Source organism: Eulemur rufifrons, chromosome 20 (assembly GCF_041146395.1).
Source record: "Eulemur rufifrons isolate Redbay chromosome 20, OSU_ERuf_1, whole genome shotgun sequence".
NCBI lineage: Eukaryota > Metazoa > Chordata > Mammalia > Primates > Lemuridae > Eulemur > Eulemur rufifrons.
This window is the reverse complement of record NC_091002.1, coordinates 47,393,427-47,464,720: the sequence shown is the minus strand read 5'-3', so window position 1 is coordinate 47,464,720 and position 71,294 is coordinate 47,393,427. Positions and strand designations below refer to the sequence as shown.

At 49.3% G+C, this 71,294-nt stretch overlaps 1 protein-coding gene across 1 annotated transcript; it reads left to right on the top strand.

Annotated features, from left to right (window-relative positions):
* The first annotated feature begins 31,061 nt into the window (after positions 1-31,061).
* On the top strand, positions 31,062-53,149 carry CTCFL (CCCTC-binding factor like). Its single transcript, XM_069495787.1, has 12 exons — positions 31,062-31,616; positions 32,041-32,266; positions 39,218-39,388; positions 39,672-39,805; positions 42,271-42,391; positions 43,394-43,543; positions 45,311-45,471; positions 46,238-46,420; positions 49,813-49,924; positions 51,705-51,859; positions 52,640-52,802; positions 53,001-53,149. The coding sequence occupies exons 1-12, from the start codon at positions 31,062-31,064 to the stop codon at positions 53,147-53,149; spliced, it is 2,280 nt and encodes a 759-aa protein (XP_069351888.1).
* The last annotated feature ends 18,145 nt before the right edge of the window (positions 53,150-71,294 follow it).

Sequence of the window (71,294 nt, the reverse complement as noted above, 5' to 3'; positions counted from 1 at the left end):
CGTCTGACATCAGTGCAATCGGCCATTCAAGTGCGCCCCATAAATACACAGCACACACAGTTATACCGGTGCGGTTCATCTCGCCAAATGGGTAGAGAGTCCCATTTTGCTGATAAAACTGTAATAGGTTTGATTCCCTGGAAGAGCACGTAGATTGAAAACAAAAATGAGAAACCAGAACTTACTTGGAGTTCTAAATGCTACCTATAAATTCAACGTGTTTATGCTCGGAGAGCATTTCTCTCCCAGCATTTCTTCTGGGAGAGAAACAGCTAGTTCAATTAAAATGTGGGAGGAGTGAGTCACCACAACCTTCATCTGATGGTTTAATTATACACGACAGACTGGAAGGACGGCATTACTCCCCTGCAACTGTCCCTTGTCGAAATGTTAAACAGTAAACTTTGAGTTTCAGGCTTACTTCAAAGCACAGAGTTCTCTGGAAGAAAAAAGCTGATGCAAAGAGAGGGTTTTGAGGACACAAATGAAAGTATGGGCAAAGTCCCCTCACCCCTCAGCGGGTGGCAGCTGGTGGGGGGGGGCCCTGTCTTTCCCCTCGTGAAGACTGCCTGCCGCAAAGGGGACGAGAGTGACATCTCCAAGTGGCTCTCCAGAGACACCGGCATCCTCCCCATTCCACCCCCAGCTCAACTGTAAGGGAGTCTCAAAACCAGACAGCTGCAACAGGTTTCAACAGGGGTCTGAAGAGGCACCAAACTGACACCCTGCTGGGGGGACCCCGAGGACCCTCGGTCAGGCCCCTGTGGACACCCTGTGTGCTCAGGGTGGGCGTGGGGCAGGGGGTTCGCACTGCTGAGTCACATGCCTCGTTTGTGGAGCAAACACTCTAGAGACCCCCACCTTTTCAGGGGCTGCGTAGCACTATTTCCTTAGCCCAAGGCTACTCTTCCTCTTAGCAGCCTGTGGAAAGGTGAGCCCAGGTACAAAACTGCTCTGGGGAAAGAAAGAGAAAGAAAGACCAGACGCTCAAAAAGATAGTCTCAAACCTAAAGTGACTTCCTCCCTGCTCTCTCCTGAGGCTGCTGCACGTCTGTCTTTGCTCAGCTCTTTCCACACCTTTGTGACCACACCAGCTGCCTCTTCTTTTATTATTTCAAAATATTAAGAGGGTACAAATGTTTCTGTTACATGGATAGCTTTTATAATGCTGAAGTCGGGGCTACTGGTGTGCCCATCACCTGAACAGCCTTGATATGAGACAATGAAACAGGTTTTAAAAGGTAAACAGAAGTTTTCAGTCCAATTTGCTGAAATCTCATTTTCTCAAGGAATCCTCGGCCCAAACATTTATAAAATGCCTGCTCCGTCCAGCACTGGGGATAATAGAATTAATAGCACTGGACTTTCTCTGCATGCTAGATATGAAATGCGTTACACGATTTTCTCTGATGTAAGTGCCTTTATTATTGTTCCCATTTTATAGATCAGGAAACTGAGGCTCGAGAAAGGCATCACATTCACTCCTTCAATAAACACTGACTGAGCAGCTACTATTGCCATGTCTCTAGGTAAGTCCCCAGACTGTGAGCCCTTGAAGGCTCTTTTCCCCTATATATCCCTAGCATCAAGTCATCAAGCACACATTGAACGCCTACTGCATACTCACGCCCAGGGCTGGCTTCATGGGCTCATGGGCATGCCCCACTCTTGGAAGGGGGCCCCTTTTGGGGTTGCATGCTCTGGGGTCACTGTCTTGAAATTCATAGTGATCCTGTTTTGAGTCTGTGCCACACGAGTGCAGGCGATGGGAGAGCAGAGCGTGAGCGTTGGCTCCTCAGAGTCGTGCCTCCTGCAGCCTTTCCACTCCCTTGGGACAGATTCTCGGCCACCTGCTTGCCCATCCCTCCTGTCCCTCTCTGTCTGGTGACCACTGCCACCCTCCACCCCTGACAAGGGCCTGGGCACAAGCGAAGGGAGGTCAGGTCGGGGCCCGTGAGGGTCTGCACTGGCTCCCACGAGTGTCTCTGTGCCCGAGGGACAGTGACATCAGATAGCAAATGAAAAACACCTCGTGAGCTCTCACGCTGCCTCTGCGGGAGTAGCCCAGGTGGTCATGGCAGACCAAGGACATGGGAAGAGTTTCAGACCCAGGTCCCTGGAGTCCCCCAGGTCAGGGCGTGTGCTCACTGCACTTGGTCTACTGAGGCCATGTCAGGGAAGCAGCGGCTGCTGCCAGGGCAGCCTCTCGGGGCTCGTTTGCACCGAGCACTGCTGCAGCCCCGTCGTTTCTCCCAGCGGGCTGTCGTAAGGGCTCTGGGCAGGGGTGGATGAGGCTTTGAAGAGCCTTCCGAGTGCCCACGCCCAGTGGAACAGTCAAGAAGGCAGTAGGGAAACATGCAGGGCCTGCCAAGATTCAATGGGGTGACCGGGTGAGGTGTGGGGGTGGGGAACGGCTGTGCTCCAGGTGAGCAACGAGAAACAAAGCCACGAACTCGGCGGGGTCTCCCAGTGGAGGATCCTGAGGACAGTCTGATCGAGGCACGCACTGGTGTTTCTTGGTTACCTGGAGCCAACAAAAGAACAGAAATTCCAAAGACCCTCGACATCAGTGCTTGGAGGTCATGAACAGTCAAGGCCAGTGGTTTCCCAACTGTCCTCTGAGGGATGTAGGAAGATTCCGCCCAGCTTCCCCCGTGGCGGAGGGGAAAGCCGAGTGAGCTGTGATCTGAGCCTTCCTCAGTCACAGCATCCCTGGCTGCACCTGTCGCACAGCCACCTGTCACGCCCAGGTCCTTCCTAGGACAGCTGAGAACCAGAGACTGCAACACACCATTGTCCCAGGCTAAAGCTCTCAACCGCAAGACCCCACCCTCCCCGCACCACCCCAGCCACTGGGGGAGGGACAGGGATGGGCTCGTTCCACCGAGGGGTGACTACAAAAATGCCCCTCGGTTCAGGAATCTGAATTTTTAGGAAAGCATGGCTCTTACCAGGGAAAGAAAAAAGGGACAGTATTTTCCAGAAGGTGACGAGAAACAGTGTAAATCCCATGTCCTGGAGCCAAAAGTATTTGCGCAAATCACCCCTGGGTCTCCGTTGCCAGAGTTGCTACTTGATGGGCACCCAAGTGGTCACACCATGGCAGTTTCCGACAGCAGAAAACACTGTCTGCCCTGCGGTGGTTTAGCTGCAGGATCACCCGCCAGGGCCACTCAGGTCGTCCATCCCGATTGTGTTTGTTAGGGACAAATATTTAGACGTTCTACTTTCATGGGGTAATCTCGGTGTCTCCGCAGTCTGCAGGGTGTTTTATATGGAGTTGAATGAGTCTGGCTCCTATTTTGGTCCAGCTTGATGGGGGGGGGGGTCTTCTCTGGGGAGGATGAAAAGATTTTGGAACCAGACAGAGGGGCAGCTGCACAACACTGTGGATGTACTAAATGCCACTAGCATGTGTGCCTTAAATTGGTTAATTTTATGTTGCGTGAATTTCACCTCAACTAAAAAAAAAAAAAAAGGTGATGTAGTCCGGTCTTTTATTTTGAAGATGCAGGAACAAGTGGCCGGGGTGGGGGTGGGAGTGGGGGTCTGCAAAGCCTCTCTGGGATGCAGGCAGGTCCAGGCAGGTCTCCTGCACGTGACACCTCCCCCCCACCACCCCACCATCCACCATTAAACCTAGTCCTCTCCGCGTCTCTGCGCGGCCTTGTCATGTCTTCAGAGGGCAATCTCAGGGCCGACCGCACACTTGCCCAGCATGACAGTCCAAACCAGAGCAACACGAGGCACAGAATGAGAGTGGTTCTAGAGTCTTCTTGTCCTAACTCGAGGGTGATGCTCCTGTTGTTGCTGGGAGCTGCAGCCTCTATATAAGCTCATTGTCAGCGTCACACAGAGGTGACATTGCTCCAAAGGGCGAGATCACTCTTGGGACGAATGTGTCTCCCCAGGAGTGTCATGATTCTGTTTCCATATTTTTTCTGCAGTAAAGAAATAAAAATGAACCTAGACTTAAATCATTTTGCTTGGTGGGTGTCATTAAAGCATGATTTTTGCCACAAAGATGTGTCCAGAAGACACGTTACATAAATGCGGACACCAGGTGTTAGACCCTTTTGCAGGGCTAGTTATCACCCGTCTCAATCGTCACTGACCCATGGCAAAGCGACTCATCAAAGCCTGTTTATTCTCTTTGGAGATTCCTCCCTTGGGTTTACGGAGAGGCGTAACGGAGCTCTGGCCGTGAGAAATCATGCCCCACCTTCGTCCCATGAGTGATCTCGCCCTTCGGAGAGCAATGTCACCTCTGTGTGACGCTGACAATGAGCTTACATAGAGGCTGCAGCTCCCAGCAACAACAGGAGAATCACCCTCGAGTTAGGACAAGAAGATTCTAGAACCGCTCTCATTCTGTGCCTGGTGTTGCTCTTTCCTGGACTTCTTATATTGTGAGATATTGCACTCCTTGCCGTTTAAGCTGTTCTGAGTTGGGTGGCCTTATTGTTTGCAGCTAAAAGCGTCCTAACTGAGACAGGATCCCAAACCCAGTCCACACAGAACCAAGACTCAGGAGACCTGGGTCGGTTCTGGTCCCTGCTCCCCCAGACACCCCTACAGGCCCTGTGGCCCTATTCTCCTCACCTGCATGGAGCAGAGGTGGGTGAGATGCACCCTAAGGCCATTTCCATTGGTAAAGTTCTCTCGCTTTATCACTGTACGCGTTTCCGGCTGTGGATTCTGAATCCCATGGTGGGTTTGGTTTTTGTCTTACGTCTCTGTCACCTACTTTGGATGCCTGGCGACCTGCGTTTGCTAAGCTGTCTGCTTGTTGGAGGCTCAGGAGGTCTTTGTTTTGATGCTGCACGGCTTATTAAATGGGCAGTTGAAGGGACCTGCCAGGTGGTGTAGGTGCACAGCTGCGTTAGGTGGAAAGGGACAGCTAATCAGCATAAGACAAAACGAAATTTAAAACTCAGGTTGGCCTAGTTTTTTCACATCCCTGCCTCAGCTCCCTTCTTCGCTTTGCATGTTGTAGACAGAGCAAACCCAAATTTTCATTTTTATTAAGACTTCCCATCATTCTCATTTATTCCAAACTTTCATTTGCATATGACTTTTAGTGTCGAGGGTGCTAGGTGTGTGATATAGGTCCACGTGGTCTTAAAAGGCTTGTGTCAGCGCACGAGACTCTAGAACATTCTAGAATGACTGCCAGGAGCACTGGCAGACAAACAGAGGGCCCCACAACGGAGCTGCCCAGCACCAGGCACCCCAGGGCAGCTCCCTTACTCTCTGCAGTCTTGGTTCTCCTATCTCTAAACCGAGACGGCCCTTCAGACTCAAGGTGCCCCCTGACTTCAGGTACGACAGAGGAAGCAAGTCCATTTTCTGAGTTTGCCGCAAAGAAAGTGAGAACGAATTTGCCGCCGAGCACTGTTTCCAACACGCTCACACACAGGCAGCGGCACCGGGCAGGGCACGGGCAAAGAACTCATTGCATAGTTACCACAAAAACAATCTAACACACTTATTTTGCCGTGAGAAAATGGATCCACTCTGTGGCGCAGTTAACTCTATCGGAAATAACGATAATTGCTTGGAAACTGCGCGCTGCCCTTCCCCAGAGCTCCCTGGCAACTATGCAAATTGTTCCGCTTGCCTGTAATGTTGCGGCTCAGAACAAAAGTGACTCTTGTGATCCACGCTGGGGATCATTCCTAAAACTCGGTAATTCTAACTCATCCTGTCACCTCCTCTACCAAGGGGAGCAGAATTCACATTGCTGACACCTGGGGACGCATCACTCAGGGTGGGCGTCCAGCCACTGCACATCTTGTCAGGGGCTGGGGCATCTGACGTTGCTATGGAAACCTGAACTATTTCCCAGCTGGACTGCAGGGGGCCTGTGTCCTCACACCCTAGCACGGGAGCAAAGACCATCCTCACCTACGCAGCAAACCTTATTTGTCTGAAAAACAACCACAGAGTCTGATGAAAACAGATGCCACTCAGCAAGCCCCCTTCCCCAAACCGAGACAACCGAGCAAGATGGATGGGAAAGGGAGAAAGAAGCATCCATTTTGGTGTCCGGGATATTTAAGACACGAAATCGTCGAGCAGATGAGGAATCTGGCGCAGGAGCGGAGAATCTCAAGCCAACAGAGATAGTGGGGATTTGCTTTCCCTGTAAGCTGGGGTTTCAGACGGGAAACAGACGCGAGGGTCGAGGGCGCCTGCGTGTTCTCTGCAGTAGGGCCTGTCCTTCAACCTTCAGTCAGGCTGAGTTCCATCCTGCGGTTTTCTGCAGAAAGCCGGCTGACGTGATGCAAGTTTTCTTTCCCTGGCTTGGCACAAGGAAGCGATGATGCAAGTGACCTCTTTGCAAATCCCTCTCTACCTTGTCTGGAGCTGATGCGGCCAGGACCTGCTGGGTCCAGGGCACGGTTGCCTGTTTCGGGGCTGGCCTCAGCTCACAGGCCGTGGGGGCTCTCTCTCCAAGCAAGGGGGTCAGGTGCACAAGGGTTGAGAGGCAGGGGGAGACCTGGGCTTTAGGCCCTGGCTTCTGTGCAGAGCGATCCACCCTGCTGAGCAGTTGATCCCCGCTGGCCAGTAAGGGCATCAGAAATAGGATTGCGTCGATAGGTAAGGCCCATGGGACGCTATGGGGAGTCAGTGTGGTGTGGAAGCCCACAGTGTGGGTTCTGGAGGCTTCCGTTTATATCTCGACCATGTAGCTGTAGCCCAGGCATACCTGCTCTATGCTTCCTTAGTTTCCTCATCTGTAAAATGGGGATAATGCTAGTACCTGCTTCATAGGGTAGTTGGTTATGAGGCTTTGATTAGATAACCCAAATAAACATACTTAACGGAGTGCCAGGCACACCTGAGCAGACACTCAGTAAATGCCAGAGGGGGAAGAAGCAGTTCTTTCAGCCCGTGATGGTGCACGCTGTAGTCCCGGCTTGCGTGGCAGGCTGAGGCAGGAGGATCTCTTGTGCCCACGAATTTGAGACTGTAGTGAGCTGTGATAGCTCCAGCCTAGATGGCAGAGTGAGACCCTGTCTCTAAAAAAAAAAAAAAAATTTAAAGTAGTTCTTTATGAAAGCACATGTTTTTATTTATTGATGGATTGGCTCCTACCAGGGTGCTAAGCATGGGGGAGGGGACAAGAAAGTCATTCAGAGTCCCCAACTTCTAGGAGGCTGCTTTCTCCCTCCTTTTAGCCCCCTCGGCACCTCGGGCGTGCTCAGCAAACGTCCGCCGCACAAGCCCAGCTGGGAGATCAGCTGTAGCGCATCTGGGCCGAACGCACCGGGCTGCAAATGCCCGAGCGCCAAGCACGTTGTGCAGGCTATAAACGCGCCCACTCCCCGGTAATTCCCAAACATCCAGCCACGGCCGCGTCACCTCGGGTTTTTATTTAACTTTTTCCATGTGCCTTCCTGTTGCCTCTTCTTCCATCTCTTCTCCTCGGAGCAGATTTATGTCATTCTGCGTGTGGAACGAGCGGGTCGTTTTTCACTCTCGACGCGGCCGTGCCCCCGGCTTCCTCAGCTCCCCAGGCCACCCCCCTCCACCCCACCCCCACGGAGGCATTTTTGTGCACTGCACTGTTTACTCTTCTGGAAATCCCACTGTGCAACCTCATCATTGTGAGCCTCAAGAGCCATGAGCCCCATGCGCCTTCGGTGAAGCAGGTGCGATGAATAGCCCGGGTCATTTTAAAAGACCTCTGAGACGCAGGCGAACGAGCTCCTGTCAGCAGAGCCCCGGAGCGTGTTGTGAACATTGGTAAACGCTGGTGGGGACCCGTCCCGGCAGCTTTGATGAATGGCCAGATTCGTTTTCCACCTGGCCCGACTCGTTCCCGCCGCAAGCTGCTGAAACCATCCCTTTTTCATTTATTTGCCCTTTGCTGAGTGCTGAGGCACGAACAAATGTCTACCCCCAAGCCGGGTACCTAAGTTTTATCAATATTATCTTCACTCTATCAGTCATTGTTAACTGAACAGGAACATTTGCAGAAAGGAAGCCTGGCAGGAGGAAACATGGCAGCCCCTCACACACCCCCTCTCCCCCCGCAGCTCCGGCTGCGTCGCCAATGTCCATGGAGAGTGACGCTGGCCGGACTCGCCTGTGTCCCGCAGAGGACGGCTTCTCCCTCAGGCACAAGGTCTCCTGCACAAAGGGGCTGCGTCAGGGAGAGCGTGCGCTGTTCATGCACGTCAGGCCCCTATATTTTTACCCAAAGGCAGAAAGTTACGAGGCAGGAAGATGTTGTAGAGGCAAAGGAGCCGAATTACAGGAACGAGACCAGCTGTACGAGGTCCCCTATCTCCTTTGGGTCCCTGGGTCCCCATCCCATACAGCTGCTGCACCTAGCCAATCTGAGACATTGGGAACCAAAGAAAGCCCAGCATTTGTCTCCCCAGGTCTGTGACACCTTGGGAACAGGATGCCTGGCCAGGGACTAGTCCTTCAGAAGCTCATGTTTGTTTCTGTTCACCAAAATGCAATGTCCCGGATACGAGTTTAAGCAGGTGCACAACCTCCCCGCTCATCGAGCCGGGGTGAGCCACAATCCAGCAAGATTCGGTGTTCAAGGAGCAGCCTCATGGTGGTAAACGAAAAGTTCAGGTGCTCTGGGTCAAAACATGTTTTAACAGCACATGTATTTGAAGATATGTATTAAGTACTTCTGTGTTTAGACATTTCTGCGTACATATGGAATGTGGGAGGCCTATTTGGTCAGCCTTAGTGAGTTGCTTTTTTCCTTCCAAGTGAAGATCCCAAGTGTCCCTTGTGTTAAAATGGGTCTTCGCAGCCCCATTTGCAGAGAGAGAGAGAAAAATCCAATAGTTGTGTTCAGTAGGCAACCACAGATAAAGTGGCTCATGTGAATTATTAATGATAAATTCTTTGGAAGAAAACTTTTTGGACTTTCTTTGTTGTATTTTTAACAATTGAATGAGATACTCATCATACAGTTTCTCGCAAGCTGTCAAATTATTTAAATGAGCGCACAGCTGACATTTCCAGATGAATGTGCTCCGTGACTACTGAAAAAGGAGCGTTCTCCATGCTGCTTTGATGGGCGCCGTTCGGGCTTTTCAAAATAAAGGTTTCGAGCACTTTGATTCCGGAGTGACTTGCCACAGCTCAACACAGAGATTTAAAATGCTCCCAACTACTTTGGAAAAGAACAGAGAAAAAGTTCCACGCCCCACGACAAACAGAGGCACACGCCACAAGTGACATTTGAAAGGCACTGATGGTGGGTAATAACTGCTCAAAATATACTTAGAAAAGCTCAGCTCCTCATTGTTCTTTACGTATCTAATTATTCCAGGTATTGTCATGTCAAAAAAAAGTTTCCTATGACATGTGTTGTTTCTTTAAAAAATAAGAAAGTCTAAGTCAGAGATGAAATCTAGCTCTTCACGGGAAACCGAGGCCTGCACGGGCCATCTTGGCGAGCAGAGACACCTGGTGGTCTCTGGCTGTGGACACTCGCATTCAAACACAGCAGCGTGCGTTTGTCACAGATTTGCCCACTTTCTGCAGTGCCCGGGCCTTTAGTGTACACGTATGTGAGTGCAGTCCACAAGGCCAGGCACCACGCCAACCGCTTTGAGGGGTAAGAAGGCCGTGGGGGATCACATAGCACAACCAGAAGAATCCTGAACGTGCCAGTCTGTTGTTCCGTCTGCTGATCCGCCGTCCTGTCAGACTGTGGTCAGCCCCCGGCAGGTACAAGGATCTAGACCCTCAGAACTTCATAATCAGCTTCCTTTTGTGAGTTAAATTTGGTCACATCCTTGAGCCACCCTCATCCCCGTCTCAGGGCCTTTGCACCTGCTGTGCTTTCTGCCTGGGAAACCCCTCCTGGCTCGTGGGGCCTTCTGATCTTTCAGGTCACAGCCTTGCCCAGCACCTGCCAACAGACTGTCCCCTGTTGCTTTTCCTTCCCGACACTTATTGCTAGTTGGCATTAGCGTCTTCACTTGTCCACGTGTTAAATTCCAGAATTCCTGACTGGAATGAGAGCTTTATGTTGGACAAAGACCTTGTCTGTCTTGGTCACAACTGTGCCCCCAGCCCTGAAAACAGTCACTAGGCCAGAGTAAGTGCTCAATGATATTTGTTGAATGAGTGCATGATTTCAGTTTTTCTAACCAACACCTTTGCTTGATTCTCTGGCTTTGAGCACCTGGGACAGTGATTTGGTCTCCGAAGGTCATGTGACTCACAGAGACCAGGAGCTCTCCCTGCCAGCACAGCTCTTGTTTCACCGCGGATCGACATGTTGGCTTGTCTGTTCTGGACGTCGTTCTCCTAAGTTTGGATAAGGTGAGCCTACCTCTGAGAATGCTGTCCTCCCAGCACGTGAAGAGCTGGAGGTCGTGACACTGGGGCACAGAAAGAGCAGCCAGGCACAATGCTCCCCGATGCCCTGGGGAGCCACCCTGGAGGCCTTGCCCCGGGCTCAGCCTCTGGCCTGGCCACTGCTATAGCTTGTTTGAACTTTTAAACAGATCACCAAGGAGGTTCTGGGTTTTCTTTGTACAGTGTATTTTACCTCTTTCCTTTCCTGGGACCCCAGAGCCTCTTTCTGCAATAATTATTCATTTAGGAAACAAAATTTTAAGAGAGTGTCTTGCCAGGTTTAATAACGGCACTGAATTAGAGTGATTGCAAGTTAGCCAAGTGGCCAACACAAGAGAGACAAATGAGCACCTAGCTGCACAAGCACACAGCGTCTCCGGGAGCTCGGCAGAGCCCTGGCCACCACCGGCTGCAGCGCAGGGTAGTAGAGTATTATGAATATAAAATGATATGGTTATCATAAAATGTGCAGGGGCTTTCGGGGTAGTCACAGAGGATGCTCCATGTCCTGCAGAGTGCTGGACAGGACCATGCCACAGTCCTGCCCCAAAAGCCGGAGCACCCCACGGGGAGTCTTCGTGGCCCTGAGGGTGGACGCTGCCCGCGGGCGCCCTCATCCACCTAGCACGCGGGTGACCTCCACCAGGCAGGCCAAGCTGTTCCAAGCTCCATCTCTTTTCAAGTGCAGTACCACGCCGTGAGTCACCTTAGACATCAAAGCATGAAGCAAGAGCACACCTTTTATTAGTGATTCATTTGTTTTTGAAATTAAACAATAATTTCCCCCATGATGTGCTCGTTTACATAACCAGTAGAAACTCTCATGAGTCAGAAGGGAGAGGGTTCAAGGGCTTACGTTCTTCTGTCATAAGACAGTCAGTCACCATTCCCCAGATGTCAGCTGAGCACCCCGAACGCACAGCGCTTTAATAGCAGCATTCTCTGGCCATTGTTAATTAATTTATTCATTTATTCATTAAACCTTTCAGGGTAATTTACAACACAAAAGAAGAGATGACAGAAATATAGGCTTGTTGCAAAAAGTCTACAATACAAGCCTGAATGTGCCGCCTTACAAAATGTTAAAAAGTTTTTCAATATTGAAAGTACAAAAATTAAGGGGGGAAAAAAAACAACATTTGTGGTGGTAAATTACAGTATGCTAATATATAAGAAAAGCAATTACATATTATCACTCGCAGTAAAATGATTATTATAATAATAGGGTATTACAAAAATGATATGGTTATTATAAAATAATAGAGAATTTATCTTATCTTTTTTGCATTAAGATATAATAAAATTATACTCTGAAAACAAATTATACCTTCTATTGTCCTCATGAAACATTAGCTAGACCTGGACAGTACGCTAGAAACTTTCTTTGTTCTGTGAGTGTCTCTTTTAGTGGGGACCTGCTGAGAAACTGCTCGGTCCATGGGCATTCTCGGGGGTCTTGCTGCAGGGCAGACAGGAAGGCCAGAGCTGAACACAGAGCAGGTTCTCCATGGGGCGAAGCACGGAGCCCACACGCTGGGTGTGCTGCCTCAGAAGCTTGCATCGATTTCGAAGGAAGCATTCCTTTCTTCATTTCGTCATGACATTTGAGAACTGGAGAGAACCTTCTGGAAGGACAATGAATCCCTCCCCAACCTGCAGAGGCCACTGCAGCTGACCATGGTGACTTGTCTGGGCCTAGGCCTCAGAGCAGGGGTGGAGAAGTCTCCCCCAACTCTCCAGCCCCCACTCTTGCCACAACCCCAGAGCTACGCTGCTCCATGAACTTGAAGCTCATCTGAACTTCAGGTCTTAGATCCAACAGGGCTGGCAAGGCACCGCCAGGGTTGAGCGTGGCACAGCGCTTTGTGCAATTCGCTCCCACGAGACAGCAAGGCTCACGCTTTGCTTGAGCAATGCGATGTTCTGACTGAGAGCCTGATGGAGCCATTGCCAACGGAGAGGAAAGAAAGGCAACCGAATGCCGAAGAGGACTGAATGTTCAGAGTGGCCCCATTAATTTCCTTTATGGAGACAGGACAGGTGAAATCAATGTCCTCCAATTCCAGGTGGTCCATGAAAACCCCTCTCTGTGGCTGTGAACCACCCCCCCTCCCACATGGGGAGAAGCACTTTAACCTTTATGTAGTGACTTTAGAAGGTGACCCAGGGAAGGAGACAGCAGGGAGGCTGCAGCCAAGAACCCTTGCTGTGTGTGTGATCTTGAGCAAGCTGCTGGCCTCGGTTTCCTCTGCTGACATAGAGGGATAAGAATAGCACCCACTGCATGGGGACTTGGGGAGAGTTTGAGATCATCCCTGCGGCCAGGGCCCTCAAGAACCTTAGCCGTCTTCCTCTGCTGTTCTCTTTCTGAACGTGGAAGCAAAAAGATCCAGCAAAACCCCAAGCATCACTGTGATTCCCCGATTCCTTGACACCTGCCAACTTTGGCAAGTCCTGACCAATGCCACACCGAGTCAGGGCGAGCCACCGCGCAGGACCCCTGCAGCAACAGTCACCCCCACCCACGAGCGCCCAGCTCAGACTGTCTGATCATGTTTCCAAATGCAAGTACACTTATAATTTGTCTGGCTTCTTAATTTCTCCTAAGACAAAGTGACAGGCTCCTCTGCTCTCCCCCTCTTTGTTGGCTTTTATTCTTTCTTCCTTTATTTCTCCATCTCACCCACGCGTTTCTGCCGCTCATCCTCCCCGCTACATTCAATTGTCACTTCGGTATTAGCCCACTGTCTGCCTGGCAACCCACTATTATGCACTTATTTTATTACTTGGTTTCCCACCCTGATCTTGTGATTCATTTCTAACCTTTGCTGACTGTAACATAACTCCTTTGCCATCCTTTCTCTCCTGAGCGCCGGCCTCCTCAACCCCTGACGTCCAGATGTCAGTATCTGTTCAAGCCTGGTGTTGTCACAGCACAGAAAACAGACTTATCTGCGGCACCAAGTGGACAGCCTTGTTTTTCACTCCGAGCAATCAGTTTGATCTACTGAAGTGCTGAATTTAATGTTCTCAAGTCCCCTTGAATGGGAACAGGAGTGATAAACAGGACTCAAGGAGGGAAATGAGGTGATAAATGGGTCCCTTGGGCAGATCCTGGACCCAGGGTGAAAGTCTAGACACTCCTCTTTCTACCCTGAATTTCACTTTGTGATTATGTAACCAAAGATTATATAAGTGTGGGTCAAAGTTTACAACTCAGATGGTCTATGTATGGGGTTTCTAGGTATTTTCAGAATCGGTGAGGAACAGTTCAAGAAAAATCAGGAACATCTTGTTTTGTGGCTGTCCCACTCACAGGAAACCCAATATGTTAAACATCCAAAGCTGTCTAGCAAAATCAGTTCTCTTCCCGTAATGACTGGAAAGGCCACGGCAGCAGGGAATTTTCTGGGGAGATGCTGGGAAGAGGGAAGACCAGGAGAAAATGTTGGCATCGTAGGGCATGAAGAAGTGGAAAGGAACCCAATCATTTCGTCTAACTCCTTAATATTTAGATGAGGAAACTGAGGCCCTGGGAGGTCAGGAGAATTGACTGAGAACTAGATCCTGGTCTCTTGACTCCAAAACCCAAATTCTTTCCGGCAACCATGTTTATGTACAAGCACGAGGTTCTGGCTGGGAATTTAGATGAGGAGGATTTGAACACGCACCTGCTTGCGGAGTGAGGCTGGTCAAGTTCAGACCAGGTAGCCACACTCAGAATTTGTTTCTGTCACATCAAAATAATTTCCACATCCTTCAATCAGTGATTAAAAAAAACTGACATAAAATGCCCAGCAGAGAGCTTGACACTGGTAGGCAATTAGCACCTGGAAGCAGAATTTCTGTTCTATTAATAGAGATAATGATTTAATGACATCCTGTTACACAGTTATAAAAATTAACTGTAACCTCTTAATACACTTAGTCTCTCCCCTTTCTTTTATTTCTCCCCTTTTGTCCATTGGTGTCTGTCTGTCTCTCTCTCTCAGTTACAGTTTTGTTAAGATACAATTCACAAACCCTAAAGTTCACCCTTTAGAAATGTCCGATTCAGAGGGTTTAGTACATTCACAGAATTGTGCAACCATCACCCCAATTATTTTTGGAACATTTCATTACCCCCAAAAGAAATCACAGACCCGTTAACATTCACTCTCCGTCCTCCCCCCTCCCACCCCTGGCAACCACCCATCTGCTTTCCGTCTCTATGGACTTGCCAATTCTGGAAATTCTGTATAAATGGAATCATGCAGTATGTGGTCTTTTGGTCTTTTGTGACTGGCTTCTTTCACCTGATGTGATGTTTTCATCCACGCTGCAACATGTATCAGACCCTGTATTACTCTTTGTGGTGGGATAATATTCCACTGTGTGGATACGCCACATTTTGCACAGCCAGGCACCAGCTGATGGGTGCTGGGGCTGTTTCCATTTTCTGGCTGTTGTACGTAATGCTCCTGGCCCTTCTCTCCTAACAGTGCTACATAAACTTACTTGGTAGCTGCTGCTGGCCTGTCTTTCCCCTAATCTTGCCTGTCTAGCCCTAAATCTTGCAATGGAATAACTAGAGACCAACCATAGCTGGACAGACCCTTATACATCTTCCTTAGCGGGTGCCGGGTGTCCTGCCTAAACGGCAGCATGTTGTGTAAAACATCCCTCATGACATTTCCACATTCCTCTACATCTCCCTTTCTGTCCACTCTCTTAAAGATCCTTTGGAACTCTGATATGCCAATCCGTCAATTTCCGTTTTACAGCACCGAGAGCTCTTGTTGACAGGTGGTTCTATGAAACAGTTCTGCTTTCTGTCTTTTGACCCACTAGCTTCCCAAATTCAATCTTCACAACTCTCAGAATTGGGAAATTAAGGATTATTTTTTTTAAAAAATGAAGCTGGATATCAAAAAAATTCACATAGCTTGTTAGAGACAAAACCAGAACCTGGCGCAGGTCTCCTGGCGTCCTATCAGCTTTGCAGTAGAGCTAGTGCATGTGAAAATGAATTAAATTTTTCTTTTAAAATTATTTATTTGCCAATAAAAAATCAATAAATTAGACAAGACAATTAAAATTGGGTGGCTCAAGTTAAATGATGTGAGGCAGCTACGAAAACAGTGTCATGATGTGAACATTGCATATGTCGGAAATGTAGAACGTTCTTACATTGCCAGTAAGGACAACAGAATGGAACTGAGCTAAGCAAACCTCAGCAATTCCAGATGCCTCTAATTTATAGTAATTCTGACAGAGGCTGGGTTAAAGTTTAGCTTTTAAGATCTTTTAAAAAGGCTTTTCTAAATTAACCGTGTCAACAGGATTTCTGGTGACTGTTGAAACTACTTAAAAGCACAAGCTGTTTTTAGACACATTAAGCATGGCAGAGATTATAGATGCACACGCCTCTCGGTGGGTGTTGTATACAGACATAAAACAAGTCATCAATGCCAAGCTTGCAGAACAGAGCTCCAAATCATTCTTATCTGTTTGCTTGGTATTGCCCTAAAGAATTTTATTGTCATAATTTCTCAACCCAGTTCTTGCTGGGTTTTAAAGTAATAAAATATCTTTTGTTTAATTGGAAAATAATTTGAGCTTTTAGTCATTCAGCCAGGCCTTCTCAGACATTCATCCAAATTACAACGGGACAGCCCATTCTTGTCATGATACAGAGATTTACACGCCACTGAGTGCTGCCAGCGAAGAACATTTAAATGGGACAGTAATGCAGACAAATGCAGGCGTCGGGAGAATGGGAAAAAAAAAAAACTGAAGCCTCGACACATCGTGTTAAGCTCGGTCCTTAAAAAGCTCTTGTAAATACCAAGAGCCCGAGGTGAGGGCATCTGCAATGTAGACTAAGGTCACCACTTGAAAGGAGAGAAAGGAGCTGAGAGCCTATGGAATCTCAGTCAATCTCCCAGCAAGCACCGCTGAAGGAAATATAACGTTGTCCCCATTTTGCATGGGAACCCAAGGCCCAGGGTGGTCAATGTACTCAGCCAAGGTTACCGTGCTCGTAAATACCGTGGGCCTTTGCACAAGGAAAAAGATGAGTTCTCGGAGGAAGTAACTCGCCGCAGGGAAGGTTTACCAGCGTGGGCCTGAGCAGTGTCCTGCTTCCCACTGCAGTGTGGTTCAGAAAGCCATAATCTGGTCAACGGCGTTGTGCCCCAAATAAGGAGGGGAAGTGCTAAAGAAGGGGGTGAAGGGAGAAGGTTATCAGGGTGCCCCTGGGGCAGAGGCGGAGCCTATTCCCCAATAGGTTATGCCCCAGACGCTTGTTCATAGTAACCACTTGGTCTTCGTCATCAAATGGACAAAAGAGAGCACGGATTAAGTCTCAAAAAGGGAAAATCAAAGCAAAACGTTGGGCAGATAGGAGTTTTTACAGGTATGGGCAATGGGGTGTGCTTTGGGGGACCACAGGCTCCTCCATGGTCTGGGCGAAGTATTTCCCTAGATCAGAGGTTCTCAATTCTTGATTCTACTCCCAGCCTGGGGACAATGGCAGTGTCCAGAGACATCTTTGGTTGTCACAGCTGGGAGGTGCTACTGGCATCTAGTGGAGAGAGGCCAGAGACGCTGCTAAACACCCCAAAATGCATGGGACAGCCTCAACAACAGAGCATCATTGACCGTGACGGGTGAGAAGCCCGGCCCTAGACAGCCTGCCTCTCTGTCCTGACTTCACACTCGCCGAATGACCTTCACCTCCTGGCTGTCCTACTTTTGTTGCTGGTGATGCCACAACGGATGCTACTAATTCTACCCCCACAACTACTGATGTTCCCAGCAACGATGGCAGCGTCCACCCATGCGAGCCCTTGCTGTGCCTGGGCACCACGGCCACCATGCCACATGCTCCCCCACGGCATCGCACTCCGTACTCATGACCACAGCATCACGGCCTTCAGGGAGGTAACATGCTGATCCCAGTTTAGTTTTCAGATCCTGAATCACAGAAATACGAAACAGCTTATTTCACGTCATGCAGTCGGAACAGGCATCCACAAACTGCCTCCAGTCTACACTTGTAACCTCTGCATCTGTCTGTCCCATGAAAAGGATTCTGTGCAGGTTCCTGGACCCCACAGTTCACAAATTTACTCTCTTTCCATCCTTCCAATGACCCCAATCAAAGGAGGCCTCATCTCCACCTTACAAACAAGGAAACTGAGGCGCAGGAAGGTTTGGGCTGTCCGAGGTCATCAGTGGAGCTGGGACAAGTCTTCCACACCAGGTCTGCCCTTCTACCCGATCATGGCTGTCTCTAACCTACCATGACTGTCACTACAAGGAACAGGGGACCCTGGGTGGCAGACTTAGGGCCTGTATGCCTAGAACGGTAGCACTTTGCTTGTAGACTAAGAAACTGGCACCCTGGTTGACGCACCAGTGCCTTCTGAGGCTGTTGATTCCAGCCGGAGTCCTGACAAAGCCAAGCTTCTGGACCTCCGAGGCTGCAAACCAGGCCTGGAGCTCTAGCAACAGCTCCAAGGTGACCCCCAGGCCTTCTGTGACACTGGTTTCCCTGTGACATCAACCCATGATAAGAAGCAACAATTAACAAAGCAAAATGTCACACAAACAATTGCAGAAAAAATACAAAAGCCACCTTATAAATATTACCATGTACACGTTTGACACTTTTGCAGATAGCAATTTTACAGATTAAAACTCCTATGAAAAATGCCCTGGTGATATCTTTGGCATTATTATCTAGAATAGGCATCAATAGCTATTACATCTTTAACGTTTGCACTGACAATTCAGACTCAGAAGTGTTCCATCAAATGAAGATGAACATTTAGATATTGCTAACAATGCAGACGTCCTTGACGCGTGCTCCTTCCATCAGTTCTGCTAGCTTAACTTCCACGGCTGGCCCTGTTTGAACCCCATCCTCGAGCAGACAGACTCTGCCCGGCCCTGTCTCCACATTAGCAAAAGAAGCAGAAAGCTAATTGGTTTTTAAGCTGCTGTCTCCCCACATCCATCACTGCGGCACACGACCAGCTCCCGCCGTAGCGAGAGCTCATTTGGGCCCAGGAGAAGACTCAGCCGTCTTTTGTCTCAGTTTATTTGACAACTGCTGGTAATTAGAAAATTACCTCTAAATTCATCTTTCAAACACAACTAAAGTCCAGTCTAATTGCTGAAGGGTAGCTTAGTCTATAACTTTCTGACAGATTGCTGGAAAGAGGCCAGAGAAAATTCCCAGGAAGGAAGCAGGCCTGGAGCGATAAAGCCAGCTGTAGGGTAGCAGGGGCATCGGCACACGTTAACTGCGGAGCACAGAGCCTCCCCCTCGACGACTGTGCCCGGAGGTTCTGGAACACTCAATGTCAAATGCAGTCCATTCTGGAGAACTCAATGCTCTCACGCAAGGCGACTGACCGGAAAGGCTGAGCGTAGGGGGCTGCACGTGCTGTCTGTGGTTGTCAAGGTCAGCAGAGCCCTGGCTTACCGTGGGAACTCAAGACTTAAATGTGCACTTGCCATTTGGACCCTTTCGGTCCACGCAGCAGGTGAGAGCCAGGTGTGCAAGGCTCGGGACAGCGGAGAACAAGACCAGGTCCTGCTCGCCCAGGGGGCTGCGCCCCAAGGGGAAGCAAACAAGAAACATGTCAACAAGAAAGCAGATAAAAGAGATCATAAAACATGGGATTGTGACAGAAATCGTGTGGCGGGAAGGAAGGGGGCACAAAACCAAAGGATGTGCTGGCAGGAGTTGGGACCAAGGGACACCACAAGCCAGGGTAAAACGACGCCATCCAAAAAGGAGCCAGCATCTCGGCCTCCTTCTATGTCAAATTTTCGAAGTCAACAAACCAAGGACTAATTCCCTTATGCTTCAGCCCAGGTTGTTTGAGACAGGAAAGACGAAACAGGTCCCGGTGAACATCTGCATTAACGACAACCCACCAAGAAAAATGTTTTGACCATAATAACACCCGGGTCCCTCAGGCCGAGAGATGAGGGTGAGCTTGGTCATGTCTGTGACCTTCATGGCTGTAAGACAATAACTGCAGCTTCCAGACGCGGGCGGCAGCCCGCCTGCCCTCCACTGAGTCACTTTCCTGCTCGCCAAGTGAAGGCACACCGGCCAGAGCCCTCAGCACGGGGTGCCTCGGTCACCCAGCTCCGCTTCCATGGAAATGGAAACACAACAGACATTCAGCAAAGCCCACAGGCTAATGACGAAGACAAAGGCACCAAATTCCACATGAAAGTCCCTCAGAGAGCTGCAGTCACTAACCTCTCCGTTTCAACACAATAGGTCCAACACGGCCAGCATTTCCTCCCCTGTCAGAAAAGGGCACCATTTTTTTGGTTAGCACCACTAAAATAACTGTCATGCTACTGGGGGCTCGGGCAGGGGCCTTGGGGTGCCCTCTCTGACCCTGATTTTGTGCACACATGTGGTGACAGTTCTATGTGTGCTCAGACTCCCCAGGCATGGATGGGGAGCTCAAAGTATCCTTCTCTGCCTGTGGGCCTTCCTCACAGCAGAGGTCCCCTTTAATCCAGGTGCAAGCACAGTCAGGAAGTGGGGGACAACCCCAGAGAAGCCCTCATTTTCGAAGCATGGGAGCTGGTGGGTGAACACTCCTTACCCACAGACCTCCAGGTGGACCATCTGGGGGACATTCCAGGAGCTCTTCCGGGTCCCCCAGGATTGGTGCCTCTAAGGACTGTGCAGCAGCCACCTCAATAACTCACCCTTGTGCTGCCTTTTCCCTCTTCCTGTGTCGTTCTTCTGCTCCTTCACTGCTGTCTGGAACCCTCTCCAAATAAACCACCTGCACCCAAGCCGTGGACTCTTGGCCCTGCCTCCAGGGGAACCCAAATTAAGACAGGGGCTATGACTCATGGGCAGTGTTTGAGCCCCTCAGAGGGACTCACCCCCGGGAGAAGGTGGGACTGAAACCGACAGAGGGTGAACTGCTGGTTCCAGCCGTGACTGCAGGCTCACGCAGGTGTGGGCACGGTTAGCGGATGGTGGATGGAGTCCTCCAGGCTGAGACAACAGAGGAGGGTCAAGAGTGCCTGGCACAGAAACCGGACTGCTCTGTGTGCTCTGTCTCCCCAGTGTGGGGAGAGGGGGTCAAAGGAAGGGAGGGCTGGGCATTGAAGGGTTTTGCACACGAACACGTGGTCAGAATGGAGCATGGAACCTGAAGTCAGTTTGGGGTCCAAGTCCCACTTACACCACCACCTCCCAGCCCTGAGACCTCTGACAGGTGATTCACGCCCCCCTGTCACCAGGAGGTAAGTGGAGGGTTAGGGTTACAGCACTATACAAATGCTAGTTAGGATCATTGCTAGAGCTCTCATTTGAGAAAAGTAATGACTTAATGAGTTAATAAAGGGCTTACAAGCACTGTCAGAATGACTTCTTCCTTCTGTGTTTTCTCGTTCTGTGACCAAAAGAGAGAGAGAGAGAACCAGTGAAGAAATATCTGGAACAAAGGTCACCAGCTGGCTTGGGCCAAATCTGGTTCAAGCATATATTGTTCAGTTGACAAGAGGACTTGAAATTTCTTCTACTTAGTTGCCACTGTGTAAAAATCAGCAGAACTTATGCACTCAGATCCGGCTTCTCTAGAAGAATAAGGTGAGCGTGTAGCCCCGTGTGGTGGCCGTCGGCTGGACCTGGGAGCAGCTATTGCTGGGGAGGACACCCAACCCTCTCCAGCTGCCAGACTCGTTGACTTGCCTGGTCCCTAAAGGCACGTCACTTTGCAACCTTTGTCCTAGATTTAAAGATATATCATTTATTTATAACATAGGCACCTTCCGACACCGGCTTTAAACAATCGCCGCACGATGCACTGAGTCGGATTCGGAGCTGCAGAAAAGGAGAAATCTGATGAAACAGGGCCCTGGTGTTTCCCCACCTCCTGACACTTTGCTCCCCTCTCTGTGCAGACACCCCTCCTGCTCCAGGACCCAACCTCAGAACAGCTCTTGCACGCTGTCCTGCCCCCTCGTCACGGGGGTCTACAGATGCAGAAAGAGGCTGGGCCCTGCTGACCCTGGGTGTGAACTATTTGGGATTAGAATCAACATCATTTTTAGCAGCATCAGCATAGTTCCGGGTTATGGTACAGGAATCCAGAAGGCCCTTAGTACCTTGATAAGACAGGCATGAGCCTCTCACATGAGTTTAGCGGGAGGCCCCAGTGTTCTTCCCGAGACTTCTGCCCGTTCCCGAGGGGTTTAAATTCTTGGGGTCCTGCAGATGGATGGCGGATGTGTCCATAAAGGGGTAGCTGGAGGGACCCTCGTGGTGATGGATCACTCCCCATCCTGACTCTGGTGGTTTCACAAGTTTACGTGTAACAGAACTACACATGCACATGCACACACACGCACACGCACACAGGCACACGCACACACATCAGTGCACATAGAACTGATGGAAAACTACAGAAACACTGTGGGTTGCGCCAATGCGCATTTCCTGGATTTGCTATTGTACTATGGACACATAAGACGCACCGGCTCGGGAAAACTGGGCAAAGGGTACAGGGAAACTCCCTGAATACTTTTTTTTTTTTTTTGGCAATATCCTGTGAACCTATAATTATTTTGAAAACAAGTAGTATAAAAATAAACATAAAGAAAATCCTTTTGGTAGACACTGTGTCCAAGCTCCCCGTTCTGGTTACTTCCATGTGCGATCATTCTCTCCCCACGTGCTCCCCGCAAGCAGTCACACCGGCACGGGGCCCAGCCCCGGTAGCACGAACCATGCCACGCGCACACACCCAGGAAACCACTCCCCGAGGCCTGGGTGCCATAGAGCGCGCTGACTTGTCATTTAATAAGATACTCCTGAAACATTACTCCAGCCATTTTGCAGTACCGGTGGCTCCCCTCTCTCCCACTCCCTCTCTGCCCCTGTCCTTCCTCAACCCGCTCCTTTGCAACCAAACACTCAAACCACAAATGACAAAAGCAAAAAAGGATGAATTTTCCCTTTCTACGGCAGAGTAGTTTAGCTAGCCCCTTTAGGTCTCGCTCTGAGGTTTCCCTTCCACCCTCAGGTAACTTGTCAAGGTGATTTCCTAAATCGGGACAGTTCTGCTGTCCAGAGCAATGCCCAGCCAGCTGCACCAAACAACATCCTCTCCCCAGAGGTGCGGCCTGAGCAGGGAAACCCAGTTTTCCTGCCCCCTCCAGCCTCCCTGCTTCCCACCTGGGCCCCCTGCTCAAGGCCAGCCTGCTCTTTCCTTCCTCCCTTCCTTGTGCGGATACCTGGCCAGCCCCTCCCAGGGCAGCACACAAGGCCAGCCCTGGGGACCCAGAATCGAAGAGGTCAAGGCTGTTGATGCACAAGAGGAGCCTCTCAGCACACTGAAGGCAAAGGATCTCTTCCTCACGCGTCCTCTCGTAAACCCGAACCCCTTGCTCCAAGTGGAAACGGTCTCTTGCCCTGTCCAGAGTCAGATTCTGAATTGTAATTCTGTAGAAAATACATTTTGGAATATGTATCAATAAGAAGCCAGAGTACTTTCAGCAGTAAAGGTGAACTGTGAACATATTTTCAGCGTCGTTTGGGCATTCTATTTTATATTGTTTTATTATAGTATATAGCCTTTACAATTTCTACAAATAAGGAAGTTAAAGAAGTGGTAAGATGCATATTATGGGAGACTAATATAGAAAACTAAGCTTAGAGATAACCCAAACCCACTACACATTTATTTTGAACACTCCGCTCATAGAACTATGGAAAATTATCGCACAACTATTGCTCAGGTTCATCCATTCAACAGAGCTGATTTGTTAATTGCCTCGCATGAGCCAGGCATCGATATGGCACTGGGGGAGAACAAGCGCAGGGGGAGCCCTGGCCCTCGGGGAGGCACAGTACTTGCTCCCTCAGCAGATCGCTGGCATCCAGTTTTGGGAGGAGAGGCCAGCGGCTTTTAAATGCTAAGGAAAATTAAGCAGACAAGGGAAACTGGGGTTGCAAAGTGAAACAGGGAATCTGGGAAGGCCTCAGCGAGGGAACAGGTGAGCAAAGGTTTGCAGAAAGTGAAAGGACAAGCGTTGCTACTCCAGGCGTTTGAGTGGTGGTGTGACGTGACGGAGGCCTGGGTCAGTGTCGGGGCAGGGGTGGTGAGGAGAGGTGGCCAGATTCTGGAGGCAGACCCGTTTGCTGGTAGATTTTGAGGTAGATCCACTTGCTGATGGGATGGACGTGGCTGGGAGAGAAGGAGGAACCTCTAAGGGGTTTGGCTGGGGCATCTAAAAGGAACACCGCTAACTGCGACGGGAAGAGGTAAAACAGGATTCAGGTGGAAGGAACCAAGAATCCTGCTTTGGACAAGTTACATTTGCTCACTAGGCACTCTGACCGGGACAGGAGGGGCAGGTGGGTCCCAGAGCCTGGAGTCAGGGGAGCAGTCCCAACTGGAGACGTTATTGGGAGCCATTGCACACACGGTGCACCGGAAGCATGGAAACCGGGTGAGATTCCCAGGGGAGAGGGTGCAGAGAGAGGAAGGCTCCAAGGACTGTGCCTGGGAACCCCCTCGTGTTGAGGGGCCAGGAGGAGAAGGCAGAAGCAGCGCTGGAGACTAAGGTGCGGCCACGAGGAAGGAGAACCAGCGGGGTGGGGTATCCCGGATGCCCGTTGTGTGAGCTTCCTCTGGCTGCTGTATCAAACCACCACCAACTGAGGGGCTTAAAGCTACACATTTATTCTCCCACAGTTCTGGAGGTCAGAAGTGTAAAATGGGTCAGCAGAGCTGCAGTCCTTCAGGAGGCTCTCAGGGGGCCCCTTTCTCTGCCTTTCCCAGCTTCTAGAGGCCACCTGCACCCCTCGGCTGTGGCCCCCTCCTCCATCTTCAAAGCCAGCGACACGTGACCCTCTAATCTCTGTCTCTCTGATTCCCTGTCGCATCTCCTGACTCTGTCCCTTCTGCCTGCCTCTTACAAGACCCCTTGGGATGACATTAGGCCCACCTGAATAATCCAGGATAATCTTCCCATCTTGAGGTCCTTACGGTTTGTGCGTGTGCTATTAAAGTGTAGCATTTAAAGAAATTGTGCAAAGGAGAAAAACTAGTCCTTCACATTGGTCCATCAGTACCTACCACCCAAGTTAACTACCATCCACAGGTGGGAGACACCCTTCCTGATTTTCTCCCCCATAACGCTTGTTTTCAGACTCCATTTAATTAGACTAGATACAATAAAGCTTTTATTTATCTATATATCAAATGCTTCCTCGTGGAGAAGCAGGACAAGGTAGAGGGTCTAATGATAAAGTTCTGGAGAGTTCTGAAACACCTGGTACACTTTTACATAATCACCAAATTCCCGTTCTTGTACTCTGCCTGTTCCCCCTCGGAAACACAGCAAACAGTTTTAAGAATTTGCTCTTGCACCTCATTCGGCCCCAAACTCGTCACCTCTGCGTCCAAGTCCATGAGCAATGCTGAATTGCTTGTTGAATAAGAGCACATTCTCTCTGTGTTCATAGCAAAGGTCAAGGTGTAACCATCTGTATACAAACAATATTTGCCCAGTGGGTTAACTGACATGTTCCGAAATGACACTCCTTTGCAACTCATTGGTTGAAATCAGGCAAAAGAAATCTGAACTGTTTATTTACTTTTATGGTACAAATTATCGATACAATGCTTTGAGCCAAACTTACCACGTCAGAGTGGATAAATAATAGTTCACACGCCAGTTGCTAGTCAGGCCTCACAGTCATGATAAATAAATACAGAAACAACCAACCACGTAGAAGAGAAACTTGGAGTCTACTCTCCAATTCTGATATTCCACAACGTAGCAATCCACTTTCCAGCTCTTTTTCCTTGGACTTGAGCTGATTATATTAATATTAATATTACACATGCAGTCCAGGCCGTACTAACAAATCTTAGTGCTAAGGGCTACTTCCTGGCCTATCCGGTGTTAAATTCTCTTCACTTTCAAGCAGGTCCTCAGTATGTCTTGGGAAATGACATGCACAGTGTCAAAGCTGGGAGTTCTGGGTGCCAGATTACATTTCAAACAAGCCTTCTGAGCACCCCATTTCTGAAGATGCAGATATCAGAGTTAATTATAAATACCTATGGCACAAATGGACAACTGTTGAATGAAGAAGTTCTTGAAAGGTTTCTTAAAATGAAGAGGTCAGAGACATCATTAAGTTGTTCAGGTAAATATCACTGCAGAGCAACAAGAGAAAACTCACCGTGACATTTATTTGTGGAAGACTGTAGGATATAAAAATCAGATTCCCCCTTCATGCACACCAGGGAGGCCATAAAAAAGAGCGGTCAGAAGCTGCCAGACTCCAGCATTTAGCTATTCCACAAGCAGCTGCCGATGGCCCTGTCCCAGGCACCATCCAAGCACTTGGACACAACAGTCAGCAAAACTGACAAAGATCTGTCTGTGCAGAGCTTTCTGATCATGCACAGTACATGTTGCACATGTAGAGAACATATATACATGAAAATATCTAATATACAAGTACATATATTTGATATGTATTAAAATATATAAACATGTATATAATTTCCCACATGGGAATTAACAAGGACTGTAATAAATACCAAATTATATACTATTTACGACAAAGATGCTGATCACGGTTCTCACCACTTGAGCAAGCTTCTTAACCTTTCTATTTCCTTCTCTGTGAAAGGGGGATTAACACTGTCCCCTCACAGGGCTTTCTGGAAGACCAAGAGATAACTCAGGGCACGTGCTTAACCCGCTCGCTCCACGTGCCCTTCCTGCGCAGACTTTAGGGCAGTTCCGCCTTCACTCCACATTTCATTACCGAGCTCTTTCTTCGCTTGGGCACCTCAGATCCTTAGGTGCTTACCAAGTGCCTCGTAAAAGTTTTACACTCCAGCTGGGGCCGCCAGGGAACAATTAAGCTGTAAACCTCATGACACTTACTTTGGAAACAGTGAGCAGACACGGAGTGTTTTTTAAAGATGACTAAAGCACTTCCTGGCCTCCTGCATCCCCTGCTGTCCAATTTTTTTCAAAATATTGCTCTTATTTATAATTTTTTTTATTGCTATGAGACTCCATTACATGGTTGTGTACAGCAAATCTCCCCCATGCCCACTTGGTCAGGAGCACCACGGAGGGTAATGTTCTCAGCGCAAGCAGTTAAGCAGAATGTGCTGGAACACTGCTTTCAGCAACCAAGCCCCAGCGTGGTGTGTACCTGCATTAGTCAGCTAGAGCTGCCACAACTAACTGCCACAGACCGAGTGGCCTTAAGAACAGACATTATTTCACACAGTTCTGGAGGCCGGAAGTCCAAGATCAAGGTGTTGGCAGGTTTGGTTCTCCTGCGGCCCCCTCCTAGGTCCAGGCCACCTTCTTGCTGTGTCCCCACATGGCCACGCCTCCATGTGTGCACGTCCCTGGTGTCTCTCTGCTTATAGGGACACCAGTCAGGTAGCATTAGGGTACCATCCTCTGGCATCATTTTAACTTAATCACCTTTTGGAGGCCCAAACACAGCCACGTGGCTTAGGGCCCTCATGTAACCTTAATTGCCTCTTTAAAGGTCCTATCTCCACATACAGTGACATTCAGAGGTATTAAGGGTTGAAACTTCAACATATGAATTTTCGGGGACACAAGGATATGGGTCCAGCCCTGACTATGCCATATACTTCGCAGGGCCTTTCTGTCCCTTCGGCCCCTTGGCTGACAAGCTGACAACGTGGACCTGCCGTGGGCCACCACCTCCCACAGTGCAGTACCAAACACCGTCCGATACCCGGACCGCGAGGAACCCATCAGAAAGGCAGCTTGGAAGGTAAAGATCACCTGTCCACTGAGTGAAAGGCCCCCGATATTGTCGTACAAAAGGCATAAGAGACATCACTGTTGCCTGGAGGTGGCCAGGGACCGCGAGCTCTATGGGAGGTGCTGGAAGAGCCCATGGCTGGCCCCTCACCACACCCGGGCACCTGTAAGACACAGAACAGTGTTCCCCAGGAGCAGGGCCTGGCTCTCAGAGGGCTTCGCTCCAGCTCTCGGGCTGCACTACTCGGTGCTATCAGCTCTCCCACCTCTGGGACTCAGCGGCGATACCTACGATGTCCAAAGCAAAGTCCCACACAAAGCTCTGGATACAAGAAACAAGAGGCGCTGTGTCCCCTTGCACCCAGCGCAGCCAATGGGGATCATTCGGAGATGGGTCTGGCCGGAGCAGAGACAGGGCATCGCAGGAGGAAAGGCTGGAGAGGTGAGTGGGGCAGATAAAGGAGAGAACTGAAGCCAGTCTGAGGAGTCTGCACTGGACCAGGAGGGCGTGGGCCCAGTTCATTGTTCCTTTCATCCGAGACTATTTGCAAGCTACTTGCCTCGTCGTCCATCTTGATCCCCTAAAAAAGAGAGATTGACAGTTTACCTGGGAGAAACTGCTCCACACACTCAGGGTACCAACAGGATCGCATCTCTTATTTTTCGAAAGTCTCCTGAGCTGCACAGGCCTCTGAGCCAGAAATCCAGCAGGTCTTGTTTGAGGTGCCGTCCCCCAAATATTATCCAAAACACAGGGAGACTTGGGGAGGGAACAAAGTGTACAAAACTACAGGCCTGTCTTCCAGCTTCTCCTCTTTCCCCTTCGAAGCCCCTCTCCCCATCCACCTGTATCTCATTCTCATTTTAAACCCCTACTTTTCCCTTCCAAGTCTAACTTAGTTTCCCTGTTCCATGTCCCTCGTCCCACTGGTCTTATACCTCCTTGAAAAATGTGTTTTTAATTGGCATTTGAAATTTCTAAACATGAATCTATAATATGAACATTGGAAAACCTTTCTAGCTGCACGAGTGTTACAGCAATAATGCAAAATTGCCCGAGAAGGCACTAAATAGGTGCTGATTGTTCAAGCAGAAAAACTCATTTAAATGATTTAAAAGAAGTTATTATAACATACTATTATAATAGTGACCTTCACATATTTATCTTCTCTGTATAGTACATATGTTATAATAGAAACCCCAGACACAATGTTAAAACTAGCAATCCAAGAATCTACCAACCCATTACTGCTGGTACGAGTTTCTTTCAAAACTTAGTTTAGTTCAATCCTTTGTCCTGTTGAAAACGAAAAAGAAATATTTGAGTATATACCATGTGCAAATAAGATACAAAGAAGGGCTGTGGAGAATGGGCAAACATAGAAAGTACTTTTACAGATATAGAAAGTTCTCTGGCTATGGATGGGAAGAAAATTCATCATTGGTTGTTGGACGATATGCTTAAAAAAAGGAACGCCAAATGAAAGCCATTTCTTCATCAAGGCCACTTGTCATCACTCCAGCCATTTTGGAGGCCTGTCTCGGCCTCTTCCCCAAGACTCTGCTTTCTCCTTTGAGTTCTTTTTTTTTCCCCATAGCATAGTCACACAGGAAACAAACAAACAAAAAAACTGCATTAAAAATTTGAAAAAAAGGCAGGCATGGTGGCTCACACCTATAATCCCAGCACTTTGAGAGGCCGAAGTGTGAGCATTGCTTGAGCCCAGGAGTTCAGAATCAGCCTGGACAACATAGTAAGACCCCCATTGCTACAAAAAATTTAAAAATTAGCCAAGCACGATGGCACATGCCTGTAGTCCCAGCTTCTCAGGAGGCTGAGATGGGAGGATCACTTAAGCCCAGGAGTTGAAGGTTGCAGTGAGCTATGAACACTCTGCTGCACTCCAGCCTGGGAGCTGGAGGAAGACCCCGTCTCTAAAAATATATGTATTTTTTGGAAAAATAAAGCCAAAATAAAATAGAACGGTTTCCTAGAATGTTGTAAACCATATCCTTAAAAAAAAATCACTGAATTGCAAATTATTTTATTGATCTATTGGTTCCAAACTTGCATTTATTTTGTATCTGAGAGGTATGAACCCAGCTTCTTCTGTACACCATCAAAATGATTGATTTCCATTAAAAAATAATTTCAGGTGAAATACACAAGACATCAAATGAACCATTTTAGATTGGACAAGCACATGGCCAACATTGTGGCTCCTCTGGGTCTCGAAGTCCTCCCCACGCACTCCTCCCATCTGTCCTTCCCACCCCCTCGCTTCCCTAGGCCCTGGTGAGACCCTGCGGAGAGAATTTACAAAAGAGCGGGAGAGGCCTCGAGGCTGCACGTGGTGGTCCCTGCCCTGCCCCTTCCGGCTCAACCACCACTAAGCTCGGTACCCCAGGACGCCACCTTCCCCTCCAGCCACGCCTTTTGCCCTCTTGGAGCTCCTCCCCTTCCCACCACCGCTCTTTCTTCCCGTGGACTCCAACTTCCTGTGCCCCCTCCCCGCAGGACTTGGGGCCCTGCCCGACCCCCGTCACCGCCACTCTCCTCCTCGCACTCCCTGGCCCCGTCCTGCTCGGGTCCCAGTGGCCCCTCTTCCCCCTTCACTCCACCCGCACCCCATCTTTGTGATCCCGTAAGGTCAGCCCTCCCAGCGCACCCCTTCCTCGTCCTTGCCCCCCCAAGCCTGTAGGACCCCCCTTTCTCCTCTCCCACTTCTCCTGCTTATTCATCTCCCTCCCTCAGTGCCCTCTTCAAGGATCCCTGCTCCCCTCCCCTCCAGGTCCTGCAGCGCCCCCTTGAGGGTCCTCCTCCCCTCCCCCCCTAGGTCCTGCAGCGCCCCCTTGAGGGTCCTCCTCCCCTTCCTCCTCCCCTCCCCCCTAGGTCCTGCAGCGCCCCCTTCAGGGTCCCTCTCCCCTTCCCCCTCCTCCCCACCCAGGTCCTGCAGCGCCCCCTTCAGGGTCCTCCTCCCCTGTCCCCCTCCCCTCCTATCCCCCCCCAGGTCCCGCAGCACCCCCTTGAGGGCCCTCCTCCCCTCTCCCCCCCTCTTCTCCCTTCCTATGCATCCCCTCACCTTCCCCTCACCCTCAGCGCCCCTCTGCTCCCCACTCTGTACATCTCCCCCCACCTCCCTGGCTCCGCCCCTTCGCGCTGCCCCTGCCTTTCGCGCCTGCGCACCGCCACCCTGAACTCTCGCGCCCAGAGGCCGGCGGCCGGCTGGGCTGCAGCACGCGGTGCACGAGGTGGAGCCGCACGAGGTGGAGCCCACGCAGGACGGGGCGGGCGGGGTGCCCGGGCCTCGCCTCCCGCGGTGAGGGGCCTCCCCAGACAGACTTGCAGCGTTCCCCACGCGAGCGTGGGCCGCGGGGCAGGCGGGACAGGGGCGGGGGCTGCGGCGGGCGGGCACTGCTCAGGGGGTTCCGGGAGGGAGGGGACGCCGTCTAGCCCTGGAAGGAGTGTGCTTGACCGGCCTGAGATCTACCAGGCCAAGTCTGGGTGGGCTAAACGCCACTACACCCACAGCCTGCCTGGCTCAAATGGTGCTAGATCTAGAATTTGCAATGGTGGGAAGCCTGCCCAACCTTGTGAGGACAGGGTGTGCACTGGCCCCAAACCTGCTCAGGCCCAAACTTGCTGGGATAGGGTGCTTTGGCCCCAAATCTATTAGTTCTAGAATCCTGGACAAAATCCCACTTTAGCCTAAATTGTGCTTAGGCTCAACTCCACCTAAGCCCAGGCCCGCTCAACATTGTCCTGACTTACTGGGCCCAAAGCCTTTAGAGGCCAGACCTTGTTAGACCTTCGTCAACCCCAAAGCCTGCTAGACCCCAACCCCACTGTGCCGACGAAGACCGCTTGCTTCTTTCTCAGAACAGGCCAAGACATCATGGCGGCTGCGGAGCCCTCTGCCCCTTCTGAGCAGTTCACCAAAATCAAAGAGCTGGAGTTGATGCTGGAGCAAGGCCTAGAGGAGGAAGAGGAGGAGAAAGATGCAGTGTGCAAAGTGAAGGATCCTCAGAGCCCTGGGGAGCCGGAGGCCAAGTGTACTTACGGGCCCCCCCAGGCCGGCATCGCGGAAGAAGAGCTGGAGCTGGTGCCCGCCCCCTCGGAGGAGAGTGAGAAGCACATCCTGACCCTGCAGACGGTGGGCTTCACTTCTGACAACGCGGAGTTGCAGGAGACCGGCTGGCTGAGCGCACAGCCCCCCGAAGGGGTGCAGGTGATGCTGCAGCAGGCCAGTCCCGGGCTGACGTCACTGCTGTGGCTCAGCGAGGGGCCCCAGCAGAGCATGCAGCAGTACGTGGCCGTTAGTATGCAAGAGCTGTACTCCTTGCAAGAGTTGGAGGTGATGCAGTTTCACGTTCTGGAGGAGAATGTGGCAGTGGCCAGTGAAGACAGTAACTTAGTGGTGAGCCTGGCTGAAAGTACTGGATTGATTAAGGTACAGCCGGTTTTGACAAACTGACCTCTTATATGAATTAAAAAAAAAAAAAAAAAACTATTTTTTCTAAGTTGGCCTTTATGCAGTATTATGTATGGATAAGCTATTTTGCAGTTTCAAATTAAACACAGTAAAAGTACTTCCCAGGAAAATTTTTAGAGATCTTATGTTTTTTTTTTTTTTTTTCAAGAATTGTAAAAGTTACAATAATTGGAATGCTATAAGATGCATGTGTTTTTTTAAAAAGGGGGGATTATGTCACCGCCGCAATCCTGATGCTAAAGAATTATAGCTTAAAACATTTTGGTTGCAATGCATAATCTTTAATTTTTGCTTTTGTTTGTGTATGGTATGGTTCACCAAGGCAAAAGCTTAATCAGATTGTAATTAGTAGTATATTTGTTGGAATATTTATCTTTGTTAGCTTGAGAAAAGTCCAGAGGAGAGCCAGCATTTGGCCGAAGGAGGATGTGCTGAGAGAACAGAAGAGCAGCTTTTTCTTGTGGAAGCCAGTCCCGGAGATGAAGGAAGAAATGAAATTGTTCTGACAATTTCAAATTTAAACATGGAAGTGCAGGAAGATAAATCTGCATCTGGTCAAGCAGATGTTGAAAGCGCCAACTCTACAAAGGACAAGAGAGAGACAAAGGGTAGGCCAGTTGGTCCTGGAGAAGAGACCGCGTAAAGCTGGGCTGTGGTGTTTCGTTATGGGAAGGTGAAGGTCATTGAAGTTTTAAGGGGTTCACTTTTAGTCGCTTTCCAAATGTCAGGATACAGGAGAAATTTTAAACTGATGTTCCGTATGGCGAATCAAATCCAAAAGCGTTTTGCATTTTACGCATAAGCATTTTAAAAGCAGAATAAAAATGTTCCCACAAAGCATTGTGCACATAAATAGAAGCTGATCCCTGGTCTCTGCTGTCTAGTTTGCAGCCCAGGGGGAGTATTGGTGGGGTGTGGGGGGCATGTAACTGCAGGACAGCGGGGAGAGGCCCGACGGAGGTAAGAGCAGGTGCTGCAGGGCCAGGAGAAGGAGTGATCCCGCCTTCAGGAGGCAGTGGGTGCTGCCTGCTAAGGGAGGTGATACTGAGGTGAGGCCCAAAGGACTAGGCAGCCAAGAGTGAGGATCCTGACTCCAGGTAGCCGGGAGTGGTCTGTGCCTGTAGCTCCCAAAGTACGTGCTTCCTGCGTGAGGGGCCGGTCAGAGAGGTCGATAGGGCTAGGTTAGGAAGGACCTTAAAGCTACAGTAAAGCTATGTTAAGACTGTGCTTGCATCCCAGCAGCCCACAGGGTGAATTTCAACAATGATTTGTTTGGCTGCTTTTTATTTATTTATTTAGAGACAGAGTCTCAATCTGTTGCCCAGGCTAGAGTGCTGTGGCATCAGCCTAGCTCACAGCAACCTCAGACTCCTGGGCTCAAGCGATCCTCCTGCCTCAGCCTCCTGAGTAGCTGGAACTACAGGCATGCACCACCATGCCCGGCTTATTTTTTCTATATATTTTTAGTTGTCCAGCTAATTTCTTTCTGTTTTAAATTGAGACGGGGTCTCACTCTTTCTCAGGCTGGTCTCGAACTCCTGAGCACAAACGATCCACCCACCTCGGCCTCCCAGAGTGCTAGGATTACAGGCGTGAGCCACTGCGCCCAGCCCGTTTGGCTTCTTTTTAAAAGAAAATATTAGTTTTTCAGTTATTCAAATTAAGAGATTTCACCCCAAAATCTCAATTTCTAGCTTATTTTTAAAAAGTCATACCTGGCAGTACCCAGCAGTATTTCCTTCCTCCCGGCAACAGTGGCTGGAGTTGGGAGGTGACTCGTTTAGAAAGGGAGAGAGTTGTCCAGTCACACTGCCTCTGTCACTGTGTTCTTCTTACATGTGGTCAGAGCCGTTCATTTAGGTTTCCTGCCTCTGGCTCTGTGGTGGTTAAATTTACAGCCCCTACTACGTGGTAGAGTTTCATATTTAAATCAAGCTATTGCATCCCAAATTTTCCAATTCCTAGCTCATTTTCAGGGTTTTAATATATTCACCGGTTTGTACAACCATCACCACTGTCTAATTCCAGAATATTTCTATCACCACGAAAAGAAACCTGCGCCCATTAGGCAATCACTTCCACCTTCCTCTCCCCAGCCATGGCAACCAGCAATCTAGTGTTTGTCCGTGGATTTTCCTATCCTGGACATTTTATTAGTATTAGTGGAATCATGCATATATACTAGGTGGCCTTTGTGTATATGTTCTTTCACTTAGCGTGATACTCTCAAGGTTCATCCATGTTGTAGCATGTATTAAGTGCTTCATTCCTTTTTAATGGATGCATAATATTCGTTGTGTGAATACACCACATTTTATGTAAGCATTCATCTGTGGGTGTGCACTTCGGTTGTTTCCACCTTTTAGCTAGTGTGAACGGTGCTGCCGTGACCATTTGCATACAAATGTTTGTTTGAACACCAATTTTCAATTCTTTTGTGTACATGCTTAGCAGTGGAATTGCTGGACAGTACGGTTATTCTGTTTAATTTTTCGAGGAGCTGTCAAACTGTTTTCCACAGCAGCTGCACCAATTTTTGTTCCCACCAGTAGTGTGTGAAGGTTCCAGTTTCTCCACATTGTCACCAACACTTATTTTCCATTTTGTTGTTTTTTAACCACAGCTATCCTAGTGGGTATGAAGAAGTATCTAATTGTGGTTTTCATTTACATTGAATGTTTGATCATGTTGAGTATCTTTTCATGTGATTATTGGCCATTTGTGTGTCTTCTTTGAAAAATGCCTACTCAAATCTTTTGCCCATTTTTTAATTGGCAGCTATGTGAGTTTCCTAGGGCTGCCATAACAAGGCACTGCAAACTAGGTGGCTTAAAACAACAGAAACATATTCTTTCACAATTCTGTAAGCTACAAGTCTGAAAGTGAGGTGTTGGCAAACCATGCTTTCTCGAAAGGCCCTAGAGGAGAACATATTCCATATCTTTCTTTTAGTTTCTGGTGTTGCCAACAGTCGTTGCATTCATTGGCTTGTGGATGCATCACCCCACTGTCTGCCACTGTCGTCACATGGAATTCTCCCACGTGTCTCTGTGTCTCTTTTCCTTTTCTTGTGAGGACCCCAGTCCCACTGGAGTATGACCCACCTTCATCCAGCATGACTCATCTTAACCTTATTACATCTGCAAAGACCCTTTTGTCAAAGAAAGTCACATTCACAATTATCTGGCATTAGGACTTCAACGTATTTTGGCAGGGGTGACAACTCAGCTCATAAACCTTCTATTCCAAGTTTGTTGTTTCTTATTTATCAAGGAAAGGGTGTTGGATTTTGTGCTTTTTCTGTGTCTGTTGAGATGATAATGTGTTGTTGTCTTTCCTTCATTCTGTTAATATGGTGTATTACATTGATTGATTCTTGTATCTGAAACCACTCTTCTGTTCCTGCCATAAATCCCATTTGGTCATGGTGCATAATCCTTTCACTATGCCGCTGGATTTGGTTTGCCAGTATTTTGTTGAAGATTTCTGTGTTTGTAAGGAATATTGGTTTGTAGTTTTCTTTTCTTTTGATGTCTTTGTCTGGCTTTAGGATCAAAATAATACTGGCCTCATGTAATGAATTGGGAAATATTTACTCTTTGGGTTTTTTTTTTTTTTAAGAGGTGGAGAAGGATTGGTGTTAATATTTAAGCATTTGGTTGAATTAATTAGTTAAGTGATCAGGTCCTGTGGTTTTCTTTGTTGAAAGTTTGTCGATCAATGACTCACTCCCTGCTGTTATAGGTCTATTCTATTCAGATTGTTTATTTCTTCTTGAGTCAGTTTTGGTAGTTTTTGTGTTTCTAGGAATTTTCCATTTCATCTAGATTATCTAATTTGTTGGCCTATAATTGTTCATAGTATTCCCACATAATCCTTTTTATTTCAGTAAGGTTGATAGAAATGTTCCCACTTTCCTTCCTGATTTAGTAACCTGACTAGTCTCTTTTTTCCCCTTTGGTCATAAGTCTAGGTTATGGTTTGTCAATGGTGATCTTTTCAAAGAACCAACTTTTGCTGTTGTTGAGTTTCTCTATTGTTTTTCTATTTATCTTCACTCTTATTATTTTCTTCTTTCTACTAGTTTTGGGTTTAGATTTATCTTCTTTTTCTAGTTCTTCAAGGTGTAAAGTTAGGTTATTGATCTGAAATGTTTCTTTTTTTTTAATGGGGGTGTTTACAGCTTAAAATTTCTCTCTGAGCACTGCATTAGTTGCATCCTATAAGTTTTGGTTCAATTTTATTTATCTCAGAGTACTTTATAATTTTCCTGTGATTTCTTCTCTGACCCATTGGTCATTTAGGAGTGCATTGTTTAACCATGTATTTGTGAATTTTCCAACTTCCCTTTGGTATTAATTTCTGATTTGATTCTATTATGGTAAGAGAACATACTTTGTATGATTTCCATCTTTTTAAATTTACTGAGACATGTTTGTTCCAAATGTGTGGCCAAACATCTGGTCTGTCCTGGAGAATCTTCCACATGCACCTGAGAAGAATCTATATTCTGCTGTTATGGGGTGGAGTGGTGGGGTTTTTTTTTTTTTTTGAGGCAGAGTCTCGCTCTGTTGCCCCGGCTAGAGTGAGTGCCATGGCGTCAGCCTAGCTCACAGCAACCTCAAACTGCTGGGCTTAAGCGATCCTACTGCCTCAGCCTCCCGGGTAGCTGGGACTACAGGCATGCGCCACCATGCCTGGCTAATTTTTTTTCTATATATATTTTAGTTGGCCAGATAATTTCTTTCTATTTTTAGTAGAGACGGGGTCTCGCTCTTGCTCAGGCTGTCTCAAACTCCTGACCTTGAGCTATCCACCCGCCTTGGCCTCCCAGAGTGCTAGGATTACAGGCATGAGCCACCACGCCCGGCCTGGAGTGTTCTATAGATGTCTATTTTGTCTGCTTGATTTATAGGGTTGTTTCAGTCTTTTGTTTCCTCACTGATCTCCTTGTTCTGTCCATTGTTTAAAGTGGAATGTTGAAGTCTCTATTATTGAACTGTCTGTTTCTATGTTCAATTTTGTCAGTTTTTGCTCCAGGCATTTTGGGGCTCTGTTATTAGGTGCATATATGTTCATAATTGTTATATCTTTATGATGGATTGACCCTTTTATGATTATGTAGTGTCATTTTTGTCTCTTATAACAAGTTTTGTCTTAAAGTGTTTATTTTATGATATTTGTATAGCTACCTCAGCTCTCTTTTGGTTAGTGTTTGTGTGGAATATTCTTTCTCTCCTTTTACTTTCAGCCTGTTTGTGTCTTTAGTCTAAAATGAATCTCTTGTAGAAGGGAAACAGTTGTATCATGTTTGTTATTCTTTCTGCCCATTTGTATTTTAATTGGAGAGTTTGATCTCCTTACTGATAAAAAAGCAGTTTGGCATTTTTCTATTTGTTTTTTTAAATGTCATATCTTTTTGTTCTGCAGTTCTCCCATTGCTGCTTGCTTTTGTGTTGAAGAGCTATTATCTAGTGTATAATTTTAATTCTTTTGTCACATATTTCACTGTATGTTTTTGAGTTATTTTCTTCGGTTGCCCTTGGGAATCACATTTAACATCTCAATTTATAACAGTCTAGTTCAGATTAATGCCAACTTAATTTCAATAGCATATTAAAAGGCTTTGCTTCTATATAATTCCATTCCCCGCCCCACTTTCTCTTGTTATTGTCACAGAGTGTATCTTTATACATTATGTGCCCATCAACGTAGATTTATAATTACTGCTTTACGCTGTTGTCTTTTAAGTTAGATAGAAAAAAAGAGGAGTTATAAGTAAAAAAAAATACATAAACACTGTCTTTTATATTACCCATGTTGTCACTTTTATCAGTATTCTTTATTTCTTCATATGGATCAGAGTTACTGTCTAGTGTCCTTTCATTTCAGCCTGTAGGAGCCTCTAGCATTTTTGTAGGACAGGTCTCCCAGTGACAGACTCACTCAGTTTTTATTTTTCTGGGAATGTCTTAATTTCATCTTCATTTCTGAAGGATGGTTTTGCTAGATACAGAATGCTTGTTTGCTGGGGTTGTTTCTGTCTTTCAGCACTTTGAGTATGTCATTCCACTGCCTTCCGGCCTCCGCGTTTCTGGTGATGAATGAGCTGTTAATCTTCCTGACGCCCCCGCGCACAGGACAAGTGGCTTCTGTCTTGCTGCTGTCAACACTTTTTTCTTTGTCTTTCAACAGTGTGATTATGATGTGTCTTGACGTGGCTGTCCTTGAGCTTATCCTACTTTAAGTTTTTAGGGTGTAGAGAGTGTTTTTCATCAAATTTGGGAAATTTTTGGCAATTATTTTTTCAAATATCCTTTCTTCTCCCTACCCCCTTTCTGCATCTCAGGTCTCTTAGCTGCTACTCATTTTTCTTTATGGCTTTTTTTTTTTTCTCTTCTTCAAACTGAATAATCTCAATTGACCTTTCTTGAAGGTCACTGATGATTCTTTCTGCTCAGATCTGTTGAGCCCCTCCAGTGAATTTTTTATTTTAGTTAGTATACTTTTCAATTCCAGCATTTCTAATTTTTTAAAATAAATTCTATCTATTGATACTCTCAATTTGACAAGATATAATTTTCATGGTTTCTTTTAGTCCTTCAGACTCAGTTTTCTTTAGGCCTTTGAGCATATTTTAAATAGTTGGTTTAAAGTAGGTCCAATGACTGGACTCTCTGAGGGACTATTTCTGTTAATTGTTTTTTCTCGGGATGGGCTACCATATTTTCTTGTTTCTTTGCATGCCTTGAAATTTTTTGCTGAAAACTGGACATTTTGACCATTGTAATGTGGAAACTCTGTAACTCAGACTCTTCCCCTCCCCAGGGTCGCTTGCTGTATGTGGTGTTGGTCACTTTTCTGAAGTAACTCTCTAGCATCTGAATGCTTCGTGTGGCCACTGAAATCTCTGCTAATGATCAGACAAAGAGTTTCTTAAACACCTGAACCAGGAAAAAAATCTCGCAATCTTTGCCGACGCGCTCTGCGTGGGGGGCTGCCTTCCCAGCATCTCGCGGGCAGGTTGCGACTCCGTCTTGGCCTTCGCCCCCTGATTCCTCAGAGCCTCAGGGTCAGCAGGTGTAATCATTTTAAATACTAATTTAAATAGTCACATGTGGCTAGTGGCTGTGGTCTGAGACTGCACCATTTAGCCAGTTTTTCTCAGGTTTTCTTGCAGTCCCCAGGCCGGGATGGAGGAAGCAGAGATGGAGTAGATTAGCTCACCCTCGGGGACTGTGTCCCTTCAGGTCCCCGTCTTTTGGGGAGAACGTCTTCTTGGGCTTCTCACTCGGGGCAGGCACGAAGGCTCGTCTCATCCCCGTCGATCTGCAAGGCCTCCTGGTTTTGTAACGGTGAAAATGCATCCCTCGTCCCCCGGGAACGTGTGTCCTGAACTGTTCGGATCAGCCTGTGAACACCCACGACGTGTGCTGTGGTTGAGGTGCACATTAGACAAAAAGAGGATGTGCTAAGTTAGTTCAGTTGGTTTAAATGGAATTTGAACCTCTCAGGAAAGATCTTTACAAACATACAAACTCCATGTCTTCTTCCCACAGGAGCGAAGAAGACCTTCCACTGTGATACCTGTGCGTTCGCCACCTCGAGAGTTTCGAGTCTTCGTCGCCACATGAAGACGCACGCTAACGAGAAGTCGCACCTGTGCCACCTCTGCCTGAGAACCTTCCGCACTGTCACGCTGCTGCGGAACCACATCAACACCCACACAGGTAGAGCGGCCGAGAAGCCCGTGTCCCGCCGGTGGCGTGTGTCACGGCCGACAGAAGGGCGTTTCACACGTTAGTTTTGTCTTTTGTCCTTGAATTTCCATTAAACATCCTGAAGGCCACAGAGATGTCTTCTCGCACACGCGTCGGTGGTAGTCGTAGCTTGAAGAGCCTTTTCTTAATTTTTAAAGCGTTTTGAGACTGAGTGTAATTTAAAAGTTATCAATTCCTTGGAAATTTTGTGGTTAAATCTCGTTTTAAAGGTATAAACTGTGTGATTTTACAGGAACCAGGCCCTATAAGTGTGGTGACTGTGACATGGCATTTGTCACCAGCGGAGAGCTTGTCCGACACAGGCGTTACAAACATACCCACGAGAAACCCTTCAAGTGTTCCATGTGCAAGTACGCCAGCGTGGAAGTAAGTCCGGTCTGACACGCGAAGCTGCGGGGAGTCTGAGTGAGAAGTTGCTGTAAAAGTTGTGCGAAGCGTAACTGCGGTAGAATCTGTTACAAACAGGTTTTACTAAAGATACCAGTCATAGGAAATTTACACAGGAAATATGCGTTCTGTTTTCTAAAGTTAAAATAGCAAATTGGATTTCTTTTTTTTTCTTTGATTACTAATTAGTGAAAAACAAACTGTAAATAAAATTACCTGTGGTCAAGAAGTAATTTTTTAAATTTGCTAAAAAGCTCTATCTCTTATTTTATGCAATACTCGGTGCCACAGAATCAAAATGTATTTGCTGCAACATAGAACGCAGATCCAATCTGAATTTTTGCTGAAATGTTTAAGGCTGTCTCAGTGCCACTTGGTCAGATACAAAGCAACTTGCTGGAAGATTTCAGCGTAGCCATTCCTACTGTTGATTACAGACGGAAACCACCCTTTTCAAACCTCCTGTGTCCTGGTCGTTCCAACTAGACTGTTTTATTTGTACTTGGTCGTGGGTTTAGCAACAGTCTCAGTGAAACACAGGCAGACACTGCACTCACTTTTCAAATCCAGTTTTTCTACCAGTTAACTTCTGAGGGTTCTGTGCGTGGGGCCGCGTGCTGGGCCGCCGTTCGGAGCCCTGGGGGCAGGACAAACAACACTCGAGTGGAGCTAAGGTAGAGGGAACAGCTAAAGGTTAACTATCGTGATGATGCAACCGGCTTTCATAAATTAGCACATTTCACAAACAGGGTCAGAATTTGATTCCAAGAATTTTTTTCTGCTATTACTATTTTTAAAAAAATACTTCTCATCTGAGTTAAAGGTTGTGATTATAATGTGAGCACACAAAGTGAAGGTCCCAGAGAAACCTAACCCTGGAGTGGACGTTTTTTTGGTGTCCTTCCAGTTCTCAGCGTGAGCTTCCTGGGTCGGGAAGTCCTGTCCCGAGCGTGGGCCGCCTCACGCAGCCTGGGCTTGGGGTGGGAGGGCGGCCTCGGCACCAGGGTCTGCCACAGCCCCCATTCTTGCGGCTTCTGCGTCCTGCGGCTGGCGTGTGTGGGAGCCCGTGCAGGCACACCGGGGTGTGAAAGCTTTTGAGCTGCTCTTGTCCTCCCGTCCAGCCTTGAAAAGCCATCCAGCGTGGGTTTTATTCGTGGCTGCCTTTTGTCATTCACGCCACTTACCCTACTCAAACCTTACACACCGTAATTTTAAAAAATTCTTTTTGTTTTGCTTTCCCAGTATACTTGAAGACATTTGAGCTAAATTTTTCAGTTTGGATCTTGTTTTCCATTCTAAGCCTCCTTTTGTTCTTGAATGTTCTTAAGGCTTTTGTGCACCCGTCACTTACTGGGGAAGCAGATCTGGGGGGGGTCACAAGCAGAACTCACGTGGGCTTTCTAACTTGTACAGTCCCTGTGTGGCTGACGCCCTCTGTTTCCTGGTGCACGTAGATAAAGGCCTGCCATGAGCGAGTTCAGCATAAGAATAGTCTAGAAGACAGTAAAATAGTCAGGCAAAGAACGATCTGATGGGAGGTATTATGTTGTTTGCTGTTTAGCTAATTGCCTGGGATGCACAATGAATCAAATTAGAATTTATTTTCTTCTGCTTAAAACTTACTTCTTACAAAGTTAACTGTGTTATAACACATAGTGCCTACGGCTACTGGCAACGGAGGCCTCCCCCGTCCACGTGCCAGGCAGGGTCAGGTCCCCAGGACTTGGAACTGTGAAGTGTGTGGCCGTCCCTCGTTAAAGAGCTAAGGTTTCAAGGTTTTTACTTTGTACGAAAAAGAAATTCTCTGGCCTTTGGGCTTCAACAGTGTGATCTGCCTTTTGCCACTATTGAGCAAACGTTGCCTTAGACATAGCAAAATCATGGATGGCCTCGAGCAGGTACGTTTCCACCTTCCCTTTGTAAGGTTAAGTTGCAAGTGAAAGTCTCGGCGCTGCCGTCCAGCGTCCCTGAAGGAGCTCACACACATGCGCACACACACACACACACACACGCACACACACATGCACACACACTCACGCACACACATGCACACACACACACGCGCGCGCACACACACACTCGCACACTCACACACATGCACACACACACACACATGCTCACACACACACACGCACATGCACACACGCACACTCACGCGCGCGCGCACACACACACGCACACACATGCTCACACACACACATGCGCGCACACACACACGCACACACACACACGCACACACGCACACACGGCAAAGGAAAAACAAATCGCCCGCGGCAGAATGTAGAAAGTCATGACTTTTTCATGTTTTTCCATGAGTGAAATACGCGCCGGTGCTCTGATGTTCAAAGCTGATTAATTTAAATCTCGTTTATGATGCTGACTAGCAGAAGGCTCTCCAACTTTTAAGTTCCTCCCGCAGTGCTTGTCTTTCGCTTGCGTTTTAGGCGAGTAAGCTGAAGCGCCACATCCGCTCCCACACCGGGGAGCGTCCCTTCCAGTGCTCGCTCTGCAGCTACGCCAGCAAGGACACCTACAAGCTGAAGCGCCACATGCGGACACACTCAGGTAAAGGTGTCTCGTGTGTGGCCTCGTGAGTAGACTTGTGGTTTTTTTTGGGTTTTTTTTTTGTTTTTTGAGACGGAGTCTCACTCTGTTGCCCCGGCTAGAGTGCCGTGGCGTCAGCCTAGCTCACAGCAACCTCAAACTCCTGGGCTCAAGTGACCCTCCTGCCTCAGCCTTCTGAGTAGCTGGGACTACAGACATGCGCCACCATGCCCAGCTAATTTTTTCTATGTATTTTTAATTGTTCAGCTAATTTCTTTCTATTTTTAGTAGAGAGGGGGTTTCGCTCTTGCTCAGGCTGTCTCAAACTCCTGACCTTGAGCTATCCACCCGCCTCGGCCTCCCAGAGTGCTAGGATTACAGGCGTGAGCCACCGCGCCCGGCCTAGACTTGTGTTTTTCAAAGTGTCTGAGCTTTTAAAAATTACTCTTCAGTGGCAAAATCCAAGTTCAAATGGAAAAGTCGATTTTTGCATTCCTTTTTAACTTGGAGATTTTGATCCATACCTTTGCATTTACCCGGCACTAGGGGAGACCACATTAATGCTGTGCTAAGTAGAACACCATAAGGTATTTGCTTCTATCTGGTTTCCAGGTGTTGAGAAGTCAGCTCCTTAATTCATTCTTCAGCTCTGAGCAACACATAAAACAGGGTGTGCTGGTTTCACATCCGGTGTGCATATGTTGTGTTAGATAAACACGACGTTTATGTGTACTTGGTTCCTCCTACAACCCTGTGGGTACAAACTACCTTGAAGTGACGGGCAGCCGCCAGACGCAGGTGGCGCGTCTATGGGCTGTCGTGGACACAGCCGCGCTTGGCATGAGCCGCCTGGGCTCGATTTAGGGGTCGTGCACTAATTGGGGGTTAAACCTACGAGAAGGGGGTTGGAAAGGGAGCCCTGGGAGCAGAAGAAACGCTTTCAGCACCAGGTGTCTCTGGCCAGGATCAGGGCTTGAGGGGGGAAGCCGCTCTCCAGGGTTCACTTTGTCACCTGCATCACAGGTGAGAAGCCCTACGAGTGCCACGTCTGCCATGCCCGATTCACCCAGAGCGGGACCATGAAAATACATGTTCTGCAGAAGCACAGCGAGAAGGTCCCCAAGTATGAGTGTCCCCACTGTGCCACCATCATTTCAAGGAAGAGCGACCTGCGTGAGTGTCTGGTTTCGTGTTTCTTTACTAGAGTGTTTGCTGGTTCCTTGGAGCTCGGCCCTGGCCTCGCTGCTGGGACTTCGCCCCAGGATGGGTTTTCTTCCACTGGTCCTGTGGCGCCATCTGGTGGCAGGACCGCAGAAGTGCAGCTCCCCGGCCCGTTCTCAGAGTCCAGGCTGGGCCCGTTCCGTCCCTACAGGCGTGTTAAGATCTTTCACCGATACCATTTTATTCCGTATTGGGCCTGTCTTTACAGATGGGGCCCTGGGGCTCAGGGACAGAGTGAACTACCCAAGAGTCCCATGACCAGGGGTGCTAGGAGGCCGCCTGGTTATAGGTTCTGATTCCATTAATATTCTCTCCAGTGATACTCGCCAGCTCTTTCTAAACGCTTGCCTGAAGTTCTGGGAGCCAAAGGCACAAAAGGGAGAATCCAGACGTAGATCTCCGTGTAGGGAACTTACTTCAGTGGAGAAGGCGGCCCGTGACCGCCCCCCCGGAGTCTAGCATGGTGTACACTGCCCTGATGGTACAGACCCCTGGGGGCAGGGTGGGCTCGGCCCCAGCAGCTCCGAGGGCCAGACCTGGGTGCTGGCATTTATCTGCCTGCAGGGGGCCTGCCAGTGTTTGCCACTGGGCACGGCGGTAAGAGGAGTGCACGAGCCTCAGGTTCCCGGGCCTCCCTTCTTCCATGGTCTTGTTTCTCTTTCCAAAACATGTGACACTGTGATACTCAAAACATGTTAGCAAAAATAAAAATTTACCAGTTTGCCCAGAGGAATTCTGGAGAGGCGAGGAACTGTTTTGAAAACACTGTGGAAAGGCATTTAACGAAGTCTTAACTTTTATTTTTCATCTGGAACGTTCTGTCAGTGTTGCCATAGATACCAGGATACCACAAAACACAGCCCAGTGGGACGTGGGAGGGCACAAGGACTGCAAGCCAGTTGCCGAGAAAGGATACAAGACACTTTCGACACCCTGGCAAAGCCATGGAGTTTGTATCTGTCCTGTGCCAGCAGGTGACACACTCCGGACACCCCTGCGAGATGCTCTGTCACCACACTAACCCGGGGAACTCGTGCTCTTTAAATGTCCGAGTCAGCGGATGCAGGGTCCCCCCCATCACTCAGCTGTCGGGTTTTGGTTCTTACACTAAGTATCACAAAACCAGCAGAGATCTTCACAAACAACAGCTATCCTAGAGCATCTGCAGTCAGACCTTACCACACGCCCAGGTCAGCTTCGACTTAGGAAATAGCAGGACATTGACTTCTAACAGAACGTGCAGATTTTTTTTTTATGTAAAATCACCTTAACATCATCCTAAAATCTTCCTACCCTATAATAATATTATCAAAGTGCTTTATCAAACAAACATATTGAGTCCAATACGACCTACCTTACATAACTTTTAATTCCATGTTGAAAGGGCGTTAAAACGATGTTTCAGTATTCTGTTCCCTTGGAGCAGTGGTCCTCAACTGGGAGTGGTTTTACCCCCCAGGAAACATTTGGCTGCACCTGGAGGTGGTTTGGTTTTCACAGCTGGAGAGGAGGAGGTGCTACGGGCATCCAGTAGACAGAGAACAGGGACCTGCTAAACATCCTCTGTGCACAGGACTGCCCACCCTCCCCGCCCACGAAGGAACAGCGGGCGGCCCAGATGTGAGCAGGGCCAAGCTGAGACACCCCACTTCAGACGATAGAACAGGCCTAACGGGAAATCATGCTCTTCAACCGCATAATATTCTGCAACTATTTTAGGTGTCCATTTGCGCAACCTGCATACTTACAAAGCTACAGAGATGAAATGCCGCTACTGTTCTTCTGTGTTCCATGAGCGCTATTCCCTCATCCTGCACCAGAAAACACATAAAAACGAGAAACGGTTCACGTGTCAGCACTGCGATTATGCCTGCAAGCAGGTACTGCGTGAGTGGACCGGGCGGGGGGGGCAGTGGGAGTGGGAGAAGGGAGGGTTGGGGAGGCTCTGTCTTTGAAAATATTGGAAAAAGTCATGTTTCATTATAACAGCCTACTCAGAATAACCAGAAAGCAGCCATGAGCCAGTCGTTTAAAGCGACAGTTCTTAACGTGCATTCACAGACCCGTAGAGCTCCTTGTAACCAACTGGGGGCCCACAAGGTCCTGAGACCAGAAGGCTGCAAACCAGACCACTGCTTATGTTAAGATGTGTTATAACACTATTGGGAAATAGAAGGAAAAACATTTAGATATTTAACATACTTCCCGCCCCGCGTCTGGTGAATTTAAACTCTAACATTAGATTTTTAAGTATGCAGGTTCTGTTTGCCTTTCGTAAACTCAGGTAATTGCAAATAATTAAATAGAAATAGGACTTCAAATACCTGACCCCTTTTGGAGGGGAAACATGATCATGGTTTCGCTCCGCCAGGATGTGTTACTACGTGCCCCATAGGACCGGAGAACCAGCAAGGAATTAATTAATTGCAAGAACTTGGTGACTTGATGGTACTGCATACAGATTTATCTCACGGAGGGCCATGCACTAAGAGATTGTGTGGTGCTTTGTTGAGAATGTGTCTGCAGCTACTTTCCTTAATAGTGGACTCATCTTTGGAGAGAAAACGTATTGTACAATAAACAGTGTCTGATACTGAAAAAAAATACTATAAACAGATAAGCTGTTTTCTTCCCCTTCCCTCCTAGGAGCGACACATGACAGTCCACATGCGGACCCACACTGGAGAGAAGCCGTTTACCTGCCTTTCCTGCAACAAATGTTTCCGACAGAAGCAACTTCTGAATGTCCACTTCAAGAAATACCATGATCCAAGTTTCATCCCGGCTGTTTTTGAATGCCCCAGGTGTGGCAAAGGCTTTTCCCGCTGGGTAAGCTTAGTTAAGTCACCGTAAATCCCCCGTGGAAAGATCCCTCTGTCTCAGAAGGACAGTGTCACAGTAGGAGAGTTTAAACCCGATTGTAGAAACTTGCCAGGGCTGAACATAGCATCTGTCATGCTTGGGAAAGTGCTTATTAACCTTTCTGGAGTCACAGGTTCTTGAATCTTATCAAAGTGTGGTTCCCGCCTAAGAAAGGACAGCCCCACACACAAAATCTTGCAAATTGTGTTAGGGGAGTTCTCAGACTCCCGAGAGAACCCCAGCTTTTCATGTAATATGTTAAAATTGTTCCTATGAACTAGATTTAGGCTACGTACCATGTACTCTCAGCTTTATTCTTTTAGGTGGCGTATTAGTTTTCTATTTCTGCATAGCACATTACCTCAAAACTTGGTAGTAGCTTAAAATGTTTATCATCTCACACTTTCTGTGGGTCAGGAATTTGGAAGAGGCTAAGATGCGTGGTTCTGGCTGCAGTCACAGTGTCGTCTGGGGCTGCATCTTGCAAAGGCTGGACTGGAGCAGGAGGATCCACTTCCAAGATGGGCGCCCCACGTGGCTGTTGACACGACCACGCTTCAGCCCCCTGCCGCGTGGACCTCTCTGCAGGGCTCTTGGGGGCTCTCGTGACCCAGAGGAAGGAGCGGAGACCAGCAGGGAGCCACAGTGCCTTCTGCAGTCCAGTCTGAAAAGTGGCGTCACGCTACTTCTCTTCACCGCAAGTGAATCACTAAGTCCCGCCTACACACAAAGGGCGGGCAATGAAGTCCCTTTTGAAAGGAATAGTGTCAGACAATTTGTGGACATTTTAAAGCCTCCGCAGATGGCCAGCTAGACCCCTGGACAATGTGTGCTCTGGCCCAACTTTATATTTGAATTTTCTGAAGTTGACTATTTTTGTGGGAGAAAATTTTATCTTTTCTCTTAAAAGGAAATAATAGGGTAGTTGTGTTTTTATGAGTAGCATAGTGTGATACTTCTGGAATGTTAATCTTGGTAGTTCAGAATTTCACATAAAAGTGACGGCAATGCTCCCAAAACAGTGTCACTCACATTGTGCTAAAATTGAAAAGAGTTAAAATTAAGAAGTAGAATTCTAACGCGTAGAAACTGCCCTTTGGTGTGAGAAGTAAGAATGCAGAGAAAAGAACAAGTCAACCTCTTGCAGCCCTGCAGAACAGGAAATCAGAAGTGTTGAAACTTTTCTGGTCAAGAAAGAAACCGCACTTGGACTTGTATCTACAATATATAAAGAACTCCTACAACTCAATAATAGACAAATACCCAACTTAACACAATGTATCTAAATAGACGTTTCTCCAAAGAAGACATACAAACCCCCCCTGCGCACACGGCAGACCCAGCTCCAGTGATCGACACGGAAGCACACGTCACCAGGCCCGTCTGCTGGGATGGCCGTAGTCACGACGACAATAACAGTGTGGGCAAAGACGTGGAGAAACCGGAGTCCTTGTACATTGTTGGTGGGATTGTGACATGGTGATGTCACCTTGGAAGGCAGTCTGGAAGTTTCTCAAAAAGTTCAACACAGAGTTATCATATAACCCAGCAATTCCACCCCTATATATGTATCCAAAAGAAATGAAAACACAGAGGCCGGGCGCGGTGGCTCATGCCAAAGTGGGAGGATCACTTGAGCTCAGGAGATTGAGACCAGCTTGAACAAGAGTGAGACTCCGTCTCTACTAAAAACAGAAAGAAATTAGCTGGACAACTCAAAATATATAGAAAAATTTAGCTGGGCATGGTGGCGCATGCCTGTAGTCCCAGCTACTTGGGAGGCTGAGCAAGAAGGATCACTTGAGCCCAGGAGTTTGAGGTTGCTGTGAGCTAGGCTAAAGCCACGGCACTTTAGCCAGGGCAACAGAGCAAGACTCTGTCTCAAAAAACAAACAAAAAAAGAAATGAAAACAGGTGTTCACAAAAGCTGGCACACACATGTTCGTAGCAGCAGCATTCATAAGAGCCAAAAAGTAGAAACTACCCAAATGTCCATTGCTAACGAAGGCATAAACAAAACATGGTCTGTCCCTACCATAGAATGCTGTTCAGCCGTAAGGAGGAACGAAGTCCTGATTCATGCTGTAGCCAGACACAGAAGGCCACACGGTGTATAAGTCAGTGCATGGGAAATGTTCAGAACAGGCAAATTCATAAGGACAGAAAGTAGATCAGCGGGGGCCAGGATGGCAGAGGGAAGGGAGAACAGAGAACGGTGCTAATAGGGAACGGTTTCTTTTTGGGGTGATAAAATGTTCTAAAATTGATAGTGGCAATGGCTGTACAACTCTGTCAATAAACTAAAAAACACTAAATCATACACTTTAAATGGACGACTTACTGGGCTGGTGCAAAAGTAATTGCGGTTTCAGACTGAATTTTAAATCATTAAAACTAGGCTCAGACACATCTTTATTAATCAGAATAGAAATCATTACAATCAACACATTTTTGTCAACGAGAAATAAGTTTGTTTATTCCTGTAGTGTAAAAATTCGTGTTTCGGGATTCCACGAACTCTTGCAAAGCATTTTCTGCAGCCTGCTGGGTGTGGAAGCGTTTTCCCTGCAAAAAGTTGTCGAGATGCTTGAAGACGTGGTAGTGGGTTGGCGAGAGGTCAGGTGAACGTGTCGGATGAGGCAAAACTTCGTAGCCCGATTTGTTCAGCGTCTGAAGCGTTGGTCGTGCGACGTGTGGCCGGGTGCTGTCGTGGAGGAGAATCGGGCCGCTCTGTTGACCAAGGCCGGCTGCGGGCGCTGCGGTTGTCAGTGCGTCTCATCGGTTTGCTGAGCAGACTTCTCAGATGTGACGGTTTCACCGGGATTCAGAAAGCTGCGGTGGATCAGACCGGCAGCGGACCAGCAAACGGTGACCATGAACTTTTTGGGTGCAAGTTTGGCTTTGGGACGTGCTTTGGAGCTTTTTCTCAGGCCAGCCACTGAGCTGGTCATCGCTGGTTGTCGTATAAAATCCACTTTTCATCGCACGTTACAGTCCGATCGAGAAGTGGTTTGTTGGGCAGGAAAAGCTCTGTGATGTGTTGTCGATCGTCGTAAAGTCGACTCGTGTGTTGAATTTGTGGCTCAACATCAGTCTTCACTTTAGAGAGCAGAAGCATGCTAAAGCAATAAATTCTGTCTTCTTGATTTCTATTATAAAAAACATTTAAAACAAGCTAACTTTGGGCTAGACCTAATCACAACAGAAAGCGTCACCTTTAAAAAGTCATTGTTCTTGCACAAGATTATGAAAGGTGCGCGTGACCCGCGGTTCTCCCGAAGCCTGTCTTTTTAACTGTGCGTTTTAAAATGCATTTGGTGAGGCTGATGCTTGTGTGTTCTGTGTCATTTCTTCAACAGAATAACATGAACAGACACTCCAAGAAGTGTGACCCAGCACAAAAGAAGTCGGCCACCTCAGGAAAAGGAAAAAAAACGAAGAAGAAAAAGCAGACGGTCCCAAAGGAAGCCGGTACCTTGTGTTAAACGAATTCATTTTTAATTTGACAGTGATTTTCTAGTTAGTAAGCGTCCTGGGTGCTGGAAGCTCCTGCACAGGGGACACATCCAGAAACCCTATTTATCCACCAGTCAATCCCCCGAGACAGCGCGAGTGCCAGGCCTGGACAGGTGCCAGCCCGAGGCGCAGCTCTGGGGCTGCTCCCTGCCACCTGGGCAGGTCCTGGTGACTGGCGAGGTGGGCGTGGTTCCTTAGCCGCCTCTCAGAACTGCAGTGGGGGTGGCGTGAGAAAGTCGGTGTGAGCGTCCACACCCCCGTCCCGTGGGTTCCTCGTGAGACGTGTTTGCGTGGCCGAGCGACAGATGTGTGCACCCCACTCTCCTTGCCCTCGGAGGTGTCCTCAGCCGTGCTGGACTGCTGCCTGCGCCTACGGGGACTGTCCTGGGGTTGCAGCAGTAACTGACCACAAACGGGGTGGCTTAGGACAGCAGAAGTGACTCCTCTGCCAGCTCTAGAGACCAGAAGTCCCCAGTCGAGGTGTGGGCAGGGCCACACTGCCTCTGGGGGGTCTTGGGGAGGCTCCTTCCTGGCCGCTTTCAGCTCTGGTGGCTCCGTTCTGTGGCTTGTGGCCACACCACTCCAGTCTGTGTTACCATCTTCACGGTGACCCCTTCCCTGCATGCCTCTGAGGACGGGGTGTGGATGGTCACCTGCACGGTGCGTGCTCTCCTCCCCTGCCTCAGTCTGTCCAAAGCTGAACCCTAGGTGTCCCCTCCACCAGCCCTGCCACCCCAGCCTGCTCCTCTGCAAACCTGGTCCCCGCCACGGGCTGGGCCTGTGAGGCCCACGACTCACGCTGAAGGCTCCCCCTCGCCCGGTGATACCTGAAAGTCACCCCACCGGGGACGTCAGCTTCTGGGAATCCCAAGTCCATCCCTGTCTCCACCTGCTCCAGGACACGGTCTCTGGGCACCTCTCCTGAGCCACCAAGGACCTTTCAAATGTACGCACGGGGCCTCTCCATCGTCGCCAACCACCACCTGCCCCTTCCTTGGCCACCAGTGCGCCAGACCGGGACACCAAGCGTGGCCAGCCTGCCCCGCCCCCTCTGGCACCCAGCCCGCCGGCTCTCCACCCCGTGTCCCCAGCTGGGCCGGCCTCAGCCTTTCTTTGCCCAGAATTCCCGGTGACTCCCGCTCACCACGGGTCCCAGGTGCCCCGGCTCCCTCCTCCACTGGTGCTCCCAGGACTGAGTGAAGGGCTCGTCTCCCCTGGGGCCTCCAGGGCAGGCCCGCCTGGTGCTCCCCCGCCCCTGGCTCCGGGCCTGGCATTTACTGGTGTGTGTTAATTTGTCGCTGAGTAAACCAGTGAAGAATAAGCACAGTCCTTTACTGGGGAAGGCAGACTGGTGGACTCTGACTCACGTCCTTCAACCATCATTGTCGCCATCCCAAGGCCGGGTTCCTGGGACCCCGAGCTTTACGTTTAGGACGGATCCTAGAATGTCAGTAGAAAAATGTGACTTTCTACCTAATTAGGTACCTAAAGGGCACTTCTGCGGTTCTCCTCCTATTGACACCTAAATGTAGTATTGTTTAAAAATTATCTGTTAAACAAAACCCCTAGGAGACCAAACGATTTGGGATGACTTTTGAAAATGTCACCCTCAGTCAGGGACATTTTTCTGGGAGAAGAGCTGGGGACAGGAAAACGACTGGCGTCCACTCTGGGGGCCTGGGCGGCTGTGGGAAGGGGCGGCCGCCCTGGTCATCCCTGAGCCCACGTCTCCTAGACACTGACACTGAGGTGAACAAAGAACGTTTCAACGAGACGAAAGACGGGTCCCAGGGTCGTCTCCTGTTGCTGACCCCGTCTCTGGACCCGGAGCCCATGGAGGGGCGGCTGGGGTGGCTGCCGCCTTCAGCGTCCACGTTCCAGAGGGCAGCGGTGAGGACGCTCTTGTAGACTTAAAATGTGGTGGTGACACTGGAATACTAAGGCCGTGTCCCTAGGTTCGGTGGTCAGCTGCGGCAGCCAGAGTGAAGCGGTGTGAAGGCCAGGAGCCCGACCTGTGCTAGCAGGAAAGTCTCGCTGTGCGCACAGGTGCTCCGTGGCCCGTGGTGTCAGACGGTGGTGTCCTTCCCGCGCCTGCTGGTGCGTCCGCACGCGTCGCCTTCCCGGCTCACTGACCGGCCTCCGCAAGTCCTGTCCGATGGCCCCGTGCTGTGATCTCAGTGTCAGTGTTGATTTTCATCCAGAACTAGGTCTGTTGCCTTCCCGCTACCCCCAGCAATAGTTCAAGGAAGCACAGGCAGAAGTATCTTCACCCAACTTTGAACTAATAGAGGCCACAGCATTCCTAAGTGTGACGCCTCACAGGTGTGTTCGGGAAGTCACTTGGAAAATGAGCAGAGGGTTGGATACGGCTCGGTTTGCGGCGATCTGTCTGAAACTCTCAAAGTTGTGTTCACAGCTCATAAGCTGTTGGAGGGTGAGCAGGTGACGTCCTGGGGGTGACTCACAGCGTGTGCGAGCATGATGCTTGCCCCAGAATCAGTACCCAGTGCATGCTGATTGGCCGAAGGGACACGCCCTGCAAGCAGCTGGCGTTTTTCACTTTGGTGGTGTCTGTCCTTCCACGGGTACACGAGCCATAACATCCGCATTCAGCTCCCAGCAATTCCAGGTTCCCAGCTAGGCACGATTTTGGCCCCCATGCTCCCCCAGGGGACACGTGGCAGTAACTGGAGACATTTTTGGTGGTTGAAGCTGAAGAGGAGGGTGCTGCTGGCATGTGGCGGCTGGGGGCCAGGGTGGCTGCTGACGTCCTGCAGTGCCGGGGACAGCCCCACTGTCACAGCGCCCTGGCCCCAGGTGTCTGTAGTGCCGGGTTGAGAATCCCTGACTTAAGGCAGATAGCTGGGATCAGAATGCTTGTTCTGCCCTACCAGTGAGAAGACTGTCTTCTAACAGGCTTGCTGCTGCGTTAAAATTTAAGTGATTATTTCCAAAATATATTTGCACAGTGTATCAATTGTACCTTCTTGGCTTTCTGTTGAATTTGCTCATTCTATCCCTTTTTCCCAAGAAACTGCCATTGAGGAGATTTCCACCGAGAGGGGAGAGCCGTTCCCAGGCGAGATGGTTCTTGTCAACTGCGGAGAAACCACAGCCGGGAGCAAGGACCTGGATGGAGACATGAGCTGTGAAATGATCCTCAACATGATGGATAAGTGAGAGAGGTTAAGTTTTGTAGCCTTTAATTCTTAAAGCAAGGTAGAAATTTTGAGCATCTTGTTTGAAACAGTTAAGTTCATGACAATAGATGGTCACAGACATTTTTTCAAAGTTTGACGTAATGCCTAGAATTGTTTACCTGTTTTTAACTGGATGTTGCAGAAAACACTGCAGGTATTTTATAAAAGACTTAAACCTTGAATCAGAGGTTAACGCCTCAAACCTATGAATTCATCCAGCTGGCATTGGCAGGGTGGCCCACACAAAAGAGTAATGAGTTTTGGATAATAGTTATTTCAGTAGTATTTTATATTAGACCAGCTAGTGCTTCAGCCAGCAGTCAAAGCTGGAAAATTTTATGTTAAGTATACACACCTGTGATATTTTTAATATGCAATTTCAAATGAAAGACTATTTTATATTCTTTTTTTATACAGATGAATTTTCCATAAAATTTTAAACCTACCATAATGCTTTTAATTAGTTCCAAATTCAACCAAAAAGATATTAACATTATTAAAAACAGAAAATGAAAAACTAGATTAGAAAGTGATGAGTAATCTATTTTACTTTGGTATAGGAGCAAGGAAGGGTCCCTTTAGATTTTTATATTCTCTTTTTATTTCTTTTTTAAAATATATTTCAAAATACTGTACTGTAAATTTGTTTCAAAATATTCCTTAAATATATTTCAAAATATTCTTTTTTTCAAATTTATTTCAAAATATTAAGGCGGTTTTTGTTTCTGTTTTGTTACATGGGCAGCTTTTATAATGCTTTAGTCAGGGCCGTAGGTGCCCATCACCCAGATAGTGTGGATTGTACCTGGATTTTGTGTTCTCTCTTAATTGTGTTCCTTGGTCAGTCTGAAATTGCCCTGGTGACATTCCATTATTGCTTATTTCACTTCATAGCCCTTTTGTTCTGCTAAAGCTACTCTGTTTATATTTTTAAATAATTGACAGAGTGAGAAGAAACAAAAATTTGATAATGAAAATGTGTGCTTGTAAAGAATTTGTACTTTTTTATAACACCCAATAATCAGTGAGTATTTCTCTTTTGCCAATTGAGGAGGTTTTTCCCACTCTGGAGCAGCATGAGAAATGCCTCCTTACCACCTAAAATTAGCTAGTACCTGTGTTTACATGGAACCAGATTTCCTTGCTTAGCCTAGCAGCTGCTTTTGCTGTGAACCTCCCTACACCCTCAGATTTCAAAATCACTGATGGGTCCTAAGCTGAAATTCTTAAAACGTTGATCTGTTATTAAAAATATCCCAAGTTCAGAAGCCCTGTGCAACATGAACAGGTGGGAGGGAGTTCCCAGCCAGGTGGGCATCATATTTGCTCTGTACCAACAAATTAATTCAATTCACATGATACAATGAGATTGCAATTCCATCTTGTGGTCTGTTGTATGCTATCATTGCAGACTGAATTTTTGTGATAGTTGCTTATTTTTTGACTGATGTCTAAAGATGTTTTATATAACTTAATAAAATGAAATGAAATGGTTTAAGATCGCTGTCTTTGTTGTATGTCAGTGATGGTCCTTAAAAATGCCTCCCTGTCTGGAGAGGGTGGGGAGAAGTTGGGAGCCCTGTGCACGGCCACTGGGAATGTAACAGGGACAGCCACTGCGGAAAACAGGGCGGCAGCTCCTCAGAAATTGTAAAATGGAATTACATGATTCATCAACCCACAATCTCTGGATATACCGTGTACACGAAAGAACTAAAAGCCGGGTCTCCAAGAGACGTTTCCACCCCCGTGTCCACGGCAGCATTCCTCACAATAGCTAACAGGTGGCAGCAACCCAGATCCCATGGGTGGGTGAACGGATGAACAAATGTGGGACGTAGATAACATGGAATGTCACTCGGCCTTGCAGTGGAAGGAGGCCCTGGCACGTGCTGCAGCCCGGGGAGATCAGGCTGTCACAAAAGGACAGATGCTGTTGGATTCCATTCACATGAGGTGCTTAGATTCATGGAGACAGAAAGTAGAATGGTAGTTGCGGGGGCTGGGAGGAGAAGGGGTGGGGAATTAGCCAGAGGAGAAGAGCGGAGGTGGACGGTGCTGACGGTTGCACAGTATGAATATACCTGATACCACTGAACTTAGTCACAGTGGTACATTTTGTTATGTCTATTTTACTACAGTTAAAAAGGTTTTGAAAAATTTAAACAACAGATAATATAAGAAATCTTTGCAAATGCAAGCCCAGTTTGTATCTAAACAGTTAAAAACTCCTTATAAGCAGGCTTTTGTAAGTAATTGCAGTGTTTTGCATTGTAACACCTGGGTGAGCTATTACGTGGAACTAACTTCAGGTGTAAGGTCGATGGTGCTTCAATTATGTGCCCACACGCTCACCAAACACCTGGATGAAAGGTGAGACTCCACCTGTGCACTGTTAGTGCGTTTGATTCTGTAACAGAAGCAGTAACCGTAGTCCCCACAAGAGGGCAGTCGTTTCCCTCTTTTCGAACACTGAGATGGGTTTGCTAATCAAGCCCGTAATAAGAACGTGAAGTTACAGCAGTTCGCAATTTTATTAATTTCATACCATACAGAAAGAGGGAGAAAGTAGTTTGTCTTTAATAGTAACAGGAGGGTTCCTTGCACCTGAGGTTGCTAAGTAAGAGCGGGAGCCTTAGCCAGGCTCAGTGGCAGGAGCCTGTAGTCCCAGCTACTCGGGAGACTGAGGCAGGAGGATCGTTTCAGCCCAGGAGTTGGAGGCTGCAGTGAGCTGTGATCACGTCCCTGCGCTCCAGCCTGGGTGGCAGAGAGGCGGAGAGAGGGAAGGGGCCGTCACAAAACCGGTAAGTGAGGACACTTTGGTTGGCTCTGAGTTTGAGAGCACTTGATTAGTGACACCTTCAGAACTCTTCAGTTTAAAATAGCTTTGAGACCCAGGAGGAAATCATTCTGGAATGTACACCTCTTGCACAATGTAACGTCTCTGTGTTGCAGGGAGGGGATGTTTAAATTACGACATTGTTTGACAACACTTTTACTATATAAAGGACAGCGTTTAAACAAACCTAAGTCCTGACTGATGCACGTTACCAACCTGTTTGAGATTAGTCCCTGAAAAGGCTGCATGCTAGAGGGTTAGTCCCGATGAAACAAAGTCCATTCATACCATAGTTTGCCAGCCTACCTTTTGAAAATGGCAAGATATTTTCCAAATCTTATTTCTAGTATAAATGTTTAATTTTTTCTGATAACCATCGATAGTCCTCTGAAGGGTCCCCCTCAGTGCTTTCTTTATGACTGTTAGTCGTTAATGGACATTGTTCTTTGTATTTAAACCATGCCCAGTTCAAGCCTGAGGACATCTGCACCTCGTGGACTGTTTCTACGTTTCCCTGTCCTGTCATTGCTGTTTAGTTTTAACTGAATATATCAGATAAACACAGATTGTAAGTGTCGGCCTACTTTATGATGCTATTTTTAGGAACTTTTGTATCATTTCCAAGGCATGCCTGTGATTATGAACCTGGTTCCTGTAAATCATTGTCTTTTTAAAGTATGAACAGCTTAGCACTGCAAGATGCATGTGCTTATTTTGCTGTGCGATGCAGAGTATTGATACTATACAGGGTGCTCACTGTGCTTGTCCGGACAAAAAGTGCCATGAAGAACTCTGAATCCAGCCACAGCGGCTAGAAGGTGGTCGCCACAGAGCACACGGAAGGGCTGCACGGAGCTCCCACTGTGGAATATTCTGTTCGGAGCAGCCAGTGCCTAAAGGGTGTGCTGCTGTCCTTTCCCAAAACAGTGTGACAGTTTGCACAGATCCAAAGGTCGCTGATTAAAAGATCCATCCTGATAATTACTATAATCCTACCTTAAGGCCTGAACTATCAAAAGCAGTCAAATAACAGAAAACCACCTGCTAGACAATGAATTACTTTAAACCAATCGGCATCGGTCACTGTATTCCACAGAAAAAGCCGTTTCCTCCTGCCTTTCCAGGGCAGCTGCTCCCCGCGTGGCTGCTGCAAAACCTGAAACACGTGTTGGTGGTGGGAAGCCGCTCGCCTAGTACCTCATAGCCGGAGAACCGCTTTCTCCCCACAAATGAAAGTAACGTGCTTGCAGCGCTGAAATTATCTGTGAATTCCGACAAAACGATTTTAAAAGGGATCCAAAGATTTTTCTGTGAGATAAAAACAGCCATTTTTTTCCATTAAGTAAATGCAGGGGGGAAAAAAAGTCTTGTTATACAGGTGTGCCCAGGTTTGCCGCTCACATAGAAGGATTTAAAACCAGCAGCTCCTGGAGTTCAAACACCATTTAAAGCGGGAGATGGACCAGCTGTGCCCGTGTCTCCCCTATGAGCAGCAGTAACTCGTCTGCGGCCTCCTGACGCCAGCTCATTCGTCAGCCTTGCGAACATTTAGCGGGAAGCTCCATGGCACATCAACTCCCAGGACAGACACTGGAGGCCACGGGGTCGCCCTGTGTGGCTTCAGAGCTGGGCAGCGTCCCCTGAAAATGACCACAGTCTTCTGACTTCTAGAAGTGCCTGCAGTTTTGAACAGTTGCCAAGGGTGTCGGCATACGGTAAGCACAGCAGCTGTGAACCCGGGCTCTCTTTGATTGCTGCATGTCAGATTCCCTCAGATACGCCGAAACGAAATGCAAGTGGTTTTTAAAGAAATTATCAGAAGCACAGAAGTGTTCAGGGGCTGCCAGGCTGAGGCCTGGTGCTTCTGCTGGGAGGATGGGAGCTGGGGTGAGATGCCCTTGGGGACAGAAGCCGTTGCTGGAGCAGCCGTGGACGGAGGGTGAGCCCAGCGTCAGGCAGGAGCGCAGGCAGGGCAGGCACCTTCCGTGTGTCCCCAGGCAGCCCCCAGCCCCTGCGGGTACTTCCTGCTGGAGGCAGCCTGGGCAGCGCCCCTGGATCCTCTCACTTGGGTGCACTTTTTCCTGTGCCGGCCACCGGTCACTGGTCACTTCATCTGCCTCAGCCAGCGTGGTCCCTCCTCCGGAGGCGTGGCTCTGCCTACATCTAGCCGTGTGACACCCCGGGCCTTCCTCTGATCCCATCGTCCGGGTGGCGGGAGCCCAGCTCCTCGGCCTGGCATTCGAGGCCCTCACAGTGCTGGCTCGGGAATCCCTCCAGGCCTGGGGATTATCAGGGAGCTGGTAAAAGGTGCAGACTCCCGGGCGCTCCCCGCCTCCGGGCCATGGAATTAGAATCGGGGAGTGTGGCCCCCCAGAACCAGCCCCAGCCCACCTGCTCTCCAGTCTGAGTTCTTTCCTGCTCTCGCAGGTATTGGAAAAACGGAAGATTCTTCCAGTAGCCAGGCCCTTCGCGTTTTATTCTGGGTGATTCAACCCGAAAGAGCCACTCAGCATCTCTCTCGTGGCTGTCAACTGGGTTTTGTTCCAGAGGGAATGGAAGAAGGCAGAGCCTCTGGAAGGGACACGTGACCTGTGTTGTGGAATTTGCCAGGCCACCTCCGTGGTTTGAGCGTCGCAGTCACGCTCAGGTGACGTGGAGCGGAGACCATGAGCCCGGCATTTCACAGCAGCCAAGCAGGGCGGGGGGCAGGGAGGGGACAGCGAGAAGATTCGGGATCTGACTGCACAGGACGTCACGTCCCAGGCTGGACAGCAGGTGGGTTCACGGGAAGCACCAGCAGGATTAACTGACAGTGTGAAAGTCCCTGTCTCTGACTTTGCAGACTTGCTTTGCCCTGTATCGGGGTGATATTCCACTTTGAGTAGTATAGACCCATTTCCAAACAAGAATGACCGGTGCTCTTTAAAAATTATTCTTACCACTTACTGCAAAAGGGAGGATGACTTCAAATGGCTGGATGGATGTGGACAGATAGATATTGACGACATGAAAAAAATTTTGTTCTAAAAAACTTCCATAAGGTATTAGGAATTGGCTGGGCGCGGTGGCTCATGCCTGTAATCCCAGCACTCTGGGAGGCCGAGGCAGGAGGACTGCTTGAGCTCGGGAGTTCGAGACCAGACTGAGCAAGAATGAGACCCCCGTTTCTACTAAAAATAGAAAAATTAGCTGGACATGGTGGCGCATGCCTGTAGTCCCAGCTACTCAGGAGGCTGAGGCAGGAGGATCGCTTGACCCCAGGAGTTTGAGGTTGCTGTGAGCTATGATGACGTCATTGCACTCTAACCGGGGCGACAGAGTGAGACTCTGCCTTCAAAAAAAAAAAAAAAATAGAATCAGAAATTAGTCCTGAGAAGGTGAGGCCTTCAAATGTTGGCCAAATGAAAATAAGTTTACTAACACAGCTTTTTTATCTAAGTGAAATGGGTACCCCAATTATTCTTAGTGCTGTTTTCCGACAATGCATTTTTCTTACATATTTTTAAATCTTTAAATTTTAAAAAATTTTTGAGACAGAACTTACATAAAGTAAAATTCTCCCTTATAAATGTCTGAGTTTTGATGAATGAGTCACCGTGTAACCCCCACTACGATCAAGCCACAGAGCACCTCCGCCCCCCGAACACCCCACTGCGCTCCTTGGTGGCCAGCCACGACCCCTGCTCCAGTCCCCAGCCGCCACTGGTTTGTTCAGTGTCCCTGTAGTTTTCGTCTTTTCCGGAATGTCGTATAGTCAGAACCATACACTGTATTTGACAGCGGCTTCCTTCATCCAACACGTCTTTGGACTCACCCCTGCGGTTTGGTGAACAGTGTGCGGTGTGCCGTGTGTGGCTGTTCCGCAGTGTGTTTATCCAGTCACCAGTTCCAGGACACTTGCATGGTTTCCAGTTTGGGAGGTTTATAAATTAAGGCATTATAAACATTTGCATACAGTTGTTATGTAAACATATGGTTTTATTTTTCTTGGACAAATACCTAGGGGTGAGATTTCTGGGTCATACGGTGGATGTATGTTTAGCTTCCTAAGAAACCACCAAACCGGTTCCCAAAGTGAATGTGGCATTCCGTGTTCCCACCAGAGGTGTGCGAGCCTGCCAGGTGCCCCAGAGGGAATGCCGTCACTTGGCGCTGTCGGGTTTAGGGTTTGGTTTTTGGCTTCCGCCATCCTAGCAGGTGTGTAGGACATCTCCGTATGGTTTTAATTTGTGTTTCACTAATAACTGATGATGTGGAAACCTTGACAAAATGTCCATTTCACATCGTTGACCATTTTTCGCATTGGGTTGTTTGAGAATTATTTGTATATTCTGGACACAGTTTTTTCTCAGACATGTATTTGTAAATATTTTCTCTTAGTGTGTTTTGTTGTCTTATCCACTTCACAGTGTCTTTCAAAGAGCAGGTTTTCATTCAATTTCAATGAAGTCTAATATATCCATTTTTTTCTTCGATGAATCATTCTTTTGATGTCATATCTAAGAAATCTTTACATAACCCAAGGTCTTTCCCTAGGTTTACTTCTAGAAGTTTTATAATTTTGTGTTTTATGTTTAAGTCTGCAATCCATTTTGAGCCAAATTTTGTTTACGGTGCGAAGTGCGGATCAGGGTTCGTTTTTCCGCGTATAGATGATCTGTTGTTTCGGCTCCAAGGTTCTGTGTTCTGGGTGGTCCACAGGAGGCCTTCTGCAATTCATTAAACATTTTAGCTGAAATCATCTTAACCCACATACGCAGTGGGAAACAGTCTTGGTTTCCCCCCGTGCTGTGTCACAGATAAGCAAGGGCTCGTGTTCCCTGTCTCCTTGGAGGCGCCCACCTTTCCCTAGATTGCAGGTGAGCTGGTTACCGCACAACCTCAGCTCTCTGGTGAGTTTGCAAAAGGTAGGGATTTTGTATATTATCTGGCTTTTTCTTACTGTTAGGGTGGGAGCAATACCTCTTCCAGCTTTCTATGTCTTAGCAGAAGCCTGCATCATTTTTTCTTTTGTGCTTTAATTTTTAAAAGAAGGACTTCCACTATGTTCGACAGCAATTCCAGAAAGTGACTGCCTGTGGTTGTTAGCAATTTTGCAGCTTTGTATCTGCTAGCAGTTGCCAAATGTTTGTTTTACACCAGGCACCTTACATGCCTCATTGCACTGAGTCCCTCCTGCAACCCCGAGAGCTGGTGGGACGAGTATGATGTCCATTTTATTGAAAAGGAAACTGAAGGACAGAGGGCCCAGGTCTCTCACTAGTAAACACTGGCACAAGGACGTGACCCAGAGTTTGGTCTACGGTGCTGTACAGCTTTGTGGCTGGCAGAGCCCTTGCTGGTGCCCTCAGTAGCAGAGGTATAGCACAAAGATCAAGACCACCAGAATCTTCCGAGTGGAAGAAGGGGTGGATTCTGGACTCAAACAGACCTGGGTGCAACACTGGGCGTGTGTCCTGGCCTCTTAGAACCTCCCCGCATGGATGGTCACAGACTGTCCCCTCTGGCTGTGGTGAGAATGCGCGTACAGCACGTGGCACGGCGTGGCACAGCAACCCACAGATGGCAGCCACTGCTGAGTGATCGCTCCAGATATCCCGCTTGGAGTTGACTTTCAGCTCCTCTGTGCTCTCTCTGGGGAGGTGATTCTGGGCCCCAATGGACACCAGAACCCAGAGCAGGCTCTGTTGGGCTCGCTGGGCAGGACTGAAGTCAGCAGGTCTTTTGTTAGAACCCAGGATGCTCTGTTTTTGAAATACTTTATTTAATCATAAGTTTATATACTTTAATTTTAGTATTGGCCATGTTTAACAATTGCTATGCAAAATCCCTGATAATTTAGCCATCAGTGGGTATGGTCTCAGGAGCCGCTGCCACCTTTGCTTACAGAGACCCGGTCCTGTCTCAGACTGGCTCAGGCCACCTGGAGTGCATGGGCTTGTGCCACAGAAAGTTCCACAGTAGATCCTGCGACACAGCCCAAGGCAGGGCTCAGGCAGTGCCAGGGACTCTGTGTCCTTCCTCCCGGCTCTGGCTGGGCTTTCCTGTGCCACTGCGGTCTTGGTGGGGCCGTCGTCTTCTGGTGGCACAGAGGTGGCCAACAGCTCCAGGCCACACCCATCCCCTCAAGGACCCCAGCAGAAGGTCTCTGGCAACCTGAGCATGTAGTGCTCTGATTGGCCAGCCCTGGCCACGCCCCTCCCAGACCTGGGGGTGGAGACAGCGTCCTGTCTCACATTCCCACAGTGAACAGCCTGTCCGGGTCCTTCCCACGCCCGCCCCTGGCTGCACCGACTCAGACACATGTGCACATGGGAGGTTGTTTGGCTTTTGCTAAAGTAGCCCCGACCACACGTGTGATTCTGCACCTTGCTTCTCCCACTGCTCCAGGAACCTTGGGGTGCCCCCTGCCGGCGGGTAGAGAGAGCCCTGCGAGGTGAGGTTTGCCCTAGCTAGACTCCGGACCGGGAGCCTTTTCACTCATTGCTCCTTCCAAGGGGTGGAAGTGCAAAGATCTCTGGAGATTGCTAAATTTGGTCAGAGTGTACAGGGCTGTGGGGTGCCTGTGCTAAAAATACTGGCCTGGGTCTTGGGTGGAGGCTGAGCACTCAAGGCAGGGGCGGTGGGAGGATGGCCGGAGGCGCACGGGGGCCCAGGCACGGCACCCTCGGCCTCCTCCGGAGGGCCCCACCGCCCCCCATGACGCCTGCGCTGCTGGGCCACGTGGCTGGAAGAGCCATGCTCGCCCCTAGGTGACCGGCATACAGATGAGGGAAGCTGCCCCAAATTGAGTCACCGTCCGCCTATGGTCGTGTACGCAGTGGTTTAATCCCACCTCAGGATTTGGATCATATCTGGGTATCACCTGCACTCATATTTACTTATTTTCAACTCACTTTAAAAATCAAGTTTACTTTAAAGTAAAATTTCGCAACACTACAGTAAATGGAAAACCGACATCCCTTGTCATAAATAGTAATGATAGATTGATATTATATGTACCATATATAATGATAATAAATGTTATTGTTAACATTTTTGCGAGTTCACCCTGGACCAGGCACTGTTCTAGCTAACTCGTCTAACCCCTGCAGCCGCGCCTGAGGGAGGCACGCTGTCCCCTTCCTACCAGGACCCCCACTTTACAGCACCTCAGGAAGACACTGAAGACACCAAAACCAAAGGCGGGGACCCCTGAATGTCCTGGCGCAGGCAGGGAAACTCACCGCCCCGGACCTGGAATCTGAACTTACTTTCTGCGTGTGCTTCATCCATTCATTTGTTCACTTTGTCAGCAAGTATGCGCTGAGTCCCTACTGTGCGCCGCTGAGTCCCTACTGTGCGCGACTCTGGGGAAGGGGGAGTGAGCGGGGTCCTGTCCCCGCATTGCTCCGTAGTGGAGAAGGATGAGCTAACAGACGGGCGTAGAACGGCACCACGCTCACCAGCGTCAGGGTGATGCTGGACCACGTTTCTAAACTTTTAAGGATGAAAATAGGTGAAATAAGGGAATAGGGAAGAGGGACATGGCAACTCAGGTACATTAACGAGATGGATAAAGCAAATTTCACGTCTTCATTCAATACCGCTATTGTTAACATCCTGGAAGAATTATTTGGCCTCAGTTTCCTCATCTGTAAAGTGGGAACAGTGGTACCAGCTTCGTAGGATCACAACAGTTTGTGAAGCGTCACGGCAGTGCCTGTCACCGTGTGAATGCTAAGAATATGTCACTAATCATGATTATTTTTATTACCATTGTTGGCAAGTGATAGTGTTTTTCATTTACCGTAGCAGTGTTGGCAAGTTTATTTTTTTAATGTATTTGATTTTTTAAAGAGAGTTAAAAACCGGCACGCTCTGGGCGGGTTTGTCATCAGCGTGATCATCTTCATGCTCGTGTGCACACATATGGAATTTTACAAGCACACAAAAAAATTAACCTGTAATTTCCACATGTCCCTTTTGCCTTCCTGAGGCATTATTTAGAAAGAAGTGGAACTCCAACACCATTCTTTTAAACTAATGGCAATTCATTTACTTTGATGGGGGATTTAAATTCCTTACCAAATGGCAAAAGCAACTTGAGAACGAGCAGTATTTCTAAGTAGCGCAACTCACAGCGTGGGGCTTTCTAAATCTGATGTAGACGGGCAGAACATTTATCTTTCATGACTGAAGTTTCTCTTAGCAAAGCAAGGTGGCTTTGCAAGAACATCTATCCGGAGTAACCGGCCTCAAAAACTTTCCTTCTTCCCCCTCTCTCTCCACCTCCAAATGTGCTCAGCGCTCGTGGAAAATACAGTGTCAATGAAGAAGCGGGTGGTTGGGGAAAAATTAAAAATCTGGAATTATTGCTTAATTCGGTGACGGAGGAAGAGCGTGGGCTCTGCGTAAGGCCTCCCACAGGCAAGGAGCGCCAGGCTGGTTGCTGCCTCCCGGCTCCACTTCCTCACTTGGGAGATGGGTGACTTCCCGCTCTGTGCCTCAGTTTCTCTCTCTGCACAAGAGGCTGCCTCTTGGCCTCTTGAGATCTTGAAATGGGATAATACAGGGAAATCTGCTTGGCATAGATCCTTGTACTTAGCAAGTGCTAAGCAAATGTTTTCTATCATCATCATTATTAATAATAATAGCATTATTGTTACTGTCTATAGAATGGGGACAAGCCCACCAGGGATGCAAAGTGACCCGGGATTACGTGGAATGACATCGGGTGGCGCGACCCTTGTAGAGGCAGCTCTAGAAATTTGGATGGAGCCGAGAGTAGGAATCGGTGGTGGGAGGGGAGCTGGTGAAATGCCGGGGCACAGCCCCCCGGAAGACAGTACAAGGAAAAGAGTGCAAAGGAGGGGGGGCGGAGGCGCTAACTGGGAGAAGCCAGCGTGCCCCCCACCCTGCCCACAGCCAGCCCCGGCGGAGCCTGAGCCCAGAGCCCGGTCCAGGCGTTCTGCTGCCCAATGATCACGATGGTGACTGTAGGACCCAGAGCCCGTGTGTGACGTTCCAGGGCCTGCGATGGTCTCATGTAGTCCCCACCACTCGTCTGCGGTCTCCCCTCCCCAAGGTGGCCCTGTCTGCGTGGTCCCCCATGGCTCACCCTGCCTCTAGGAGCACCTCCCGGGGCCTGGCGCCAGACACGTGAGCAGACCACGGGGGCCTGTTATGATGTGGAGAAAGGAGGTTGGGGGATACCCAGGGGTCCTGGCCACACGGGGGCTCGACAGCTATTGGGTCGTATGAACTTGACAAGCGAATCCCCTTTCTGTCCCCTAGGCAGAGGGCTGTAGCCCCCACACTCATCTCCTGTATAGAGGCAGATGTCGAAACCAGGGCTGTCCCAGGAAATCCAGGCTCCCTGGTGCGTCCCCACGTTCAGATTCACCAGGACTAGCTCAGAGGACAGACGGCCTAGGTTCAAATCCCAACACTGTCTCTTATTTAACTGGGCAACTGGGTTAGTTTCCTATTGCCGCAGTAGCAAAGCACCACAACTTCCGTGGTTAACACAACACAAATTTGCATCTTACGGTTCTGGAGGTCAGAAGTCTGTGGCGCAGTGTGGCAGGGCTGCGCGCCTTCCGGAGGGGCCAGGGAGCATTCACTTTCCTGCCTTCCCTGTCTCTAGAAGACGCCTGCATTCCGGTTCCTGGTAGCCTCTTCCCCACCTTCAAGGCCAGGAAAGGTGGGTCTTGTCTGTCTCTGACGCTGATTCTCCTGCCTCCTTTGTCCATACTTAAAGGACCCTGGCGATTACGCCGGGCGCACCATCCAGAACGAGCTCCCTCTCTTAAAGTCGGCGGAGCACCAGTCTCAACTCCCCTGGCACGTAGGGTAGCCGGAAGCTCACCAGCTGCAGGGCCCAGGCCGTGGACGTCTTTGGAGGGAGCATTACTCTGACTGCCGCCCCCACCTCAGCTAAACCTGACCTCGCCGAGTGTGTTTCCTGGTCTCTAAGGAGAGAAGAGTAATTCTAACCTGCATGCGTCTTGCAGCAAAGGAAAAAACAACAGACCTGAAGCAAAGGCCTCAAACCTGGCCACCAGCAGGCTACATCCAACCACTGGGCATGGTCAGTCTGCCCCCAGATTAATTCTTAATCTGAATTAGCTGCTAAGATTTTTTAACTGGCAAAATTCACATTAAAATTCAAATTTCCCATTTTTCTTGACCCACTGGAAGATCTCGCCCACTGGGTCTGCTTCCTGGGGCATCGACACATGGCTCCCCAGTTCGCCACAGTCCCCACCACTCCCTGACGTCTCTCACTCATCTGCTTCTAAATATACACCCTGCCTGGCCCCGGGGGTGCACGAATTGTGACATTTGCTAAGGAGCACCCAGCGCACAGAAGATGCTTCACGGGGGAGAGTTAATACGATTGCCGTTCGCCAGGATCCAGCCACAGTGATGCTCCAGCTCGGCTGTGCGTTAGAATCCCCCGGGGAACTCTGTAAACTGGTGTCCAAGCTGCACCTAGACCGGTTACACCAGAGCCTCTGGGGTGGGGCCCAGCTCAGTGCTGCACGAGTTCCCGGGGGTCCCAGCCAGGGCATCTTCAGATGCCCACCGGGAGTCTGAGCTCAGGCGACCTGGAACTTTCCTCAGTGCCTGAGATGAGACAGGGTCGGCTGTGGGCCGACCTCCCCTTCCCAGCGTCCCCCACAGACAGAGGGAAGAGAGCGCAAATGCGGAGATCATGGAACCACTAACGAAAGGTGGACGCTGGAACCAGGAGCCACTGCTGTCCCCACATCCACTTCCTGCGGCAGGCAGCTGAGGGGCTGCCTGGACACTTCTGGAAGCTTCCAGCACTCACTCGGGCAGTCCTTCCCAGTGACTGGTGTGGGCTCCTTGGACGTGGGGATGGGGGTTCCATGGCCACCTGTCCTTCTACCCACAGACTGCCCGATGTAGGCGCCCGGAGCCGTGGACCCCCAGTGCTCGCTGAGGTCCCCTGGCTGCGCTCGGAGGGGCCGCCCTTCCGTCCTGCTCTTTGGTCCAGGGACAGGACACCGCGGCTGCACCCACACCTGGAAGTTCTGGCAGCCCGGATGCAAGATCAAAGTGTGGTTTCACTTTCATTGATGAACAGGAAGCTATACCATTGATTAAATGTGTTGATTGACTCAACAAATATTATGGAACACCTCCCGTGCCCGGCGCTCTTCTAAGTGCTGGGGAGGAAAAAGCCAATCCCCGGTGGAGCTCACAGTCTAAGGGCAGAACCGGACCAGAGAGAAACCTGCAAAATGCTCGGCGGGGCAGAGCGTGTCCCTGCCTCAGAGGATAAGTGGCAATGCGGGTGCGGAGCTCTGGCAACGGGAGGTGGGATTTGATACATTTTTTACAGGGTAGTTAGAGAATGTGATGATTGAGCAAAAGGAGACAGTCACGTGAGCGAGAGATGTCAGGGGAGGGGGGGACAGCCACAGCCCCAAGGTAGGAGTGGGAAGGGTCTGAGTACCAAGCCCCGCTCACCGAGGGGGTCCCAGCCAGGAATCTAACCTGGGCTCACCAGACCCCTAGGCCCAGGTTTTGGCCCTCCCGCTCCCGTGGGGCGGTTCCATTAGAGCCCTCCCTGGGACTCAGAGTGCCAGAGACACTTGCTGGGACACAGAAGTGGCCTGGCAGGCCTTGCTCTTGTCCCCCCATCCAGCATTCTCCTGGGTTTTTCCATCCAGAAGTGTCCTTTGGAAAGCACAGCCTGGGCGGGCAGACCTTCCTTCATTATTCCATCAGAAGGGAGGGGACAGGTGAGGGTCAGATGACCCTCATCTCCCCGTCAAGAGGCATGCCTTCCTCCTCCTGGCCAAACCTCCCCGAGAGAATCCCCCCAAGCCAGGAGGTCTTTGTGATCCTGGGGGCACCGGCCCAGGGCCCCCCAGCCCACTCGGAGGGCAGAGATCACTCTAGAGACAGGGGAGACCTCGGTGTGTTGGCCACCGCCGTCTCCATGCCCAGCCCGGCCACTTCTGACTCATCTGTTGAAGGAAATGGAGAGTGAGGTTAGCCCAGAAATGTAAATCCTTGTCACCAATTGCCACCCCCTGCAGTTTAGAGTCTGGGGTCAGAAGAGCTAAATGACCCCCACTCCAAACACCCACTGGCACTTGTCCAGCTCATGGCGGCCCTGGAGATGGGCGAGTGGTAACAAGAGGGGAAGAGTAGAGGAAAGGGGAGAGAGAGAGGAGGATGGAAAGAGAGAAATGAGAAAGAAGGGAAGGAAGGAAGGGGGGAGCCAGCTCTGTCCAGGGGATGAAGCCGCCTCTGCTGCCCTAGATGGCCGGTTCCTGACCCAGCCCCTTGGAGGACCCCAGTGGCCACAGCCTCCCCTTCCCGAGCAGGTGGCAGGAATAGTGCTGTCACCAGGCTGGGGAGGCTGAGCAGCTGCTTTGCATATGCAAAGAGGCTCCTTGTCCAGACAGGAGGCCGGGCCAGGGCCAAGCCGATGTTGGGGGGTCAGGGATCATCACCACCCCACACAGAGATCACAGCACCCAGTGAGCTGTTTGTCCTCGGACTCAGCCTGGCCCTGACCGAGGGTAGCCTGCAAAACCCATTCATGCCACTTCCAGGAACGGCCTAAGGGGAGAAGGAAGGAGGAAGAGAGGTTGTGGGTGTAGAATTGCAGAGCTCCTCTGGGTAACAAAATACATTAAGATGACCTAGTTGCTCTAGAGATGCTAAGCTAGGGTGCAACCTAGAGGATGGGCTCGTTTCACCCAGCCCTGCGCTCAGCCCTTCCCGGGCACCGTGCGACGGAATCCACTCACCCACCTGTTAGCAGGTCCCCAGCCGCACTTTGCAGATGGGAAAGGGGTTCACAGGCAGGAGGAAGAAGCCCGTGACCCCAGGGTGCAGATGCTATTGCCACCACGGGCCTTGGGAAAGCCTTGTGCGCATCTCGGGGCAGTGACAGCAGCCACCCGCGCTTGTATGTTGACAACATCGATTTTCCCTCCTGGTGCTTTAAGGCCACTGGACATGTGGGAGGCATGTGGCTCTCGGGTGGAACAGAAAGGAAACACGCAAACTTGAACATGGCTGGGCTATGGCAGCGCGACTATAGCACCCCCTTTGTTTTATTGAAAACGTCCTTAAACTAGCATTTAGCGAAGAGAGCCTTTGAGAGACTGAGTTAACTTGAGAGTCATTTACCCCGAGGGAGAGCCCAGATGGGGCACAGGAGCGAGGTGGGGACCGCGTCTGCACGTGTGCGTCACTCTCACTCGCGGTGCTAACGAGGTTCAGAGACGTCCTATCTGCCGGAACAGCCAGTCTGCAGCTGGACCTGCCAGGACCTCCCCTCCCCCGGCTTAGCTGTTCTGGTTCCCGTCTTGGTCCCCCTCAGAACAGCGTGTCTCCCTGTGGCTCTCTGCGACCCAAAATAGCCAGAAGTCGGCTATTTTTATAGGACTCCAATAGCAAAGGTCTGGGGGCGGCAGCCAGGCCAGGGCGGCACCGTCCAGCCCTCAGCGAGGGGGACGGGAGGCGTCCGAGAAGCCCCAGGAATGTTCCCGCTGGCGACTGTCTGGGGAGTCAGGGCAGCCCTGGCCAGCTATAAATAGGACACCCGGCAGGTGGGAGCCAGCGGCCAGGCAGCCTGTAGGGAGGACGTGGGCCCCCCTTCTCCCAGAGCCTAAGGGGCCCGTGTCCCCAACATTTGCCTGGCAGTTGCCCAGGGTCGTAGTCAAAGCCATGCAAATGCTGTTCTGTGCCCCAGCTTAACCCTCGAAGGGCCCCGTCCCGCTAGCCCTGAACAGAGATGCCCGGGCAGAGAAGGGGCTGGTGTTCTTTCTTGCCCCAGGTGCACACTGTCCCACACTGTGTGCAGGTGGTGTGCGGGGGTCCCGGGGGCCTGCCCTTGAATGGGGGAGGTGGCAATGTCAAAACAATTAGATGTCTGATATGATTAACTGCTGGTGGTAAGTGCTGGGAGGAAAATCAAAGCAGGGTCCTGCAAGACTGTTCTTAGCAGCTTATTCATGACAGCCTCAAGCTAGACACAACCAAATACCCATCCGCAGGGGTGGGACAAATGGTGGCGTGTCACATGTTGGAGTATTCTAGATCCATGGGAACAGATGAGGCACCCAGCGGGAGGGATGGGTCTCCACACACAGTGTGAGCACAAGAAGCCAGACCCAGAGGACACAGTCGCTCCGGGCACGGACCGGCCAGTGCCTGGAGAGGAGACGAGGGTGGGGGAGTGTGACCGGGGGCGCGGTGGGGCTTCTGGGTCCCGTTCCCTTTCCTGATCCGGGTGCTGGGTACCCAGGGTGCTCACTTTGTGAAAATTTACTCATCCGATTACGTAAGTGTCGTGCACTTTTCCGTTCGTATGTTTTACACTTCGATAAACAGCGTTTACAAAATAATAAACCAGAGGAAAGGAGCCCGGGGAGGATGGTCCAGGAAGTAGGGCTGCAGGTAAAACACAGGACGCCCGGTGAAATTTGCATTTTAGATAAACAATGAATTTTTTAGTATAAGTATGTCTGGAAGGTTTCTGGCCGGCCAGGTGTGCTACCGGGGGCCCAGCCCCAGGAATGTGGGCCCCGCCCAGGAACCGCGTCCTCCTCCCTCCTGCCTTGTGCTCTCAGGGTGGAGGTTTGCAAACAGCTCTGAGGATGCTGATGCCGGCAGAGCATCAGACTGGCCAGGCTGGGCTGCAGCCAGCACCAACCCGAGGGCTCTGGGAGCCCCCAGGGCCGCCCAGCTCTGCACCGAGACCGGAAGTTGGTGCTGGGGAGCGGAAAAGTACCAGCCAGCTGTCCCCAGGGACATCCCTGTGTTCAAATGAAAACACAAAACGGAACAGCACACAAGAGCTGGAACGGTGTCACTGGAGCCTAATGGATAATGGCCACATGTACTTCCTGAGCGCTCAACGAATACCATGTGCCTCTGTTACCATCAGCATGTATCGAATGCCTACCGTGTGCCAGCACTTGTCTACGTGATCCTAGCGCTTTACGCGGAGTAGGTGCTTCATACAAAGCCAGTGGACTGCATGACCTGTTGGACTCTTTCAGTGACCCTCCAAAGGGGCTGTCACGGCCCCGCCACTGACCACTTGGTGATGTCTGTGGAACCTTCCCTTCTTTAAGCCTCAGTTTCCTTCACTTTTATCAGCCAAGCAGGGATGATAAAAGTGACCAACTCACTGGGCAGTTTCGGGGTTTCTCAGCCTCGGCACACTGACACCCAGGCTGGGTGATTCTTTGCTGTGGGGTGTCCCGTGCACTGGGGGGACTTAGCTGCGGCCCTGGCCTCCACCACC

What these genes read in the sequence shown, in the direction of transcription:
- CTCFL (XM_069495787.1), top strand. Translation starts at nt 31,062, where the DNA reads ATGGCGGCTGCGGAGCCCTCTGCCCCTTCTGAGCAGTTCACCAAAATC. An exon ending in GGACAAGAGAGAGACAAAGG is followed by an intron (nt 32,267 to 39,217) that starts GTAGGCCAGTTG and finishes TTCTTCCCACAG; the next exon opens with GAGCGAAGAAGACCTTCCAC. An exon ending in CCACGTTCCAGAGGGCAGCG is followed by an intron (nt 51,860 to 52,639) that starts GTGAGGACGCTC and finishes ATGCTCCCCCAG; the next exon opens with GGGACACGTGGCAGTAACTG.